The sequence below is a fragment of the Athene cunicularia genome (assembly GCF_003259725.1).
Source record: "Athene cunicularia isolate RWA chromosome 5 unlocalized genomic scaffold, athCun1 chr5_part1, whole genome shotgun sequence".
In the NCBI taxonomy this organism is placed as follows: Eukaryota; Metazoa; Chordata; class Aves; order Strigiformes; family Strigidae; genus Athene; species Athene cunicularia.
Window position 1 is genome coordinate 9,155,940 of NW_020799101.1, and position 72,089 is coordinate 9,228,028.

Consider the following 72,089-nt stretch of genomic DNA (forward strand, 5'->3'; position numbering starts at 1 on the left):
TTGTCAGATGAGGTATGAAGCTACTGCTGTACTTCTGCTATGACAGGTGCCATTAATGTTAGCGTTATGTGGTTTCTGAACTCAATGCAATCTTGTAATACATGAATCTTTATTGCCGCAATTGAATTCCATATAATTACGTTAATGCGGTACAAAAATGCAAGATGCATAATAAGATTTTGCTTCTGTCAGTGTTCTGAATAGCACCATTAGAAATAATATATGAAGTTTTAAGTTGTTGTACCTGTTGCTGTGTATCACGTATTTCTCTTTTAACAAAAATAACAGTCCCATATGAGAACATCCTCTGAATTTGTTTTCCAAAATTGGCTAATGGTTCGATGCTACTTTTCTCCAGTAGGACCAAGAATCAGTCTTTACGACAGTCATATCCTGGAAGACATCAATTGTCCAACATTTAGATGTCTTTTGTTTCAGGCTGGTGTTAACTACTGTCTTTAAAATCTGTTACAAACATCCTATAGATTACCAGTTCAATTGACTCTCTCAGCTCTTTCTACTAGTGAGAGATATATCCTCGTAATTTGCATCACAGAATAGTGTTTGTTATTTGCAGCTATGTTACTTCATTTTAACACTATCTAGAATAGGAGGTATTTCACAGATGCAATCTTTCAGAAGTACCGCCATTTTCTGAAATTTTACCCTTTTCATAAATTGTACTGTAAAATTACAGAAAAAAAAAACCCACCCACATTCACTTTAGTTCTGTTTCTCTCTCCTACAAAAGCATTCAGAACCTAAAATTAATTGTAACTGTCTTAGTGACTAGATGATAAAAGAGCATGTATCTTAATAATGCACAGTTGTACAGTCTGCTCTATTGGGGATAGAAATTCTTCTCTATTTAATGTTTGTGCTTTTTATTTTGCATTCATCTATGTACCTTCTGTGTACACCTCAATGTTGTGCAGCTTTTTTGGGAACTGTCAGGGAAACAACTAACAAACATTCTTAAACTGTTTCTAGAGAATAAGTTTTTAATATATGATCCAAACTATTTTTTGCATCCAAAGGAATTACTTAGTATTTTGTTTTCACATCGTGTAAAAGCAAAAATATTCTGCATGGTCCCGTGTCTTGAGGTAGTATTTCTTAGTATCTTCAGAAAGTGTTTTGTTTGTTATATTAACTGTTTCCAGGCACCAGGAACCAGGGTTCCGAGCTTTTAAATACATTTAGTAAAACTATTATCTCTTTCTCAGAGTTTTCATCACAGCCTGTACTAATCCAGTCACTTGGATTAGGTGTTCTGATCCTCACTTAACGGTTAGACAAATTCATTTCTGTCAAACATCCAGCATTTTAAATGCTCCCCCCACCCCCTCCCGTTTCCACAGCCTCAGTGCTACAGTACATAGCCTTAATGCCACTTTAGTTCAATTCTGCAGTTGTTTTCTATTCCATTTTATCCCGGATTAGGATCTCATCCTCATCTCCAATTTGTTGTGGCTTTACTTCTTACACGGTACTAAGAGTACGGGGAAGCCATTGTGGGACATTTAAGCACCGGATAACTTTGCTTAATGTTAAGCATATCTGAGCTAACTAGCTGTATTCAGTACGTTCTGATAAAATAGTGATAGCATCCTTTTTAGAAGACTGCATAACTCTGAAACTGTTTAAAAACCTGTAACTGAATTCTGCATGTAGCAGCACTATACAAACAGAATAATGAATTTGTAATAATCTGTTTTCCATTGTATAAGAGTTCTGTCTTTAATCACACTTACGCATATATCTTCTGATCTAAATGTAATTTGCAATTACTATGTGAGGAGTGTACAGAATGGATAAGTAGCTTTTCCATTACCAGCATTGCAGCCGATAGGCTTAGTAAACCAGCTGGAGTAGAGGCTACACATTTTGTACACGAGCATCTTTCCTTGCATTCTTCATACCGTCTAAGAACAATAAGCCTCTCAAAGACAGAACTGCACCAGGGACAAAGCTTTACCTAAATGATATACCTCCTTTTTCCTAACTGTGGTTTAGAGTTTTCAGTGAGTCCATTACTGCTATCGGTTCCACTAAAGTGGTTTAGATACTAAATCAAATGCAGTGAAAACTTTTTATTTTCTCCCTTTTATTTTAACATGTATGGTATTGTCTTGCTATTTTGACTTGTATATTGCATCAGTAAAGCTTTTGACTGTGTAAATCATTGAATTGCATTTTTCTTTTGTAGCTTACACAATGAGTGACAGGCTTTTGAGTACCCTAGATGAACTTCTGCTCAAGTTTGGTAGGTCATTATATAATATTTTTAAACAATTGCTAATGCAGTACATATAGCGATGTTTTCTGCTTTAAACAGTTACGCTAACTTCAAATAAATTTATAATATTAAGGTTTTGATGTTTGCATACATAATGTTTTGTTAGCTGTGAGGTTAAGGAGAGGGGTGCTAACAGCTATATAATTAGTAAAACTGCTGTTTAGATATTTTGTTAAAATCTTTGTTAATTAGTGTGCAATTAATGCTGCACAACACACATTTGTTTCACAGCTCAACTCATATATATTTGTATATATATATATGAAAAAGTGTTAACCTTCTTCTTAGTTTTCCAGCTAGAACAAACTTCTTATGCTAAGGAACATGTGAAACAACAGATAAATCGTGAGTAGTGATAAATTATCAGTTTATTAGACATTGAACACACTGCTTTTGTTTCATTACTTCTGGTACATGTTCTGTGTTTCAGGGGCGGAAGCAAGCCTTATAATGCAAGCTGTCCCGTGTCCTACTCTCACCCTGCCTCCTCTTTTGCCATCAATACTTGTTCATTCTCCTTAGCAGACTTTGCTTTTCCTTGCGACTTTTAGATAACGCTGTTCAGCTGTCTCATGGACAGCCAGTTTCATGCCGCGCCATTTCCTGCTCTTACTCTGTAGCTCCTCACAGTCACTGGCAGTTCTTTGGTTCAGCTGTGCTTGCTCAATACATCTGCCACTTGCCTCCCTTTCTTCATGTTTTTTGTTCTTTCCAGATTTGGACCTCTGCCTCACTGCTTCTTCTCTCTTTCTGTTTTCTTAAAATAATGAAAGTTCTCTCAGTTGCTACTACCTACTCAAGTCTATTTTTTTTTTTTTTTTTCCCAAACAGCTGGTAATTTTATTTGAAGTACAAAACAGTAAAGCCAATGAGAAAGTCTTATTCCACATCAAATTCTTTCCCCCCAGGACTTACAGACCCAGAATAATATTATGGACTTAGGTCTGGACTATTTTTTTTTTTTTTTTTTACCATGCTACTGTGTGGAATCACTCACTCACGAGAACAGTCATGGTAGAGAAACTAGTCTAGGAGAAATAAAGAGAGAATTCTGGTCTAATTGGTGTTCCTCTTAATGGCAACATTTCTGATAATCTTGATTGATATGTCCAAACAAGTGCTTACTCATTAAGTTTATTTACATTAAATTGAAGCATCCTAGCATTAAAACATCTGTAACACTAAATCTGGTACACTAGAATTTATACTTTAACTCTTCAGTCACATAACTGAATCTTAGAGTTGAGGTTTATCTTAACATTTATGCAAGCTTATGGTAGATGAGCATGCCTTCAGGGAAAATCCAGAGGCTGTGTATTAACATGGCATAGCTCTTGTGTGTTCACTTCACAGATATCTAAATATGTGTGAACTCACAACCAGCACTCAGACTTTTAAAAGTTTGGGTTAAATCCTTCAAAAACTTACCCAGAAATAGTTCCACTGAATTAATTTAATCTGTTACTTGGCAGAGGAAGAGTTGTAGCACTCAACCTTGGACTTTTAGTGTGAGATTCATCAGTCTTTTTGGCTACAGTCCCTTTATAACCAGTGGAGGGAAATAGGCACTTTTAGGGTGTGATTTGTCTTATCCTGAAGAAAGAGTTTAAAGTAGGTTAGAAAAGATAAGCTTTAAAAATGTCTCCTTGTCTCCACTGAGGGTAGCTGTCGCCATGGGTGTCCAGTTCTGAAGTAGGTGCCTGCATTGTAAAGTTGGGTGAGATGATTCTCATTCACAAGGTCCTTGTGAAAGCAAAGGGTGAGTAGAACAACTCACACTTGTCACAGAAGTACTGATCTATAGAAAATACGAAATGAAATGTCAAATTTATAGCTTTGCTTATGTAATACATATTTTGTTTAACTAGTTACATTATATCTTGGTAAATCTCAAGATGTCATCTGTAGGATACTTCCAAATACACCTGTTCTTTTTACAGAAATGAAGCATATGTCAGTTGTCCAATAGTTATGCTTCATGATAAGTAAAGGCAAGTTACTGACTTAAGATATTGAAAATATTAAGCTATTGAAGATATTCAGGATAACTCAAGATATTAAAATACATTGAGTATCTTTTCCTTTTCACTGACTGATGTTTCTCTCTGAGAAGTGTTTTTTTTTCTGGTATAAATGCAGTTGGCCTTGAAAGTGAATATAGAGCAAGTACTGCAAAGCCAGACCCAAACTTCAGGACGACCTGAAGTTCTAGAGCAGTAATTCAAACAACTCAAGACACATCTCACATAACTAAGATGCCTTTCCCGGATAAGTATATGAGAAGGGCAGGATGTCTGTGACTGACTTCTGTATAGGGCCACCAACCTTGGCATATATCACATCAGAAATGTAGAGATGGCAAGGCATAATTTGGCACTAATAAGTCTGAAACCTTGTATGAAAAAAATAAGAAGAGCACAGTGGAAAAAATGTGCACCTAGTTGTGCTCATTGTATTGCAACTTGAGCATGCACGAAAGCTCTCTCAGCTTTTACTTGTGAAAGAGAACACTGATCATGTTCAACAATATGGATTTTCTACTAACCACTTATTCAGAAAATGTATCAGCTGTCTGCTGTTAGAAAAGGCAGAATTAAGAATCTGCCTTAAGAATCTATGCAAATACCATCCTACTTGAGAATTTGTTGTTACGGTGTGCTTCAATTAACCTGTCTCCTGTATTAATTTATCATACATTACACATTCCCATTTTGAGTAAATTCTCTTTTTATTATAGTTTGTTTGTTTCTGTTTGTAGTAATAATTTGCTTATATACCTTTAGTGATGTTTTTATTTTTCTCTTCTTGTAGTCAGCTTTCCCATTAAAAAAAAAAAAAAAAAGTGTTTCTGGACTTTTCTAAAAGAAAACAAATGCTTAAAAGAGACCTTTATCTCAAGCAACTTTTGTACTTCAATCAGTCTCCCCTGTTGCAAGCATTACCAAGGACAAAGTGGCTTACACTCCAGTTTCCCTGTATCTGCGTATTTCTAGTATCTGCAGACACTGTGGACTGCAAAAAAAAAGAAGTCAGCTCTAACTTTTAAGAGTGCTTTTCTTTCTACCACTAAGTTGCTTCAGTTTTATATAGACTGGAATGCAGAAACAGTACAAAGAATTTTTTTATTCTGAAGTTAATCTCACAATATTAGATGATAATTAAAGTACACACAGTTGAAAATCCCTAAATTTTTGACTCACTTTGTGGTTGCTTTGCTTAATTGCAGGCTGTCTGGCACTATCGAGATTAAGTATTTTGGAAGAAATGTTTAATCATTCTGAAAGTAGACCTTTTATTTCCTGGATATGTTGAAAATACATGTGCTGCCTTTTAAATTTATTTTTTATTTCAGTGTATACTGTAAAAATCACAGAAAAAAAGAATGAAATCGCCAGGTTGCAGGAAAATATAAATAACAGCAGTGATGCAATTGCTGATTTGCACAAGCAAAATCAGAGTAGTAAGGAGAGCTCTAATGTGTAAGTATAATATAGCCTGAACTTATGGTGGCATTAAGAAAGTCAGCGAGGAAGTAGTGTAAAAGTGTTTGTGTATGCGTTCTGAAAGGAGTGATGTTAAAGAAAACTTTAGTATTCTTCTATTTTTTTCAATCTGCAAATCACCAGGTACAAAAATTGCGGTATTACCCATCCCCTCAAAAGGTAAATTATAGAAAAACAGACTACACTTAAGTTCGGTTTAGTTTTCTATTAGAATCAACAGTTTTCAGAGATCACGGATACTGTCTTTGCTGCATGCTAAAGTATTCAAGTAGTAAGGTAACAGAAACATTTTTTTTCTATATTTGGATACACCTGAGTTCTGTCAAATTTGAACATTATTAAGAATACTGCTTTAAAAAATGTGGGGTTTTTTAAACTAAAAAATTAATAACTATCAGTGACAATAAGGCTTCATTATGTTCTTTGCTTAATTCTGAATCTGGCTTCCTGAAATTGAAGCATCTTTCTGTTCTTTGTTCACAACATTTTCAACGTTAGTTTTTGTTTTATGCATGTTCTCTCCTAAGATGTCATATCTGTCTCTACATACAGATACAGATACTTCTACTATCAGATTTTGGTATAATTTTTACTGCAGAGTACAAAATTGTTCTTCTAGGCACACTGTTCTGATGAATGCAGTGGGCTGCAGTTCACAGTTTTCTTCACAGAATTTTTAAAAATCAGATTATTAGTGGAAGTTTTAAATGCAGATCACTTTTGGATCTTAGTAATTGAAAGTTGCTCAAGCAGGAATTTGGCTACAAGGAGCTTTTCGTTGATGACATGGAATATCTAATTTTAAAAATGAAAATTTCAGGTGTTTGCACGGGTAGCTAAAAGGCAAATCCATATTGGCAATACAGAGAGTTTGGCCCAGATAATATAATCCTGTCTTTTCTGTGCAGTGTTCATCTCTCCACAATCTGTCTAGTTCCTTGGCAGTTGAAGTGATGATTTGCTAGCAAATTCTATCCATTTTGTTTTCTTGCAATTCTATACCTAAGTACTGGACTAAAAATGTCTATAACATGTATTTGAAATTATTTTTTTAGGGTGCGAATGGAGAATGTGGGTATTTCTAAGAATAGAGTAAGAAGTAAAGATAGCATCAAGGTCACTTCTAGGTTGATTCTGAACTTTCTGAAAACAAAAGAATGCAATCATTAGTGAATGAAGTGGGTGTAGTGGTTAGCTGTTTGAATCAATTGCCATACCATGCTGATTTGTAGCTTTATCATAAAAAAGAGTTAGGAAAAGATTTGACATTGACAAGAAAAGTCTGATTTTCCTTTACCTTAAATTCTTGTCTCTAATGCACCATAAAATGAACACTTTTCTAAATTTCTGAAGCCACTCACATGACTTTCTTAGATATCTTTTGAAATTGCACATCTGTTTACAAGTCACAAAATGTTAAATGATGCAAATAAATAAATAAAAAATTAAAGGTAGAACTCAGGATCTGATCTAAGTTTTAATCATTGAATTCAATGAGTTTTGGCTCAGGTCCTACAAAGAATAATTAATGGCATTAGTGTAAAGAGACTGAAAATGAGAAGTGACTCATTAATGAATACATGTATTCACAGAAGGACAATGCTTGCAGAAGAGTAGAGACTGTGTCTTAAATTATTGAAAATGTCATTTAACGACATACTGAAAACTACAAGACACAAGCCCTAGCTATAAGATCAGACAATTAGAGCACTTACATAGTAGAATCATCTTAAACTTCTAAAATTTATTCTAGTTGATTCTCCATATATACAGGACATGATTCTAATGTTGGTTTTGTATATTCAAATATTGCTTTGGAGTCACAATCCCCCTCATAGTTGATTAATTGCCAGTAATGCTCAATAGAGCTCTCAAAGAAACAACTTTTTGTCTGGATTACTAGGCATCGTAAGTATATTGAAGCATGTTTGAAGACCTGGAACAAAATACGGGATTGTTATATTCAACAAGTCTACAGAAAATATGATATATGAGACAAGTGTGTTAGGATACTACTGTGTTTTCTAAATAAATCCATACTGATCTATGTAACAAAGAACTGAAGGTACAAAATGAAATATATCTTTTTAGACAAGTGATGACATTTTTCTAATACTTAGTTACTTGAATGATTCACACTAGGAATGTTGATCTCAGAACAGTAAGAAGTGGTGAAATACTGCTATTCCAATATTATTGTTTCTCTTCTATTTTTTAAATTTGGGTTTAAGGATGGTGAGATTTTATGGAAATAAAAAAAAAAAAACCAAAACAACAAACCAGATGAACTCAGAATGTTGCCAATTTGGAAAAGAAGTTGTTGTCTTGTCCTACTAATTAAACTACAGGGTATTTTTATTGCTTTCAGATTAGCGTGGATAAAGACTTTTTATACCCTAGCTGACGAAAGGAAGTACAAATAAATGTGATAGCTACCAAGAACTTCTGTGAAGCAGTGATGCCTTTAGCAAACTAGTAGAGGAGCTATTTGAATCTTGTATACCTTGTTGTGTTTTCAAAACAGTATTCTTGTACTACGCATTTTTTGCATGCCCACAGAATAGATGCGAACACAAAATGTAACGCACAACATGGTTTGTACATTGATTATTAAAAGCTCTATGACTTTTTCATTGCTTGTTTTTCTTCCTCCAAAGAAAGGCATAGAGTTTTGTGTGTAGAAGATCACAGTGTTTGTGTGCCAGTACATTTTTATATGAATATATATGTATGTTGGTTTCTACTTTTTAAAAAATATGACCCTTTAAAATTCAGCTTTCTTTTGAATTTGAAATAGATATGGTGAAGTACCATTTTGTAATTACAGTTTTAATCATCAGTGGTGTCAAAGAATTTGTGCCAATAGTGCTAAATATCCTGAATGGATGCTGCAGTTTCTCATTCAGCTTTTTTGTTGACAAACTTTACTGCTGTTATAAATGTTGATTATATGTTGTGTTGTTTCACCGCCTGGAGCACATTATTTTTTGTTCAAGGTTATTGGACTTCAGTTCAGAAAATTAATTGTCAGGTCTTTGTTCTTTATTTATTTCCTTGATGGAAATTGCATTAAGTTAGCTGTTACTAAAGCCTCTATTTTATTCCACCTTTGGAGTGATTGTCCAAATGCACATTCATACTTCATGAGACTGCATGCTACAAACTCTCCAGTTTTGAACCACGAGGCATACTCACATCCAGAAATGCCCTCTGCTTACCCTACTCATGAATACATAGTGCAAAGAGAACCATACATCCTCAGTTGCTCTCACCTGTCCAGTAATGAATTACTTGCCTTGTTCAATTGAAGCCTTGTTCTGTATTGTCATTTCTCCCCTCCTCCTCGGTGAGGTAATTATTTAAATGTAACTGTATCTCTGCTGTTCCAGATTCACTTAGTCTCTTCAGTCCTTATGGACTTTTCATTCTATTTCTTCAGTGTTTGATAATATCTGTGTATGTGTTCCTAAAATTGGGGTTTGTGTGTACATCTCCTAGGACAGATAGTTCTACTCAAACTTCATTGTAGATGTCTGTGTTGCCTTAGGGTAGCTTGCATTCTGGACGAATGCCCAATTTATTGATCACTTTAAGCCTTGACTAGAAAGAGGGTGTGCTAATTTTTTCCATAGAAGGTTTCCTTGGAGGGAGTATGTGATGTTTTAAATTGGAAATAGGATCTCTGTCCTACTCTAGCCCAGTCTGTTCAGATGGTTTGGTCATCATTTGAACCTCAGCTCCCAGCATCTCAGAAGTTGCCTGCTGACAACCTGTCATTACAGAGGTTATTCTCTCTGAATGAGCAGTGTTTGTCAGTAGCACATCAACTATTTAGCTCAGCAGACTTCAGTAATTTTTTTGTTCTTTCCCTCACCTCACAACACTGGTGTCTGTTAAGCTTTATTAAGGTATTACTCACTGTTCGGAGGCTCCATGCACTGGAAGTTTCTGAATTTGTTTCTTACCATCTTTAACTGAGCAACATCCTGGCCATCTGTTCAGTTACTAGTTTCTGTGAAAATGTCTTTTCTGATAGCTGTTACCTCAGAAGGGTGGGCGGGAGACCTCCAGGCCTGGATGGCTTATGCTCCTTACACCATCATTTTTCAGACAGGATGCTTTCTTCTTAAAGGTCACGTCTGAATTTCACTTGAACCAGAAAATTTTTCTGCCTGTTTTTATAGAGTTCCCATCCAAGGAAGAGGCATCTCAAATACCTGGATGTTGAGAAAGTACTATTAGTTTATTAGTTGTAAATCCTTCATGTATTTCCTGAAGTAGCTGTGCCTTCAGTTCAATCTACAGCATCCTGCTGCAAGAAAATCACTTTGGTGGGCTGCATCATAGCTCTTAAATTATAGGAAGCTTCTGAAATGTAAACAACAAATAATGGATTAATTGTATTTCAGAGCTGTAGGGGAGCCACATGAGAGGAGATCCAGGCTAAGTATCACAGAATGTGGACCCATCAGTTTGCTCTAGAGGAATCCAGTTATGAGCTGGGTACCAGCTGCTCAGCACCTTTTGTGTGAGAGACAGGTTTCTGGAATGGGTGCATTTAACAGTGTGGACATTGGGCATACTATATAGCCAGATATACCAACTGCATGTAATATGGAAATATGTGTGGATGATGACTTAGAGGTGGAAAAGAATGTTACTTGACAGCAACTGAAGTTCAGTTCTCATCTGCTGTTAATTATTATTAACTATTAGCTGGTGTGTTCCTGTAGGGGCAGAATGTGAGGTCAGATGTAGTCAGTGAGAGGTGGTATGTAGACCTGTGACTTCAGACTGCCAGGCCAGTGCTCCCAGTGTCTGGGCTATTGTACTGAAAGATAGCAATCTCTTTCTGTCTGTTTTCTGAGCAGGAGTTGCTCGTCAAATGGAGGAAATTCTGAGTTTGTCACTGCTGCGTGCATTTAGGTATGAGACAGGTGCTGGTGGCACTGATGAGACTGAAACTGGATGCACCTTCAAGAAAATCATACATATCTAAAGGATTTACTGATGATGCTGTTCTGAGTGCCTAATATGTGAATTTAGATGCCTATTTGCTTAGCCTTAGGCTTCAAAAATTTGTGAAGCTCACTCTATTTCTTAAAAAGTTCTTTATAATCTTTGTTAATAATCCTATATATGTATATTCTTGAATTTGCAGCTTTAAAATCTTAAGAAAATAAATGTATGCGTGTAAAAGCTTTTTATACTAAACCTGTTTATGTTTTGACTTTCAAAACATCAAGTAAATTATTTGTTGTTTTAAGCTAGCTAAAGTAACTTGATATCTTCATTTCTGAATGCCTTTTTATTAGGAAAGACCACTTCCATGACCTTTTTTTTTTTTTTTGTTACTTTCTCCACAGATGGAAGCCCACCTATGTAATTCTTAATAAGCATGAAGAATATTTGAAAAATGAAGTTGAAGCTTTACAAGAAGCTGTAGAAAATGAGAGGTATCTATCATCATGTGAGATGAGGTTTCTGGCAGTAGTACCTATTAACCTGTCTTAGCAAAGGTAGTGCAGTCTGCATCAAAAAGTTGCTGTAAACTTTTCAGGATAATATAAGTGAATAATTAAAAGCATTTTTGTTTTACATTATTATGAGGTCATATGTTATTTTGTAGTTACTAATGGAATAGGATAAAATATGGCTTCTTCAAATACAATTGCTTCCTAAATGCCTATTATAATTTTTCAGAATATTGTTCAGTTGCCTACAATTTCAAGAAAAGCTCAAGAAATAAAAGCAATGGATGTTTCAGCTTTGGCAGAAATATGAAATATCAGAGCATATTTATGAAAGCATACACAAGTTTTAGTTATGAATGATTTTTTTACCATTATTATGACACATTTTCAAGTATACTGTGATTTCAGTGGTTTCAGATATTCAGGTTTGGGGAGACTCTTTTGAAAATATACAGGTTTTATGTTTTTTTCAGAAGCATCATTTAATTGAACCTAAGCCTTTAAATTCGTATATGGACTAAGTAAGATAATAATTAGAAACATTCACATAATTTTATTATTTTATTTATTTATGAATATGAATTGCATATGATTATCAGAATACACAAATCAAGTTTTTGTATACTGCTGTGTGTTCTTCAAAGTAACCACAAAGCATGCAAATTCAGTATTAGATCCTGAAAAAGAGTGTGAGTGAATCAGGAAAGCCTCGTCTAAAACCATTTTAAGACCGGTTGCAGGTAAGATTCTAGTGAGTATTAATTGCAAATTCAATTCTGTTCCGTAAGTGTCATTTCAGTTGTTTCATTTTCATTAGTTAGATTCTTCATTTTAAAGAAATGAGTGTTTGTGCAATGTAGCTGCCTACATGGAATAAAAAACAGTCCATGAAGATTTTCACTGAAATCTTCAAAATGCAGTGTGCCAAGTTAATCCTCTGAAGTTTTATTTAACACTCAGGTAGAACTGATCTTCATTTTAGAGAGGCTGCTCACCTTTACTGATCCGCTTATGAAGGGGAAGAAGTTGGTTAGCCCTGTGGTGAAAAAATCATGGCAGACCTATCTAGATATCTAAATACCAATTTAGAGTGTAACTTTAGGTAATTTAAAATGTGGACTTTGATTGTTTTGAAAGTGTTTTTTTTTGTCAGTTGTCCAAGACAGCACAAATAGCGTGCCTGATAGCCTTTAATTAACTCAGTTAGTAGCTTATCTGTCTTCTTCCTGTTCAGAGCTCTATATTTGGTGAAAAATAAGGCTAAATTGGCTTTCTATGACCATATGATTAAGCCATTTTGGCTTTCACTAATTTGAGCTGACAAACCAAAGAAGCATTACTTTTAAATTGCTTCTTTAGATAACTTGTTTCAATTCCAACATGAAAGTGTTTGATCTGTTTTCCTGAGCTTAATTATGAAACATCATGACTATAAATCATAAAATAAATTTAATTTGTCTGTCTCTCAAATATAGTCCTGTACTGAAGCATTTGATGATATATTCAAAACAGTAAGATGTGCATTCAGCAAATTCTGAATATTTCAATTAGAAAGAAAAACAAGTACATTTGGAACTTTATGAGCTGAATGTGCTTTTTAGCCTGGCATCTGGAGGCACTGAGGACATATACTTTAGATGGGAAGATGTTTTAAAAAGATGGGCAGATCACTTTGCATTTAATTAGGCACTTATTGTGGAAGTTTTAAGAGTGTTCCACATTTTTTCATTATTATTGGTTTCAAGAACATATAAAAACGCTTCTGTGAACTGGAAGTTCATCCTGAAAATAAGTGATATGAAGAAAGAAAGAGGAATAAATAGCTATCCACATGATGTTCAGGGGTTTTGTGGGTGTTGTGCTTTTCCCATTGTCATTAGATTAAAACTTTTTCTAATGACTTTAATGTGAACAGTGCTGAACTCTAAATAGCCTATGTTTAACTGTGTGAACTGGGGGATGTGAATTTCTTCAGAAAAAATATTTAAAATAATGACAATTTCTCAGGACTACTCTACTCTACTCTACTCTACTCTACTCTACTCTACTCTACTCTACTCTACTCTACATGTCCATAAATATTAATCTGTGGAAAATAAATTTTGGGAAAGGAGTGTAAAGTTTGAAGATGACTTTCAGAAGCTTGAAACATATCTGCTACAATAAATTATTTATATTTAAAAATTTTATTTGCAATTGTATATCAGCAGATTTCTTTGTTGTTCAGTTATTGTTTGTAGCATATATTAAATTAAATAGAACCCAATATTTCCATCTTTCATACCTGGGAAATTTTGTACAGTGTACACAGATATTCAGCAAATCAAGAAACTTATATTTCCCTGACCACCCATGCAGAAAAATAAATAGATTAATGTAATTTTATACAAGAAGTTTGGGAAGGGTCAATTCCTTGGTTTCACAGTATTGATCTAAACTTCTTTCCCCTAAACAGGTTTATTGAACTTCAGTCAATTTAACAGGAACTAGTACCTGGAGTGTAGTTTTATCTGAAAATTAAGATTTTACTTTTTTGTTCCTGTAACTTTTGTTTTCCTTTTGTAAGAGCAGAAGCTTCTACTATCGAATTTGGACACACATTTTTCTCTCTTTCATTGCCTGGGCTAGCCAGTGAGCAGACAGCAGTGTCTGCCTTTCAGTCATGCTGCATCTAAATGATTAATAGCAGTTTGAGATAAAACTTATTCTTTAAAGGGAAATACTACCTTTGTAAGCTGTGAGAGCTGTTCCTCAAGGTAGGCTTTATTCATGGTGCAGGTAAACATGTGGGTTTCTGGCATTAGTTGCTATTATGCATCATAATTTGTTTCATAAAACAATTTCTGACTTATCTACAAGTGTACTAATAAATTAATATTTTAAAGTTTTCTGTCTGTACTGCTCACATAACCTTTTCCTAGAGGGTGACATTTCCTTCACCTTATATTGGCATATTCTAATATCAGGCAACTTCATGTTGTATTTATTTCTCAGTTAAATGACTACTCTGTGTTAATGATATATGATGGGTGTCTGTAGCTGTGATATCTCTTTATAAACATGTACCGTCTGCATAAACGCTCACCATCAAACTCTTATTAAGTAGCTTGCATATGCCTAAATTTTTCTTTTTTTTCAGGAATAAGGGGCATAGAATGTCAACATTTGAAAAAATGACATTTGAATTTATTTTTGAGCAGTTATTAAGCTTTTGCTTTCAAATGAAGAGAGAAATATAGTTACTGGGCACTGGTTGTTATTATTCATAATTAAAAAACCTATTAATAGTTAACTCTTTTTTATGTGGGAAATACAGACTTCCTGCAGATCTATATTTAGATTATCTGTGTGTGACATTAAGAACTGGAACCAGTTCCTTGTTTGCATTTTTAATTATTCAGCTTTCCCAAAAGACACTACTTTTTGTACTGGAAATTACCTGTAATAAAAGTTATGCCTAGCAGCATTATTGGTGTAATAAAAGACTCATCCCAATGAGATAGTTGCATATTTGATCTGTCATTAACAATCTATAGTGTAAATTCCTTGCCTGAATGAGAAAACCTGAAAAAAAAAAGTCTTTTCCAGTGTAGTCACTGCAATTGATTTAACACAAGAGGATGGCTGTTCTGTGCAACAGCATTTTTCTTTCTTTTCTTTCCAAACATAATAGTGATCAATTTTCAGCTTTACATGATGAGTTACTTTATATTACTTGTTACAGTAGTTGTTTATTTATATAGTGCAATTTTTTCAAAAGCCGATTTAAAGTTTTAAAAATATCTTGAACATTAATTGATGTTACCTACTTTAATAATTTGTAGCTATGTACTCACATGATGTCAGTGAAATTATAGTCATGTAACATTAATTTAGAGGGCAGGCCTACAAGAAGCTGAGCATTCTGGCTCTTTGCCAGTTAAACATTTAAGTATTTCTTAATCTTAACCATGAATAGTTCTATCGTTTTAGCGTAACTAATGTGTGTATTTGTCTTCCCTGAGTCAGAGACATTATCCAGCATCCCCTTGGAGCCAGCTCTTAGTCCAGTGATGCATCAGGCTGCTCTAGATACGGGATGCTAGGCCAAATTTTCTTTTACTGTAAGTTTGATACAGCTCTGCTGAAACTGGTGGAGTTGTGCCAATATACACAAACAGCGAATTTGTCTTGCAGTGAATTTCATGATAATTACACAGGGAAAAAATATTTGTCATCTGCCAGGCTGCCTTTGAATATGGAATGGTCTACATTCCTTTCTGAACAGTGAGGTTTGAGTGGTTTTTACATCATATGTGTATTCTTTGTTACATACAGCATAGTATTCCTTGAAAATAGATGGAAGATAAAAAAATATAACCAAATAGTTGTATGTTAAATGTAATCTGACTTTTTTTCAGGAAAGCAGCAAGTCTAATTGAGCTGATGCCATAAATTAATAGTTTTTTTCCTTATAAACAATGGCTTAATGAGAAAATAATTATATGACATGTATTTTTATAGGAAAATGTATCAGGATTACATAACCCAGTATAAAGAGGTTTTGAAGCAACACCGTGAAAAATATGCAGAAACTGCTCTTGCACAGGAGTATTACAAAAAGAAGAAAGAGCTTGAAGAAATCCAAAACAGAGTTTTGAAACAGTTTGAAAAATATAAATTGAAAGAAGATGGTTGCTTGGATGTTCTGGGTACTACTATTATCAATGCTTTTACAGTAAACCCTATTGGTAATGCACTGCACATTAAAGTGCTGCTCAGAAACCTCTAATTAATTTTCCACAGTTTCTCTTAAACTAATAAAAATGTCTTCTTTTTGTTACACCATTTTTAGGAAAAAATTCTGTAGCAAACTGAGACTTGAACAGGAATTTAGATATACATACTAATATTCATTCCTCCAACACATGAATGAAATGGGGAGAGGTTTGCTATTGGGCTTCTTGGGCTAAAAAAGTCCTAAAATTACTTCAGAACAAGCCTCTCAATATTTTACATTTATTTTTTTATATCTTTTTGGTGTTGTTTTTAATGGCATTACTGTCTGTTACACTGCTATTTCTGTTGTGTATACTAAGTAAGGAGAATTGCTTCTGATCTATTAGTTCATCTCATATTTGGAACAAAAATTGGATTTGTGAATTAATCATCTGAAATGAAATTTTATTTCTGCAGAGCCTGTTCCTTTTAAATCCCTAAATGACTGGGCTTTAAGGATGTATCCTTGATTTGTAGTGTTTATGAAATTTACAGGCAAGAAAGTTTATATTAACCTTTTGCAACTTTCTGTTAAAAAATATAGTAATTATTTATATATTTATGTTTAGAGGGGCAGCATTGACATTTATCTGTGAGAAAATGGAAGGTCAAACAATACTCTTCAGTTTCTGGGAGCATTTTGAGGAAAGAAAATAAAATTTCACTTGATATATCCATCAGAATGCTTCACTAAGGAGGAGAAGCCTAACTGAATTTAGATTTGAAGATTTGCCTGGGAAATGTAGATTTGACAGAGCTTTCTGCATCTCTAGCATTTGCGCTTATGGCATAGAGGTGTCAGGGATCTGATAGTTCCCTTACTTGAAATAATAATGTTGCAGTCTATGTTCCATAACATGAAAGTGCTTTTTCAAGGCAAAAAACACAGGAAATGTTAAAGCTTGCTGAAGTTGCCGCACAAGAATCCATTGAACTACAAAAAGAATCAGAGGAATTAGAAATTAAAATTAATTCTTTTAAAAAGGTAACTATTTTAATTTCATTCTATATAAATACATTTTATATATGTAGTTATATATACCACCATTATATTTTCTAAAACATAAGAAAATAGTGTATTTTCAAGCATACAGACCAACAGGATGATTCCAGTATTAGTAATTATGTTTCTATAGCATCACATATGTTTTCTTAGAGAAGAGGGGTCCATGAATGGAATGTAAAGACTCTTAAAGCTTGCTTTCTGTTGACCTCAGTTTACACCATCATTTCCGTCAAGGCACTGTGTCACGGTGACTTTTGTGCTAGCTCAAGAGGGCCAGAGAATACACTTCAAAATCTAGCAAGGCTGTTCCTTAGTGAGCCCCAGGGCTTGAGTATACAGATTTCACAAGTTCTAGTGTTTTTTTAGGTTTTGTTAGTATAAATGTGTTTAACTAAACATGATTTACAATAAGAATCATGTAAATTATTTTTTATTTTTCCCTCAAACAAATACGGGTAAATAATACTTAGAGATAAAACTGGTTGATTTTAGACAGGAGTTCAGTTCCACTGACTAGAAGAAGCACTGATTCCAAAGGGATGGTCTTCCAATAAAAAAAAAAAAAAGAAAGAGGACTTTGTCCAGACAGCATTTTGACCCACTCCTCTGCTAGGAGGCAAAAGGTCTCTTCTAAGAGTGAGTAGCCCAGTAGGTGAATATTGTAACAAATTTGGTGAGTTTTATAGTATTACATCTGGAGACTTTTACCTCTCTGGACCAGATGATAAAGGATGCCATTTCCTGCTGTGTCAGCCATGTCCACTTCAGCCAGCCTTATGCTGATAGAAAAGTATTGTGCACAGATGGTGTTTTCTATTTATGTTTTGTGACATTCTTTGACACTCATAGACAAAAGTTCCTGATGTGGTATGTGCTGTATAAACATAGAGTAAGAAGAGCAGTGGTAAATTTATTTATAACTGTGAAGGAGACCACATACGGAGATCCTTGTTCTGAATAGATAGGTAGAGTCTGTGTTCAAAAACTTCTGTGTTTATTCCAGTTGTTACAGTTGGCCCAACAAAAAATATTCTCTCTGTTTAACCTTGTTCTGCTTATTTCTTCAGACCATCTTGGCTACAAAAACTCTACTACGGTGTACTGGTTTATCAGGTTTACAAAACATTTGCAGCACGTAGCTATAATTTTTCAAGATTTTTTTATTTTTATTTGTTCTTTATCTTTTAAGACATTTGAAGAGACTACAGAAGATCAAAATAATTCTGAAATGATTGACAGAAAAAATCAGAAAAGTCTAGAGAAGCCAAACGAGTTTAAAGAAAGGTACGCTTAAAAATGATTTCTTTCCCTTGCTTTCATGCAGCGTACTATCTCAGCATTTACACAAAGACTGCCACGAAACACAAATTGTTGCTAAATAATAACTGGGAAGCTTTTCTAACCCTGGTCATGTGATTTAATAATGTAATTTTAAAAGTTTTTCTTGGGGTTAAGATGGTATCAAATTTTGATTCTTGGAAGCTAAATGTATCTGGAAACATACTGTTCACAAGTGTTTTGTAGAAACCTTTGCTCTTCACAGCTATTGCCGATAGATCTGTGTGAATAGTTTTACGAGTTTTGAATACAACTACAGTTACTGTACAGTCAGAGATAAAATACATTAACTCTACTAAATGCATATTTGGGAAAAAAGAGTCAGGGTTCCACATGTCTTTTGTCTTCAGCTCTGAACTACTTTAGAAATGTAACTTTTAATTTAGTTCTTAAAAACAAGCATGAATGAAAGTTTCATAGGATTACTGGCTTAGTAAATTAGTCAGTGGTCATTTACAATTGGGACTCACTTTAATTGGAGCTCAATTACAGTGACTGAAAATCACCATCAGGACTATCTTGTACTTATCTGGAGTCCTTGTGAACATTGAAACATTACCCTTAGAGCTGATGCTTTTAGTCCAAAATCCATTTTAAACTGAAAATATGTCCAAAAGACTTTGTCCAAGTGATTTTACTTTATGGTGTGCTTGAAAAAGAAGCTTTTTAGGGCTTTAAATAGGGATTCAGTGGACTATATCTATAGAAATGTGTCATTTTAATCATTCCTAAGATCCTTTCCATGGGGGCTTTTTAGGTTTTTAATACCTTCTTACAGGCCTATGAATTATTCAGATGACTTTTTTTTTGGTGGTTTAAGCCTTTACACCCATTCTACCTTTTTATGTAAGCTTTTTGTGATTGATAAGACCTCATAAATATAGGGAAGCAAGAAATCCACGTAATTTTAAGACTAGGTTAAAAAAAAAACAAGATGGGAAGCACTCCCTTTGAATTATCGGTGAAACTCATGTAGGTTCAGTCTGCAGAAAGAAAAATGCCAATTAAAGACCTCTTGTAAAAGGCAGAGATCTATGCTCTGCACATGGAGGAGTAAGGAGCACTCCATCAGGCTCTTTGTGGAAAGGAATCTATAGGGTACATTGATAGACCTGCCATTTGTATGTAAACTTCAGTGTCATGGAGTCTTCAGGTGCTTGTACCTCCACTTGATGCTGTGTCTTGATTGCACACAAGTAGATCTTTTTGGTGCTCTTACTGAAGCAATAATTGTATGGCTTGCATTATGGTTACAAGATGTTGTAAACATTTTACACTATCCTAACTCACATTGCCTTTTAACCTCCATGTGTGCATTGATGTGATATATGGTATCAGACCATAACCTGATTATTAATTGATACATTTTTCCTAGAGTAAATTTAAAACTTATTTATGTTAAAGATATCCTTGATATAAAGGCTAGTAGAAAATGGCATAAAAATTGTTTTTAAAAATCCCTATTTGGCATTAATGTATTAAGGAAAGTCTTCACTAGAAAGCATAGAAGTGTTTGATTAAGTAACTACTGATGTTAAAATTAGGTGTATTATTAATCTGTGATAATAAATACTGTGAAAAAAACACAGAAAATGTGCTAAGATAATAACTCATAGGGATTAAAACCTTTTCAGACTCAAGGCAATGTACAAAAATATAAGAGCAGTTTGGGTACCAAAGGCAGTAGTCTGTGAGCTGTTCTGCAGTCACTACAAGGTTACTACCAAGCAGAGAGCTTTGTGAGGAAAAAGGAGATATCTTCATCTTCTGCCACAAAAAAAAGAACAAGAAGAAGAACAAGATCAAGATCAAGAAGAAAGAGTTGTACTGTGAATCTCCATGACCTGATGCACACCAGGGTGAAGAGAAGACAGCAGCATCAAGGAAAAGAGCTAAACAAAGCAATGAAAGCACTGAGCAGAAAAATATACAAATTACTTCCCATGAAATGCTTTAGAGGTCTACAAGACAAGAAACCAACTTGCAAGTTAATGAATAGGAGCTGGTATACATGTTCTTGTTTGGTCACGAGGATGGCAATGGTAACCATTCTTTTAAAAGGCTTGGAACGTTTTAGTTCGAAACACTGCTGGCTAGCTAGTCATTGATTGGACTGACTGCAAAACACAGATTCCTCTTCTCAGACCAGCTGTTTTCTCTGATTAGTGAGCTTTTATAGTTCACCAGTTACACTGACAAGTGTCATAGTTAAAATTTCCAAATCAAGAATTGTCATCAGTCACCAAATAGCACTCAGGTCTTTTGAAGGCCTGGTCTTGATTTCTCAATTAGAAATTATATTTATTACATAGAAAGGCTGACATCTTGAACTGTGCTTTGGCATATATCATGTTCATTCTCTCTACATTTGTAAAATGTTTGAGTACACCTTAATGCCATTATTCTGTAATTCTGGTTTGTTGTTGTAACATAATTATTGGAAAAATACTTACAAAGCTGTTTCTGGCCTTCTAGATGTTAATGTATATGAAAAGTCAACCCTGTGCTGACCAGAACCTCATAGGCAGTTTTTAGTTACTAGTTATTATGGCAGCTAGTTATTAGAAGTTCTTCCAAAAGGCCTTGCTGGCATGTGCCTGATTAGGATACTGAGTGTGGCTTCAGTAGAGACTCCTGGTAGATACCACAGTGGCAAGTGTCATTCTTCATATGTACATTAAAGACACTTGATTGCTATAGTGAAGACAAAGTCATTAATATTTGGGCTCATTGTGCTACAAAGAAGAAACTACTGCTAAGGAAGTGGGATTTGATTTTGATTTAAGGATATCTATTCTGTTCTTTGCACTTTAGTAAAAAAAATTATCAATTTCTAAGTATGGATCAAGATAAAGATTTTTTTATCCACTCAGATGTCTACTAACAATGAAGTAGAGAAAGAAGACATGATCTGACTTGGTACTGCAATTTGGACTATTTTGAGCTTCAGTATGCAGTTTGATTTTTCTTTCAGTGGTTATTAATTATGTCAGAGAAGATGCACATGGGGTTTTTTCAATAGTGTTTTTGGGGTGGGAAGGGAGAAGGTATATTGCATAGGTATAAAGTTTAACTGCAGGATCTTTTGGAAGGTTTTGTTAAAAAATACCTGTCTTAAGGGCTTCTGAGTCCTGCTTGTATCTCTGCCATCAATACATTCTTCTGAATAGATATGCATTGTAAATGAATGCTTTATTTTGTGGGAAGTGAGTTTTTAGAATTGTAGAGTTGTCTGCTAGGCTCTACAGAAGCACGTGGAAACTGACTCTAGGAACTTTAAAAGCACTATTTGGCACCCTAAGTTCTGTAAAAAAGTGGCTTCTGACAATCTAACTCATGATAAAAAGCAGACTTGTTCAATTTTTGAATGGTTGTGGTAAAGTGGTCAAATAAGCCATTTTGAACAAAGTGAAGCAGTTTTAACCAGGGTTCTGTGCTTAGCTGTTTTTATTGCTCTTTGTTTTTGCACTCTCTGCATCTGAATTTAAAGATACACCAGCTATATGCACATCTTGTTTCCTGTAGTACACACATTCTTGACACAGGTAATATAATTACTGTAACTGAAAGAATTACAGATTTTTTTTGTTAGTCTTTTATTATTCCTGGTTTTTTTCGATTGATGTATTAGGTACCATATGGTTTATATAGTTTGTTAGGTCTTAGTCCAGCAAAGCACTAGATGTATATGTAACTTTACAGGTGAAGATAGTCCTTTTAATCAGAGTTATTGACTGCGGTGCATTCATGGTTTTGTGTGATCATAGCTGTGCATGTAATATATTAGTTTAATGTGTTGTTAGGTCCCTATATCTTAACCAGAGCTTCCAGTTTGGTATTTTTTCTGTACTGTTGCTAATTTTACTCCACACTACCTTATGAACTGCATCCTACATTTTATCTTATTTTTATTTAAGGTAAATTTCAAGAAGAAAAAAAGACTGACTCAATTCTTCATTTGTTCTGTATAGTATTGTTTAGTCAGCTATAAGCCAGATGTTGCAGCTAGAACCACAGAGGCCTAAGCAGGAATGACAGAGAGAAAGTAAAATAGAACTCATTATTTTAGAAAATGGTAAATGTTCCTGTGCCAAATAGCCACTTTACCCTTCATTGTCTGCTAACCTTTGTCTTTCTACACTGTAAAAGGCTATTTACCCTACACAGATAATTACTCCACAAGTGAAAACACTTGAAGTTTCTCTTTTGTGTATGAATAGTGTGAGTATTCCAGACAATCTTAGAGAAAGAAAAAGTGGTTTTAAATGTGAAAATGTGATTTCAGAACTACAGTAATGAACTACTTAATTAAAGTGTAAAACCCCAAACTACTAATACTTTTCTTTGATACTGACAAATATAAGTCAGCAGTATTCTTATGGTTGGCTTATTACTACTTTATGTCTTCTTCTTTCAGTCATATTCTCTCTGATATTATTTAAAGAAAACTTCAATTTTTATCAACTGCTGGAGCTGAAAGAAGTAGAACCTCTCTGGCAGCATGCATCTCCCTTGAAAACTCCACTTACTTGAAGCAGTTATATTTTGTGGTTTCCTTTCTTTTGCAACTGTTAATTAAATATTCAACTATTTTTTAGGGTATTTGAAGAGAGTGAACATCCATCTTTGCTAAATGAGAAACATCAACAGTATAAACCATTACGTATCCCATGTATTCCTCAGAAATTAGTCCAGTCTGTACAGAGTATTAGATTCTCAGTGCAACAAAAGGAAACAGGTGCAGTGCATTTAATGATCTTTCTATGAGGATCTTGGATTGTTTTTGTGTAAATTAATGGAAACCATGATAACAAATCCAGTGAACTGATCCTACTGTGATAGCTGAAGCTAGGCTTTCAATGAAGTAGGGTACTTACCTGTCTTTATGTTCTGAAAATCTTCTGTATCTGATTCCTCTCTTATCTGTGCAACAAGTAAAGTAACATAACAGTTATACCTGATGCATAGTGTCAGAAAAATATGAAACATACCTTTAGTACTGTTTACATAAATACAGTAAATATTAATCAACTATTTGCAGTAAATTGATACTTTCATATTTTGTAATAATTTTCATTAGCTTTCTATTAACAGGAAAATTTATAAACTTTGTTCCCAAGTTCAGTTTAACAGTACCATGCTTTGGATACTTAATCTTATTAACAATATTAAGTAATATTTGTTAATTTAGGGAGAGAAGAAAAAGAAAAAACTGTGGAACTTTCAGTGGCCACTAGCAGTTCCTCCAGCCTTGCAGAAAATTCACAGTTATGCAGCTCTCCCACTGATAAAAATGTGAGATGAGTATATAATCTGTTTTATGTAGTTGTTTAAATTTAAAACACTTCAAATATACCTAGTACTACTATATTTTACATAAAACTTGTTAACACTGTAACCAGGATGCTAATCTGCTCTTACCTGGTAATCAGAATCTTTCTTTGGTGCCATTTCTAATTCAACTGAAAATATGTATGTTCTTACAAAATGCAACTGGTAGTCATAGTAAGCATTTTAATGCCAAGCTTGAGGTGGACCATCGATTTAATTAATTAAATTAATTTAATCTTGTATAATAGTTTTAAAAATTTAGAATAACCTTTGTATAGCAAATTTTTGGAATTCCAGAGGAGGAACATGATCTTCTATTACTGATTAATCTTCAGCCATCTACTCCATAATTAAAGATTTCATAAAAGACTACATGTGCAGGACGCTATACAAGACTGCCTGATGTTAACAACTCAGTTCTGAGGTTTAACCGGAAACAAAAATCTGGGCTGAGAGGAATTGCTTTGTACACTTGAGGAGTCCACAGCTACATTTTCCATCTCTCACCCATAAATGAGTTTATATGGCACTTTTTTGAAAAGGTGAAGGGTATTGCAGCTTAATATCTTAAATATATATACACAATAAACCAATCCAGAAATAAGTTGGAGGAACAACTTGCACAGTTACTACAACCACTAATAAAATTTCATGAAGTGCAAGAGCATTCATAGGACCAGTAGATTTTTAAAGTATAAAAGGAGTACTCAGATAAGGCCATGGCAGATGAAATAAAATAGTTTGTAACTGTTTGCTGTGCGGAAGTTTCTATAGCAAACCCTTTTTTTATAAGGGACACCTCACTGGATCTATTTAAAACCAAATTTTAATGAACAACCAAAACTGTCAAGTAAAAAATTAACAGACCCCGTTGTAATTTTAAGAATTTAGAAGGAACTGAAGGATGAAGTGAGTGAATCACTAAATGGTTTGGAGTGGAGCCTGTGGTAGAAGAAGCCTTGATAAGACAACATGAAGGGCGATAGGTAGACCAAGTGGAACAAGACCAGAAGAAACATCAAGCAATTCTGATTTGTGACTGGCTGAGGGAGTTGGACATGATGAGGATGATGGAAGGGCTGTTGCCAGGGTAATCCAGAGATGAGGGTGGGAATCTGGACCTAGAATTGCATTTAGAGAATAGTGGGAAGCAGTAAGTCAAGGTTAAGGGAACTTTAAGAAAGGGTGATGACAGCAAGGGAAAGAAGATAGTCTGAGGAAAAATAGATTGGAAGAAAGAAGGTTGCTATGCTTCAGAAAAGGCTTGATGTAAACTACAGGAACTGAATGGCAGACAGATTCTGCATAACCAACCCTTTTACCCCCATCCCGAGCTGAATTCAATTTGATACATTTTGCAAATTGAAAACAAAACAGAACTAGAAACTGAACTGTGAAATGTGTAATCTGATGCTGAGGCATAGATTCCTAGTGCCACTCTGCCCTTAAGACACAAATACATGCTACATGAAAGAGTTAGGGCTTCTGATCTGATGAAAATCTGTGAGTGGGAGTATATGCATGTTTTCTGCAGTTTTTCAATCCCCACAGGAGACATACTGATGTATATACTCACTTTGGCCTTTGGAGGTGCAGACAGGCCTGGCTCCAGCCCCTTCTGTGTTCTCAAGCAACCTGGATGCAGTAGTAGAAAACCTGGATGAAGTTTGTAAATTATGTAATGTTGTTTGTGCAACAGAAAAGTTAATTATTCACATATAGTTATCAGTGCTGTGAAGGAGACCATAAAAAATTGTAGAAGTGGTTTTGGGTATTATGCTGTTAAAATGTAGGTAAAGAAAAACAAAAAAGTTTTTATGTTGCCTTACCCCTAAAGAGTGGTTAAAAGAAGGGATTTCCACAGTCAGTGATCTTGTTGAAGTGACAATTTCATATGCTGTCTCATTTGAATTTTTTGCTATGTTGTAGATGCTTATTGACACTGCAGGGACTAATAACTCACAAATTGCCCAAGTTCCATCAATAAAACGCTTACAAAACCAAATGCAATTCAGGTAACTTTTCTTAAATATAGGATTTTAAATTCTTGTGATTAAGGTTTATGTAAATAATCCATATTTAGAGAAACAGTGATTTTTGTCTTTTAGACTGGCAATTCCTCCAAAGCAGACAACTTCCAATCAACAGTTTGAGAGTGAAAATGCAGTAATAGGTAAAGTACCGCTATAATTTTTTTGATAGAGTGTGCTGTTACTGTATGCTGGATCACATAATTACAAAAGAGAAAATTCTAGGGGCCAAATTTTCATTCTGGTACTAAGTGGGCCACCATTTGTATTCCTTTTCCAGTGTAGCAGACAGGCAGTGTCCTAATTTAATTGACTGAACTGCTCAGTAATGTGGGATTCTTTCTGTGCTGACCATTGCTAATGAAAGGAACCTTCCAGCATCTCTTGTAAATCCATGCTCTAGTCTCAAATTACTTGGGTAAAATGAAATCCAGTCTGGAAATTTGCCCAGAAGGCATGAGGAAATGTACAGAAAAAGGAGATAATAAACTCAGTAATTTAGGAATCTTGAAGCATCAGATTATTAAAGATGAAAATTAATTTGAGGAATACATACAGAACGCTTACAGAAACAAAACAGGGTAGTTACAAATACACCTATAGTTTTTGAAATCACAAGGCACTGAACTTTAGTTTAGAAACATTTTTTTCTAATTATACTGCCAATTTAGATGCATGTCAAAAATGATAGTGGTTTTTGTTTTTGTTTTTTTTTATACATGAGATCCTAAGTATGTGTCCTGAAACACAGGCTCTTAACAAACCCACAGTGCCTGAAATGTTGCACAGTCTGAAGCTCAGAGCAGAAAGTCTGATAACATTCTTCTCATTTCTCATCCCGGCTTTTGCTCAGGTCCTTAAGATACACTTCATCAGTGTCATATGGATGTGCTTTTTATATTGTTTCCACATGGTTTCTATTGACTAGTATTAGCACTCTGAGGGCAATAGCTGGATTAGATAAACATAGCACTCTCAGGGAACAATAGCTAGGTTTGAAGAACATACCAAACCACATGACTCAGCCTAAGCACTGCTTTAACGATAGCGAGTAAGTGGCAGAAAGAGAGGACATAGCATAGCAGGTTATTATGAAAACTACAGTCAGAATGCTTGCTTACCAATAGCAATGACAAGTTAGTAAACCTTTCTCAAGGATTCTTTCCCACAATGTAATTTTTATTTATCCGCTTAAAATGCTGTTATAATACAAGCAGTGCTGTCTTTTTTGTACAGCAAACCGGGAGGCCAAATGTGGAGATAAAGAAGCAGAAGATGAGCCAAAGGATTCTTCATATATACCTCAAGTAAGAAAAATATTTCTTATGTCATAAGTAAATATTTAATTAGAATAGTCAAAATATCTTGACATATTTGAGTCTATTGGCAAGAGGTAAGTGTCAGAAATTGACAGGTGACTTATAGGGCACCCAACATGTGAGATGCCCATCAGTGCTTTCTGATTACTAATATAGTGATATATTATATATACATCTATACTAATAAACATATATACTAATGTAGCCATAGTAATACTGGTCTTGATCATGTCAGTGTTCTGTGGGGTTTTATGCTAACAATAAGCTATTTAGGATGGACTATTCTATGCACATTGTAGTTTTTGTATAAATTAGTGCATATAAATTTCATCAATGCGAGCTGATGAAACATTTTTAAAAAATGTTTGCATTTGAAACTCATTTGTCCCACAAAACTATAGTAAATAGGCTCTGTGCTGGCTACAGAGTGTGTATGGCTCCACTGGCACTGCTTTTACTAGCTGTGCCTGAATGTGAGATCAAGCTCACTGTGCCATCATATTCAAGCCAGTTGTGTGTACAGCTTGCGTGTAGAGGTGATACCAAGACGTGGTTTGACACTGGCCAGCAGCTAGCACCACATAGTCACTTGCTCACTCTCCCCACAGTGGGATGGGGAAGAGAATCAGAAGGGTAAAAATGCCAAAACTTGTGAGTTGAGATTAAGGCAGTTTAACTGGTATAGCAAAAGCCATGCATGCTACCAAAACAACATCCCCTCTACAGGCAGTTTAGGCATTTCCAGGAACATAGGGCTTTATCACACATAATGGTTACTTGGGAAGACAGATGCTGTAACTCCAATCATTCCCTCTTCCTCTTTCTTGCCCTCCACTTCTGTTCCTGAGCAAGATGTCATATGATGTGGAATACCCCTCTGGTCAGTCGGGGTCAGCTGTCTCAGCTGTGTCCCCTTCCAACTTTTTGTGCACCCCCAACCTACTCACTGGCAGGGCAGCCAGTACACAGGATCAAGTTTGAGATACTCCTTATCTTCTGGTTGGCTCACTACAGGCTGATGCCTGCAGGCAGCTGGTGGAGAAGAATGTCTTTAAAACAATATTGAGTCTGCTGGAAATTGCTCCACAGAATCCAAATGTGCATTCTCATTTACCATTTTCTGAGGAAGAGGAAATAGTCAACTGAAATATGGTGACGTTCCTATATTTCACTAGGGCATATCAAGAGGGCTCCAGTGTGACTTTAAGCATTATGCTAAGACATACTTTAGAGTGAAAGTGTTCTTTTATTAAAAATGTGTTTTCAGTCACTTAAAGAGTTTCTTTATTTTTGGGGGTGAAAATTTGCATATATAGTTTCATTCACAATAAGTCAATTTTAAACTAGATAAATGAAGGTTACAGTTTTAAGTATGGTGAATATGTCACTGTAAGAATTTTGTTAAAATCCTTTTACCTTCATGAGAATAAAAATAATTATCTAACCCTAAAACATGTAATGAATATAGGTAAATGGACTAATGATATTTTTGGAAATTCTATATGCCATAAACATTATTGTATATTTCTTTTTAATAGGACATAGACACATGTTTTCAGTCAAATGAAGATAATCCTGACACAGCAGAAGAAAGTGCAGGACATTTTTTAAGAGCACCTGAAACACCTAAATTTGTAGGAACACCTGACTCAAAGGGGAAGAAAACCCAGTTCTCTAAAACGCCTCCATTTGATTTGTATGATTTCATCTTTTATTTCGATTTTGAGCAAAGTTGTATTGATGTTTATTGTATAAGCGTTTCTGGTGTTTCTGAAAGATACTATATTCAAATTTTCTTTTGAGTTATGCTAGGTAATTTATTAGATTTTCTTTTTACAGTATCATTTCCACTTGAAGTTGTTTTGAAAGAGGGAGACTCTGCTTAGAAATATGAGACACGGGTTCTTTGTAGCTCCTTTGCTAAAATTGTCTTTTCTGCAGTTGTATTTGTTACACTAATTTCTATCTTTAAACAGTTTTTTTGGTAAAAGGGAAGGGAATTGCGAAGAATACCACCTCCCTTTGCTTTAAGGAGTCGTGTTACGCATTCTGTGTAAGAAGAAACATTTATTGATGGAAGCTATGGGAATCTAAAAAAGTCACAAAACGGGGGGGAAGCCATCTAGGCTAATTTTAAAAACTATTAACGTAGTTTCTTCCTCTCTGTCTCAACAGCATTCACAATTTAGGTTGTGAAGAAGGAACATCAAAATCTCCTGCTTTCTTTTCTCTCATGAACTTACCCCAGAAGTCACCTGGCTTTAATTTGTTTGATTCATCTGTGTTTGGGGCAGAAAATTCATCTGATGAGGTAAAAATAACTACTTGAGAATATTAAATTTCCACAAAACAAAATATTCTAAGAAAACAGCATGTATAGTGAATGAGGTTTTTCAGACTGGTTATCTTTGCAGCAAATAATTTTTTTACTAGCTTGCTTAATTTTACACTTGATATCCTTTGAAAATGCTTATCTCCTTTCCTGGCAATTCCCCCTATGATGGCATCTGATCAAGTATGAATCTTTCCCATATGGGCAAGATTGGATCTCATGTAATTCACCTAGTCATCTTTTGTGACTAGATTCACAAAAGGGCTTCTGGTTCAGCACTGCAATGCAAAACTTTAGGTACTTACACTGAGAACAGGAAGAAAACTATCTATTAGGGATACTGAAGAGCAGATATGGATAAACTATACTTTAATGGAGGAGATAGGCAACTAATTGGAACAGAGAGTGGAATCCGGGTCTTCCTTCTCCTTTGCAGGTTCCCTAACTACAGCGCTCTAGAGTAATTTTCACTCTCCTGGGCTAATAGGTAGATAATTGGATATTCAGGATAGACGTGTCAGTGCATAGTGTAGTGGTTAGGTATCTCTGCTGGCAATGCAGATTAAAACCTCGTTATGCAAATAGGGGTTTTGAACCCATCTCCAATTTCAGTGTATGTGCTCAGTCTTGAGATTATTGGATAAAAATTGAAGGAAGGAAGAGGAAAAACACGGGATTATTTTGTGTTTGGCAAGATATATGTTGTTGATATCTCCTAGCATCACCTGTGTATAGGAGAGAAGACACTGGTGAGTAGTTTGTGAATTGTTTAGGAATGAGGTAGGTATCAAATCACCTAGTGCTGTCAGAACCCATGTTACTTTGTGCCTGTTCAGCGGCAGAAACAAAGAATTTACAGCCTGTAGCAGTCATTGGGATGCTCTGAAGTTAGATGGGAGTTTTGAAGGACTTAAGTATCATAAATCTAGCCTAGGAATTCTTTTCAAGAATGATGAGTGGTTATTCTGCTATTCTTTCTGGCAATATCAGGTCCTACTCAGTAGGCAGTAATTATGTTGCTTGGACGTTTTCTAAATTGTCAGAGAATGAAATAATTTTGAATCTTTTCAGTTTAGAAAACAGCAGTAAGCCACATTAGATTTTGGTCTGTTCTCAATCTGTTTTTTTTTTTTCCCCGGAAGAATGGAAAGAGTGTGTTTGCAGATGTAAGCAAATATCATGAAACCTATCTCATCAAAGAGTTTACCTTGCAGCTTTGAGGTCTGGTATATACATTTAAAGGCAGATTTTGTGAAGGCTGCTAACATTTACTGGGACTTAATATGTATCAGCATTAAAGCTTATTTTTTATCTTTTGAATTGGTTAAATAAAATGGCTGTTTACATTTCAGACAGAAGAAAGTTATTCTGTGGCAAACTTGAACCCTCTGTCCCCACACAAGGATATTGGTAAGTCAGAAGCTCAGGTGTACTTGTTTATACCAACTGTCCTCTCCTTGTGCTTATGTGACTGACAAGCTCATGATCCTGCTTAACAGGACAACCTTTGGTTGTCTAAAAGATATTCAGTTGTGACACTGTAGTACAGAGGTTTATTGTGTTTATTTGTGTTTTGTCTAGTTTAAGTCTTTCCCTGCATGTTTGGCATCAAATGCATAAGATGTCATGAAAAAAAAAAAAGAAAAAGAAAGAAGAAGGGATAGTGTTAGGTGGGTTTGAAGCAAACTGAGAAGAGATGCAAGGAAGAAGCTTTTTCACTAATAAGAACAGTTGTTTTAATGTAAAAAGCTATAGTACTTGGTAAACATTACTTTTTAACTTAAGGCTACCAGTTTAGTATTAGAAAGAGTACACCCGTTGGGTTTTTTTCCTCCCTCAACTAAAATGAAAATAAGTTTTCATTTGATTAAAAAAATGTCAGTAGTAAACTGACTTCCATCAGATTAAACTATTGGAGGTACACAATGTAAAAACAGCACAGATGAGAGAGGAGAGAATCAGACTTAAATAGTATCTTCCAGTCATACTAAGCAAGCCATGCACACTTACACCCTCTGTGTGAAATCCTGGCTTTACTGAAATGAAGGGCCAATTTTTCATGATATCAGTATGATCAAAACTTGCTCTTGATCAAAACCTTTCATAAGGGAACTATAATCACCACTTTTTTGAGGTGCTGCAAGTGCAAAGTTACTTTTTTTGAAGTGGATATGAGGTTGTATGCATATATAACTCTTGTAGAGAAAAGTGTGTGAATTTTGTGGCACTAAATATAAAACTCAAGTGTTTTTTGTCTGTAGCTTTGTTTCTCCAAGTATTTCAGTGGTTGATTGCATTGCTCTCTGGAGAGGAAAGAATCTGCAAAAATCTATCAGTTTACAAAGACCTCTGTTGCTTAGTATTTAAAATATTTCACCTGGTATATCCTGCAGAAGTGTTTTGTTGTTCTAAATCATTCAAGTACTTCATACTTCATTCTACGTAGATTCCCTCCTGGAAGTACCATTTCTATCTAGTGCAGAAATAAACACAACAGGAAGGCTGACATTCAGTGGGATGTTGAGAGTACAATGTTATTAAAAAAGCATATTATGCTGAATGAAGTATTCTTTCGATAAGGCTTGATCTAATAATTAATATAATATGTATTCCTTATAGGAAGCTTGTTTGGGAAATCAGAAAGTGAGGAAGCATTTGCCTTTCCCTTCCCCCCAGAATCGACTTCTCATGCATTTGGAGATGACTTTAGTTTTCCATTTGCATTTGGACAGGATCAGAGATCATCACAGTCTCCTTCTGTGAAAGGTTTTCATTCTTCCTTACAAAATACAAAGCCATTTACATTCTTTTGAATACCTTTGACTTCCTTTTAAATTATTTTCCTACTTAGCCTTGACAAATGTACTTTCTTAAGTTAAAGTACAAAGCATTTCATCTTCTTTCATTTCATGTAAGAATACATTATTGCAATTGCTGCAATAGCATGTGTATGTTCATCAGGCACATATGCTTTGAGATGCAGCTTTTATTTTTCTTATTTGTGTTCTAAATATGTTGTTTTCAGAAAATGTTATGATATGCTCTTGCTAAATTGGCACTTGCATCAGAAATATCATTTTACAGCAGTGTGAGAATTAATTCAATATCTATGAGAGTATATATACGTCTAGATGAGTACTTTCAACCTCTGATATAAACTAATCTTGTGTTACTAAGTAGCTGTTTATTGTAGTAGTAAAAGCTGTTGAAGATGTTCTTGAATTAGCTGTTATACACAATGTTTATACAATTTTTGAAATAAACATTTTATGTTAATTTCATGTAAAGTTTTGCAGGTATTTGATATCTGAAGTGAAATAATGTTGCAATTATAATACTCAACACTTCAGCTTCTGTCTTTCAAACCTGAAATACTGAAAGCAAGCTCCTTCCTCTTTATCTAGTGTCTTTCAAAAAAAAGGTGCAAAAGCAGACAGTTCCCAGAGTCTAACTGTAGTCAGTCCAAGTATATCCACTAGTTCTCCACAGATGGCTTTCCTTATGGAATGGCTGACTGTGAAGAATATAGCAGGGTTACTCAGCAAGGAATGCTGGCTGTCCTGAGCCACCACAGCACTGTGCCCCCTGAATCCCTTGGAACTATCTTCTCTGGAACCAGCAGTTTCATATTTATGGCCTTCGAAGGAAATACCTGATCACTTCCAAGTTATTTTTTCCAGTTACATGTGAAACACAGGTTCCTAATTTTTTAAACTCCTCATGAATTTCTAAGGGAAATTAGGTTTCTCAGTCACTCACTATGAAGTAGACAACCTGCCTGACAGCAGGCTAGCAAAATGCTGAAATGGAAACAAAGTAAATAAAGGGGAGACTGCATCATTCAGCAAACTTCACAGGAGACATTGCAAATGCACAAACGAGTCAGGTGGACACATGGACTGAGTGGAACAAGTTGACAAAAGGCATCCTACCAGTATAGTCTGCACAGTCTGCCAATAAAATGTCAACAGAGTACACAGGGAAGTAGAGTCCCTTTTCCTCTGCTGACCTGCAAAGCCCTAAATGACCAAAAGCTTGGTTAGCTATCCTACTTCTTTTCTGTCAAATTCCTACATGCTTTAGGACTATTTTTGTGTAGCCCAGCTTTTCCTTAAGTACTTGTGCCTAGAGATTGGTGCCAGTTGGTTATTTTTGTCCTGGAAAGGAATTCAGGAAATTTTAGTGAATTGCTACTGAGATCCAGCTAATTAGAAGTGAGACATATGGATTTGGTGGGCTTTATGCTCTCCAAATGGGTGTTTCCATGTTACTTTATTTTAAGCAAATTTTCTAATTTACTGCATACCTTGCAATCTGAAAAACATAAGCTAGAGGCAAGTTTGAGACCCTCTCTATGTTATTTGTGTTTTAGAGTATGCTACTGGAAGATATTCTGAGATAATTTACAGAGCACAATTTTATTTGCTCAGTTATTCCATAACTGAAGCTTGCTCTCTTGACTTCTGGTGAATTCAGTCATCTGTGTCTCAGACATTAGTCTGGTAGTCAAGGCAGCTGGCTGAAGTGGGAGAAACCATAGTCCTAGGTCTTGCTGGATGTTTACTTACACAGATTGAATAGGCTCATTAATAACATAAGAGAGAAAGCTCCTTCAGAAAAGGCAACTACTCACCATTTGAGATACTTTTCTGAGATCTAAGAGGATAAACTGCTTATAAACTTGCACTGAGGTATTTCATTAGTATCTGTCAAATTCTGTCTAACAATAATCTGTTGTTATTATGCCTATAAAATCAACAGCAGTCATATTGCTGGGTTGCTGAGACTAGTATGCTTTTCACTGACCAATGTAATTTCATTTTTTCCTTTACATACACACCTGGCTATATCCACCTCTGGTTTGAAAGTGTAGGCAGAGATACTCTTGTCAATGTAGTGCGGGCTGCTTGAGACCAAAGTGCTGTTTGTTCATTACCACTTGTTATTTGCATTTTATTGCCCCAGTGGTGCAGATGCAGTAAATGCAGTGTGCATTTGTTCCTCATTCCTCAGTGTGAAGTCAGTAAGTTTAATTTATATTGCTGTTGAAAGTGTGGAAAGCTAACTTTGCTGACTACTTCAGTAGATAAGGAAGAGGTATTACACTCATGACTACCACTTCTAGAGACCAGTAACCTCCAGTAGCAGGATAGCAATGGCAGCTGGGAGCTGTAATCTCTTAAAAGCACTGAAGCTGTCTGCAAAGTGGTAATATGGTTATACTATGTACTGCTCTGAATCCTTGGAGGTTGGGGTTGCCCTTTTGTGCTGTCCTTGTATTGCACCTAGTAAAATAGAGTTCAGGTTCACAACCAAGCCCAAAGGTAATAACAATAAAAAACCCCTCTTTTAAATAAGCAGAGCAGGGATTTAACTTTGAATGTTATATGAATATCCTAACCAGAAGGCAGATGTTTATTTAGGACCCGATTATCTTTACTATTCCATTTAAGTTTTTAATGACATTTCTGACAGAAAACTATTTAGCTTGAAAATTCCTTGTACTTTGTATGCCAGTGTAACACCCAGCATTAGGTCAGTGCTGGTTAAATACTTTAGGTCACCAGAACGGTAGGAAATATCGTGGTATTTGACTGAATCAATTTTTGAATTTGTTGAGTAAAATTTTTGAAGAGTGGAGAATGAAATTTACATTCTCATCTGTTGCTGCTAGAAGGAAGACACTGATGCCTCAGGTTTCTTTCTCCTACAGAAAAAATACCTGTATGGAGATGTCATTTTTCTGATCAGAAATAACAGGAGGAGCATTTATCCACATTCACTGTGTTGTGAAAAGTGGACTTCTAGTAAAAAGATTTTGTTATAATTTGTAAGGTGATATAACAATTTAACTGAAGCCCCATCTACTATTTTACTGTTAATTTTACTGATGCATAAATGTTAAGCATGCTTATAAACAGTCTGGGATATCTGGCTAACAAATGAGCAACAGCTGGACAGGTTTGATGCTAAAAAGTTAATTTAAAAACTAAGAGGTAAAGGCTAATGGAATGACTTCCAGAAGTTGTGGGATATAGCATTTGTTTTTAATGTAATGCTGTTCTATGTCTTCACACACCACCTTTGATAGAAAATTAGTCACCAAACTGTTCCCACTCAAAAATCAGGTTTCCAGTTGAGTGACTTATTAATTTTCTGTAACTTCAGTCTAAGTCTATCAATATAAAGCAAGTATACACAGCATAAGATACTTTAATTGTGCTGTTATATGTAATGCTTAAGGTGATAAAAACGCAAGAGTTCCTTAATTTTATATCAAAAAAACTGTTCAGTGTCCAAGCATGACTACAGCATGTAATATTGTTAAAACTGGTTCTTTACAATATTAAATTTTCAATGATAACATTGTGTGAATACATTGAGAGAAAAAAAAAATGTATATACCATCACACAGTAGACTGACCTCATATAATTGGTTATTCATTTTATGTGTAATATAGCAAGAGCAACCAAAATTCTGGATTGGAAAAATTGCAGTGATACAAGTGGCACAAAACTGAATTATAACCCACAGTGTTGATTAGGAACACTAAGTGTAAGTAGTGGATCTATTTCTAGCTACCTGTTAAGATTAATAGTAGGGTGCAATAGATATCACCTGGATCCTTAAACATCAAATAATTATTTAAAACCCTGGTTTGAGTTGCAATAGTTTAGAGTCTGGGTTGCAGTCTTTCCCCACAATTCAAGAAAACTGCTGCACTGAATCTCATTGAAATTCTGTACATGGTTGCGTGCCCAGTTCGGGTCTTATACAAAGAAAAAAAATTCTGTTTCATTTTTCACTTCAAGACTATGAACATAATTGAAACTTAATGTTGGAAGTAAAGGGGCATCACTGCATATATGTGAGTAAATGCAAACTTTGGGGGCAGGGGTAGAAGAATCATTGCACCGTAAGAAAACAATCTTACACTACAGCATTAATACGCTTAAGCATTTCAAGGAAATAAGCTTTAAGTGCTACTTATTGTAACAGATTGGAATGTGTAGACTTACAGTATTAGATGGTAGTAATCTCCCCAGTGCAAGGCTGATTGCACGGGTAGCAAGAGTTGGCTAATCCTTTTCGGCCAATGGCATAAAACAAGGATTAGTTTTTCATTTACTGCAACTGTGTGGGTCATTAGGAGCCAAAGACACTAATGAGCCTGAACAGGCAATTGGATTCTGGTTTCAAAGTTACGGGCTAGTTTAAAAGGAGATGATTGTGTCTTTTAATGATTTAAAACGTGATGTTTGAGTGACTTTCTTCCTGAAACGAATGAAAGATACAACGGTGGAACAGAAACGTGGAATGTTGACTTTTTCCCTTGGAACTTGAGTTGTTGCCAGATTCATTGCCTTAGAGGTTGAATGGGTCATTTAGAAATATCTCTGTTGCCTTGCTTTTATGTTCTACTCTTGATGTCTCCAGAGTTGACACAAGTCACATGCAATCAAGTCTATGTTCCTGGTGGACAGGCACTGTCCTAATATTCTCTGACTCACACTCAGGTTGTTTGCAGCTCAGCTGCTCTGCTTCCAGACACATCACTTTGTGTTCTGATGCTAACGTCTTGCTGAGAAATTGCCTCTTGGCACGTTGTTTCTTGAATCCCGTACCTTGCTTGATTTGATGTGAAGATGATGCTCTTTTTAGCACTTGCAACACGTTACCTTTGGAAAGGTAAATTTTTCCCCTCACCTTGCTACATCCCAGTTTTACTTCTTTTCAGTAATCACTTAAATTCAGCAATAAAATGTAGCTTGTATTCGATTTCAGTCAAATCAAAAGTTGTTGACAAAAGGGTGTAAAACAAAATATCAGAAGATGGACTTTTCCATGTTAATAGAATGTTTAAACATATACAAAAGGCAAATACTTTGACTGTTACGATTCCCCAGGAGAAATAATATCAAATGTTTTAATAACATGAGCTTAATTTTCTGTATTGTACCACAATCCACAAAGCAACCACAAAATTATTTCACACAGCACAGGACTTACTCCATAATCATTTGAGACTTGGGTTGGGGAAAATCAGGGAAAGAAGTACAGGGCTAAGTAAAAAAAGGTCTTGCTACTGGGGAACCAGCTGTTATGACTGGTGGGAAGCTTGGTCACTGACAGTCCATACTGAAACTCAGTTTGGAGCTTGCGCTTCTTATCTGCTTCCTTTGGCTGGAGCAGGACTGCCTTGAGCTAAGTGTGGTCACTTGCTGCTTTTTTCTTTTTCTTGAGGCGCGTGTTTGGCTAGTTGTACTATTTCCACAAAATGTATACTGCTGTGACCAGTGATGTTGCTCACTGCCACAGCTGCAAAGGGCTCATGTCCAGAAGCTACGGGTATCAGAAGTGGTTAAAATTTGTTTCTTTACAATTATCCACCAAACCCTTTGTAAGCAATGTTTCCATTACATTTCAGGGAGGTGTCAAGCCATTGAAGCCCTCTAGCTGTTACCCAAGCAGGACTGGTGTGCACCACAATTTAAAATCATGCCACGTGGGCTGACAAATGTCACCGGATACAATACATACTTTAAGGTGATTTTTTGCCTTGGGAACCTTGCCCCAAACACTTGACCAGTCATGTTTCTCACTGCTACATATATTGAAGGATAATATGCAGCTGCCTATTTCTTTTTCTCCCTCGCAGCTGGAAGAGGCTCTCAGAAATATGCCAGTTATTGCCAACGTGATCTTAAAGGTGAGATGTTAAACTAAGGCCATGACTACTTGTGCTCATTGCAGACCCATTGCTTGCCACTGCTGTTGTTTTGTTGTAAGTGATGCAGAACATGGCTCTTTAGATTTTTTTATTTTTTCCCATATTGAACTAATACTTGTGACTCATCATCAGAGGCCAAAAAGTAGTAGAGTCCTGATAAAAAAGATGTAAATCACAGATTATGTGGAAAGCAACACTGAACTTCAGAGGTGCTTTTAAACTCACGTTGACCATCCATACAGAGCACTTAAAAGAAGCTGGTTCTTTGAAGCAGGTCATGAAGTCATGTAAACTTCCACTTTACCTTGGATTGTGCTCTTACCAGGTTTCAAAGAAACAGACAGGTTTTTTATTAGTGCAGGAGAAGCATTCTGATTGCAAAATCAGTGCTGTAAGTATTGGATAGATTTTTCTGCTTTAGGCTAACTTCATAGACCTGAGAGTTATGAAAGTGGCTCTACACTGTGGGGTTTGGGGGTGGTGGTGACGGTGTTGCTGCATAAGCTTGTAATTCTTATTTGCTAATTACAAATTAATATAGTATAGTAGTGACTAAAAATTATAATCTGTTGAATGCATGGTGCCACATATGGTAAGACTGTAGTGTTATTATCCCTTGTAGACAGAGTTGTATCAAAATTACAAATTGTAGTGACAATTTTTAAAAAAATTGTTAAAAAACCCAATAGTTTGATGGATGGGAGAGATTAATTGTCCAGATTGCTCTTAAATAGTTCTGAGATATTTTTGGTGCTTGTCAATAAGATACTTGGATTACTTGTCTTGTGTTGCACTGAAACTGTAGATCTGCCTGAGGTGATTATATTGCCGCATTATTACCGTCATTGAGCATCTCACAGTCCCCAGAAACATAATGAGGAACTGAGTTTGGGGTCAGATTGTTGAGGGACACTGGATTGTTGTAGACTTCCCACAGGTCTACAAGCAGACTCACAAGTGAGAATATTAGCGCAGATCTTCTAAAACTGTTGCTACTGCCTGAACCACTGGACAATCTATGGGTATGTAAAGGACATTTATGTCCATGGTTGTCAATAGTAGGATTTCCAACAGCTACACACTCACAGAAACTAATTTAAAATGTTAATGGTAGGCAAGAGATTTTTGTGCTAGCATCAAGAGACCATAAGAGATTATTTTATGAAGAAGCAGCAATATTGCATCAGAATGATGAGATACAGATCAAGTCCCTTTGTGTGTAAAGCATCTGTAGGTTTGGCCTAAAGTCTATGCACTACCTGTGTCACTGGGATAACCAGGGTTTGCTGGGGTACGGAAGATCCACACATACCATCTGCTCATGTCCCTGAGCTGATTTTGGAGAAGGAGGAAGGCACAGAAAATCTGAAACAGAAGGTTTTCTGTGTTGCCAAAATTGCTTTAGTGTTACCTTGGGCATCTCTGTGATACACACAGCAAAAGCAAAGTGCTGAGGCATGTCTTTTTCAGTATGTAAATGACATGTTCACAGCAGCGTAAGGCTGGCAGCAGCATACGCCGCTCACATATTGCAGTGTCAATATTGTAACACAGAACATTTTATATCACAAAAAGAAAAAAAAAAAAAGAACGATGCTTCTGTGGATACTGTATGTATTTCAGTTCCCTTTGTTGAGTTTTATCTGAGCTGACACTACTGGAATAAAGTAGATTGTCAAAGGCTGGGCAGAGTGCTTTTATCATTTGCAAGTATTGGCATAAAGTAAAATAATGATTCGAATTTCTGTTTTCTGTCTTTCGTGGCTTACGTTGGCAGTTATGGTGATGTTTTTGACAAGGGAGTGCTGCTGGGTTAGTGATTTCTTCCAGAGCTTCAGAAATAGTTAAGTTATCTGTTATTATCATCATATCCAGACTGACAGTTGATGGTCAGGGTTTATATATTGTCTTTGTAAATTGCAAAGTGAAGTTAGGAGCAGCAAATGCATCTCTGCTTTTATAAGATTAATCCCATTAATCTCATTATAATATTTCCATTATTTAAAAATAATTTTTAGACTTGGTAAAATTCTTGGTACTTGTTAAGTTGTGCAGAACAACTTCAGCGAATAGAGGTTTTTTTCTGTAATAAAGCAGGGAAGATAAAAGAACTATGCTGAGCATGTCCCTTCCAAGCTTGTAGTGTTTTGGAAATATTTACATCTCTGCAGGTTCCCGAGTGGAAGTTCTTATTAGACCAAATGTGTTCTTCTATTAGCTGTTTTTGTCACGTATTACAGTACTGTGACTCCAATGCTATTGTAGTTTTATAACCTAATCATCTACACAGGTAACATTTAACTATACATTAAATTTCCCTAGGTGAAGCACCAGTCCTTATAATTAGAAAGTTCTGTCACTGAGGGTTGTAATAGGAATACAGTTTAATTAATGTACTAGGATATAAAAAAAAAAAAAGATAACAGCAAAGTTTAAAATATTGAAGTCATAGAATCATAGAATTTTTTAAGTTGGAAAAGACCTTTAATATCAAGTCCAACCATTCACCTAGCCCAAGCCCTCCACTAAACCATGTCCCTGAACACCACATCTACATGTCTTTTAAATACCGCCAGGGATGGTGACTCAATCCCTTCCCTGAGCAGCCTGTTCCAATCCTTGATAACCCTTTTAGTGAAGAAATTTTTCCTGATATCCAATCCAAACCTCCCCTGCTTCAACTTGAGCCTATTTCCTCTCGTCCTATCACTTTTTACTGGGGATCAGAGAGACCAACACCCACCTCGCTACAACCTCCTTTCCAGTAGTTGTAGAGAGCACTAAGGTCTCCCCTCAGCCTCCTTGTCTTGAGACTAAACACCCCCAGTTCCCTCAGCTGCTTCTCACAGGACTTGTGCTCCAGACCCTTCATCACCTTTGCTGCCCTTCTTTGGACACACTCCAGCACCTCAGTGTCATTCTTGTAGTGAGGGGCCCAAAACTGAACACAGTATTTGAGGTGTGGCCTCACCAGTGCCGAGTACAGTGGGACAGTCACTTCCCTAGTCCTGCTGGCCATGCTATTCCTGACACAAGCCAGGATGCCTTTGGCCTTCTTGGCCACCTGGGCACACTGCTGGCTCCTATTCAGCTGGCTGTTGACCAACACCCCCAGGTCCTTTTCCGCCAGGCAGCTTTCCAGCCACTCTGCCCCAAGCCTGCAGCATTGCAGCGGGCTGTTGTGACACAAGGGCAGGACCTGGCACTGAGCCTTGTTGAACCTCATACAACTGGCCTCGGTGCATCACTCCAGTCTATCCAGACCCCTCTGTAGAGCCTGCCTACCCTCAAGCAGATCAACACTCTTGTCCAACTTGGTGTTGTCTGCAAACTTACTGAGGGTGCACTCAATTCCCTTGTCCAGATTATTGATAACGATATGAAACAGAACTGGCCCCAGGACTGAGACCTGGGGAAACACCACTTGTGACCAGCCACCAACCGGATTTAACTCCATTCACCACCACCCTTTTGGGCTTTGCCATCCAGCCAGTTTTTTACCCAGACATGAGCAGCCAGTTTCTCCAGAGCAATGCTGTGGGAAATGGTGTCAGATGCTTCACAAAAGTCTAGGTAGACAACATCCACAGTCCTTTCATCCCCTAAGCAGGTCACTTTGCCATGGAAGAAGATCAGGTTAGTGAAGTAGGACTTCCTTTCATAAACACACACTGACAGGTCCTGATCACCTGGTTGTCCTGTAGGTGCCATGTGATGGCACTCAGGATGATCTCCTCCATAACCTTCCCCAGCACTGAGGTCAGACTGACAGGCCTGGAGTTCCCCAGATTCTCCTTTCAGCCCTTCTTGTAGATGGGCATCACATTTGCCAACCTCCAGTCAACTGGGACCTCCCCAGTTAACCAGGACTGCTGGTGAATGATGGAAAGTGGCTTGGTGAGCACTTCTGCCAGCTCCCTCAGCACCCTTGGGTGGACCCCAAGTCATAATTAACTCTTCACTCATATGACTAAATGATAATTAAGTATCAAGATATATAGCTGCATTATGCTGTAATTTCAGTGTAGCTATGTGGCATTATAAAGTATAACCAGTGTGACTGTGGTATTGGCAAAGGATAACAATAATTATTGCTAAGTCATTTTGATGAATATGGCTGAGATTTCAGGAACTGAGTAATAATAAACTAATAAAACTGAGTTTTATGCCATCAGCTACTTCTAAATAAATAATAGGTTGGTTTTCTTATTCACTTTATGTGAGAACTAGATAAACTCTGTGTAAATATTCCCTGTAGGGAAAACATTGTTGCTGTTACAACTCAAAAGATTGATTTGGGAGCAATCCTTCCTATTTTCTCTTCATGAGTGAGAGCAAGCATGTCAGAATTCCATTTTAGTTCTAGCTGGGATACCTATGTAGCAATGATCACTTATATTACAGGAGTACCCACAGGGTACATCTTCATTTAGGGCTGCATTGTGTTATGTGGAATGAGAGAGTCCAAGCCTTAAATGTTTTACAATTTAAAAGACTGGGCAGACAATAATGGGCTGGATTATAAAACGCTGAGTGCTTCTCACAAGTGCTGAGCACATCTGGTTTCCAGTGAAGCCAATGGGACTTAAGGTTGCTCAGGACCTCAGTACCAGTCAGTCTACTCCATCAAGCCTGTAGGACTCCTTAAAAAGAAATTCTCAACTAAAATAATAAAGGAGAAATAATTCCCACTAGTTCCATAGCATTTGCAGAGGGAAAAATAGCGCCTTAAAATAAACATTGGGCATTTGATAGTTGGATACAAAATATAAAATGTGACAGTTGGAAATAAAAAAGAATTTCTCTCATTGGCCAGGTTTTGTTAGGCTGTCTCAGGACGGCATTGTTCACCAAACTCAAACTGGGTCATTTCCACTAGGTCAAAGTTACCGACAAACTGTGCTCTGAGCAGAGTTGTCATCAAGAACTTAAGCTGGGAGAAATTTATAAAACCTGAAAAACAGCAGCTTTCAAAATGTTAAATGTCCATTCAAGTGCACATCAGTCTAGAAAGATGATGAAAGAGCAAACCTAATGAGGGGAAGAGAGGCAAACAGCAAGAAGGAAAATGTAATGGAAAAAAGGCAACATTTTATTCCTCCTTACCCCCAGATTTTAGTGAGATTATAGGTAAGATTAATCAATGTCTGCATAGTCCAGTGCTTTCAGAGCTGGTTTCAAGCAGAATAAGGTAGACCTGTAGCATGGGTGCATGTAGCCCAGCATTTAGCATGTTTCATTATGTGACAGTGGTGCAGCTGCAGTGCACATGCAGGCCTGAGCCAGTCAGCATAAAGATGCTGCGGTCAGCTGTGATATGCCAGAGAAGCAGCCTGGGAAGCTGGCCTTATTTTTCCTATAATAAATACCATCTCTGTTGGGGTTATTTTTATTGTCATTACTACAGTCGGCATTACAGCTACTGGCAGCTGTTGTGGGAGGCGAAAAGAAGACCAACCATATGGTGCTGCATGTCATATCAAAGGTGTCTTCGTTTGGGATGATTAATACAAATGTCAATAGTGGGTCATTTAAGGCCTGGTTTTATTTCAACAAAGCCAATGGGGATTTTGGCATTTATTAGTAGGAGCAGAAACAAAACATTAATCCCTGGCAATTCTGTTTGTATTACGTTATATACAGAGTGTCACAGATGTGCACAGTATACTGTGAAAAACATGGGGTCATATGCTGCTGTCACCTGCTCTTCTGAAACTGTGGGACTGAAGCCAGAGTGGACCTGCAGACAGACAGTCTTGGGTCACTGTTTCAGGCCACCGATTTCATTTTTTTTCTTTGCCTGTGAGAGAAAACATATTTTGGAGAAGTAGATGTGATTCACTAAACTTACTTATGCCACTTCCATTCTCACTGCTGGTGAGTATCACTTGGCCAGGTGCAATGTGAGTTACTGCATGTGTCATAAGATCTGGAGCAGAATGACAGACACAAAGTGAAAGAGAGGGCATTTAAACTGAGGTTGAAGCAGGGGGGGATAAGTGGGAAAACAGAAAATAAGAAGCAGGATATTGGAAAAAGAACAGGATCACAAAGCGTGAAGAAGGAACACAGTGTGGGAAAACAGATCCCAAAATGGGTCCTGTTAATTCCAGCTGAGTCACTTTTCTTTGACTCAAATGCTTTATCTCTTCAGTGTCTCCTCCCTGCTGTGTGTTGGCTCCAGCAAGCGCTGGGCACTGCTCTGAGAATGGGTCAACTAATGCTAGGCAGGGACCTCTGCTTGCTTACCACTTTTGTAGCTTATTGTTAGGACCTCAATGGCTGATTACTTAAATGGGCAGTGATCTGAGGATGCGCTGAAGTAGACATGTAGCTGGTAAAACCATTGCTGAGATGGACACTAGCAAAAAATTTGGAAATCCTGGTGCAGAAATGCTGAGTCTCTGTGCTTCCACTTACGTAACTCCCCTGTTGTACAAAGTGCCAGCTCTGGCACTCGATGCTGCCACACCAGCCTGGTTTGACCATGGCATAAAGTATCTTTTCATTTGGTATTTGCTTACAGTGTGCCTCATTGTTCTGTAGTGTTGACCGGAACATATCAAAGCAGTTGCTCTTTGTTTTGTGAAGTGGGCTGCACTTAATATAGGCACTGCTCTGCTAAAATTGATTTCTGCATCCGAGCTGTTTGCTTGCTGCTAGAACAGGACTCATGTCTGGCCAGCTTCTTGGATGTACTGTCAGGAATGCAGGGACGCATAGAGCATCATGGGTGGAGAATGCCTGTATCACTGGGGTGGGATTTTTGTGATGGATGGAGCCAGTCTCCTGAACTCAGAGCTCACTTCTCCATCTCCTTGTGTCAGCTAGAGGTACCAGCTGATTTCAACAAATGAGTTTGTTGACAGAGTTATCCAAAAGTGCCAATATTTCTCACATGATAAATTTTTTTCATATGCTGAGTTTGTTTAATAAGAAGCCACGTGTTAACTGAATCTGGTTACACTCCTGATAGTATCAGAGCCTTGGAAAGTAGAGCAAGGACAAAACACATGTTGCTTTTCAGCTTTGTTGCTCTTGCCAGTCCTTATAGCATGGTATAAGTACTACTCACACACTCCAACAACAAGCAGATCTGGCTGTTACATGTTCATGATCAGCAATAACCTTATCCCCATAAACGGAGCACATGCAAGCAGAGGCACACGCACACCAAGACAGCAGCACCGTCCCTGTTCCGCACACACTTCAGCTGTCAGCCTCCTACTGCCCAAAGCACGTGTGGACAGAGGAAGGTGTAGTACCAGTGCAGAGGCTAAATAAACTGCTGAACGAATGCAAAGCCACTAACATCCTTGTGTATTAGTGCCATTAAATACATTTCTAGTTAGAACAAGTATAAATGCCTCGTTATCATTTCTGGAGCCAGTCTTATTTTATTAAGGTCAATGGTCAAGTTCCAAATTTATTTGTTTCCCTTAGCCTCTGGAGAGCTGGATCTGTCACTGGGCCAGTCACTAGTCTTCCTGTATCGCTGTTCTCAATGGGTAAAAATGAACATATTAATAATGGCCTTGTCATCATCATTGTTATTTTTATGTGCTCAAGTTCTGTAAGAAGAGATAATGTCTTTTATTAAACTGAAAAAGTGGGGGAAAAGCTAACTTAATTTGACTTAGCTTCGGCTGTGATGGTGCATCTTCTGGTTGTTCAGACTGCAAATTGAACAGGCCATGATTAATCTCTTCCTGTGAGTGAGCTGAGTGCCTCTTACACAAAGGTTTTAATCTCTGAACATGCAGTCATGATTCCAATAAAGCTGAATTATGATTTTAGTAATACATAAGCATGACTCATCCCAGGGTTCCTAGTGAAAATACACTTGTACACCACCACCTCGCTTCTCCACTGATGCATCCAAACTGTCTCATTGACTTTTATCTCTTTCTGTTCCCTCTTTTCATATATTGGCACTTCTCCCACTCCTTCATAAAGGCTGAACTTGTAATTTCCAAAATTGATTCCTGTGTCTAGAATCAGGGAGGGATTTTGTAAATGCCTCTGCCTATTTCTTTTCAAGATCTAATCTGAATACATAATCTCTACCTGTGATTAGTATCTGCTGTGCTGCAATGCTGTCTACAAGGATTGTTCAAACTGACTCTAAGGTGAAAGCATCCAGAGTTGTAGTGCTGGAGGGGAGCACCCAGGGCAATGACTCTACTGCTGCCACCTAAGCCTGTGATTAAGGCTGTGCAGGAGATGGAAGGTTTTATGACAGGTTCTGACATTGTGAAATATTACCTTTATTCTGTGTTGCAGGAGAGGAGTAGTTTTCCACAAGGAAAATGGTTTCTGGATGTCTGGGGTCAGCTGTAACGTTTTTATTTTAAGTCCTTAAAAACTAGATTTCTTTACAGTATACAAAATATGAAAGCGGAAATGATAGTCTGCAAACTAAGTTCTGTGACTGGCTAGATCTGGTAAACCTTTCAGTGTTAATGGAAAACAAAATACTCCAGCTGATGTTGCCTCCATTCATATCTTGCGGATCAGCTCTTCTTACAAAGCATTGTGAGAAATATTTAGATTTCTTACAGAATTGAGATTTGTAGGACGTATATGTACCGTTAGGCCAGCCTGAAGCTTGCTCTGAGGTGTCTGCTCTGGGTGCTGCTCCCATTTGCTCCCCAGGAGAGGAACAGTGTCCTCTGACCATGGCTTAGTATCTGCTGCAGAGGTAGCAGAACAGCTATTCTTGACTGGGAAAATGTGGATCCCTCTCAGTGTAGAACATTTTAAACTTATTCATGACAACAAATGCTTCTTGGTGCCAGTATTGAATTGCTATGCCCATGACATGTCTTGTTACAGTACTGAAAAGATACATTTTTCTATACCTGAAACATCATGAACATTCATAGGGCATTTATTGGGAATAAATACAGCAAAGCTGTGTGAAGTTTTTAGCTCCAAGAATTTCAGGTGGAAACCTGCTGAAAGTGCTACTAAGCTTTGGTTGAGAAATTTTTTTTTTTTATTATTCACCAGGGACATAGTCTTTCTTTCCCAGGACAAGACACGATCTTTCTAAAGCTATTGGCAGGAAAAACCAACACTGTTCAGTTGGATGGTAGGCCGAATGTGTATATTTGTGCTGGAGCCCCAACCTTCCTGAGCACAACTGTTACCTCTCCAGTGCATTTGGAACTGCAGTGTGTACTGCGGGCATGATCCTGCTCACATCAGCCTTTTTTTCTAATACCAGACTGACAGAAAGGGCACACGGTCTTCCTACAAATTTTTAAAAGTCTTTTGTATAGAATACATTAAAACAATAATGTGCAGTTAGATCATACCTCTGTGTCTTTACCTCTTTGTTTGACCAGAGAAGGTATTCCACTAACTGACTCACCTTTCTATACTGCAGTGGAAGGGCTGATCACCCAGCATTCAAACCTCAACTGGGGGAGGCAGAAAAACCCCAGCTGCCAGCACTTCCACCAGTTAGAATACAAGATTTGTTAACTATTTCATCCTATATTACAACAATCTTCCCTTCTGCCAGAACATCTCTGAGACTGATCTTTTCGTAAACTGCATACATCAACCCACTGACATTGTTTCCAAGATCAGCTCACTTCCTGCATGTGCAAAACAAACCAGATTTTGATCTACTTTCATCATGTTTTGTGAATGTGCATATAACATAATTTAAATAAGCTTATCTTACTCAGAAAGAAAAAAAACACCCATTCCTACCACAGTTTAGGTAAACCAAGCAATTATTCTGTTACTAAGTGTAATTAATGCCTAATGATTTGCTTTGATTAATAGGACAATATGCATCTGCTCCTAGAAATAGGGATTAGTAACCCAAGCCCTCTCTAGCACTAGAAGGTAGGGGGTCCTTTTGTACTAAAATCTATTTTTCCACATTCATCTCAAAGCAGAAAAGCCCTGTGCTGTATTATAAAAGCAGAATAAAGGGAAGGTAGCACATTTGTGAGAGAATATAGAGAAAACTTTATGATGTCTTCATGAGGGTGTGGTTTTGAATGAAATTCATGCATTTCCATCTTTTAAGAAAGAAATTACTTTGATCTAATTCTCTGACAGTCTTTACAGGCAAAGTTACAGCCAGAGCATTTAAGATTTTGCATCTTCTAGGCAGTAGATGCATCTCCTGGAACAGCAAGTTGAACTAAAAAAGAATCTATATTTGGTATCTCTGTGTTGCTGATTACTGCTAAATATTCCCTCAGTTTAGGAAACAATTGAATGGCATTTTTTAGAGATAATAGTAATTTTTCTAAATCTCCTGATTAGTTTCTCCATTTTTTTGCTGTACAGCTGAAGAATTACAACATACAACGAAGCTGCAAGACTAATCATTCTTTATCATCTTCTATCGATTCCAAAGATAGAGATGGAGTGCAGTTAGATGCAAACACTAATCCAATCGTATAACAGACATCCCCATATGGTTGGTCACTGGCTTTGCCTTAAGCCCATCAATAATCACTTTGACGAAGGAAAATAAATTTGGATTTTTTTTGTGGAAAGGTTGGTTGTCAATCATTTGGGCTCTGAATGCTGCATCTACCAAGTGATACCCAGGTGTTATGGACTTCTCATTCACTTCAGCATCCACTCAGAAATAACGCTTGCAATGGCTGGTAGATAGCCAAGGAAATGATTCTCATTACTGGGATTACTACAAAGCCAAGGACAGAATTAACTTGAGCCACACATCTTGCTTCTAAAAGCCTTTAAAAGAGACTAAACACCTCACAAATGAGTTGGGCTTTCATTGTAATTTAAACAAAAAACGTCCCTGAAGAAACGATGTCAGTACGAGCCATTGAACACAGGAGGTGTGTGATGCGGGCTCACCTGGAGGCTTTTATTCTACAATCTGTGGTTGAACATTACTAGAATGGAGAGTGAGTGCCCAGTAGGCACCTGGTAAGCACTTGGTTTATTCTGTTCACGGATTCTTTCACAGAAATGTTCGTCTGCTGTGGTATGTGTAGTGCTGAATGCAGTGAAGAGACACCATAAATGCCAACATTTCATGTGGCTCTACTTCAGCCCCTCTCTGAGCTTGTTTGGCTGAGGGCTGACTCCTGTGTTTGGTCTGAGACCTTGCATATGTCCTCTGTGCCAGTTCCTCTGTGTCCAGAAACTATTTCAAATTCTCTTGCATAGGAATTCATGCTGCAATTGCAGAGGGACTCCGGCAGGTCAGGATGGATGGTGAAGGATGTTGGCTGATGGCTAAACATTTACTGTACATTCAGTTTAATTTAGTGAATAATTCTCTTATACCAAATACTCAATATTGACCATTAACTGTTTTTGACCAGATGGGAGCTGGAACAAAACACATTGTAATAAACTTAAAAAGCAACATCAAATACCTGAACACAGAAAGGAAGTAAGACATGCTTACATGAGATGCTTACATGAGATGCCACACTTACCATGTATTAATGAAACACATTGTATACTGAAAATTATCTTTTCCCTTGGCTTTATTTCCTCTAGGCTTCTATCTTTACTCAGATGGACTATGCTAGTTCATAAACCTGCATCAGTTACAAGCTTAAGATTTTCAATTACCTTCATACCCTTTTCTTTTTTCCTCCTATCTAACATGGTTTTACCATGCCTTTCAGATGTGCATTTCCTCCTGTTGCTTATCATGATGCTGAAATTCAGGGTTTTATTTAACCTTCTGGAATCAAAGCTCCTCTATTGTCTTCTTTTGCCCTTATGAAGTCCCAGGGACACGATGACTGAAGTGGGACATTTATTCTCATATCCCCCATTAGAACCAATTTCTCTCTTCATGATCTGGCTGTAATATTCTAAAGCTGCCAGATGAGTAACCAGATCCTCTTTGTTGCTGTGTAAATCCCAATTTGAATCATTCCTCATTACAGTGTGGACATATCTAGGAACCTCCAGCAGGATGAAGCAGGAGCTGTGCAAGCACAGTCCCTGGACCAAGGAGCGTGGCCAGGTCTGCTCTCTATTAGCTCACTTCACATGAGTTGCAGTACAGTATACAGTCAGCTCTGAACTGGGTGGTGTGAAGATACTCGAGCAGACTCAGAAAGACTAGAGTGGCATTTTAGTGACTCTGTGCTAGACCCTCTCCATCTAGATATATTGCTTGCACAATGCCCATATGCAGAAGTGATTTACCTGCAGACTGGATAATCTGCCCAGGGATAATGCCAAGGAAACAAAGAATGCTCAGAGTGTGTAGTGACATGTCAACACTTATAGGTACTTTCCCTCAGCACGTCTTTAAAATAGAGAATCTGAACTAGCAGGTACCAAGCACTCAAGATCCCAGAATTTACTGGGGAAAGTGACTTGTAAGCCAATATATGTACCACACACCAAGTAGGAATCCAGAAAAAAAAAACCAACCTGCCTAAAAGATGCTCAAAATTCAGCTTCTGGGTCTTTGCCAATATGCATTGTCTAGCTGGAGGATGAGGACCAGTTTGGTATATGTTCACTGACAGGCCCTTGTGCTCCTCATTGCACTGTGGTGCATCTTTTTACCTTTGCTTGTAATTAAAGCTGCTTTTTGATTGGTCTTGACAGCAGTTTGAAGAGGGTATTTTTGTTCAGAAATGTCACCAGGAAGTATATTAATGGAGAGATGCCAAAGGTATTAAAAGCTACCGAGTTCCACACTACAGTGAAAATATATTCTTGTTTATATTCCACTGCAACTTTGCAATATAAAAGCAGAAACAAAACATCTGTGTCTTTCCTCCCTTGAATTCCATCTTTTACCACTCTATTCCCTTTGCAGATTGGTGAGCGGCAGTTGCTAAATATATGCATAATAGTGAAAACCACTACATAATACACTGCATTGAAAAAGAGTCCTGCCAGGCTTCTAGGTCAAGGGAAGAAATATCTCTTTCTTTCCTAGTTAGCTTATCTTCCCATTTTCTCCTTTCTCTTTATGAAAGAGCTGATGGGGAAGGTCTCCAGTTGAAGAAGCTATTCAGAAAAAGACCTGACATTTTGAACCAAAATTCAGGCTGCCTCCAAACGTCGTGTCCCCAGTGCTATTAAACAATAATCAAAGTTAATTAAATTAATATTTATTCTCAAAACAAAATGCATAAAGGTATTTGAATCAGGAAAACCCAGATAACTGCCTTAGAAAAGAAATTAATGACAAACAGGTGCAAAATGGATAATTTAGGTAGAGTGTGAAAAAAAAATGTTTGAATCTATGGGAAGAAGAGACAAGAGCCAACAGTAGGCAGAAGCACAGATGTTTGCATTCTTATGCCACAGAGGAATTGCATAGATACATGGGGACAAAGGCTTGGAAAGGGCCTCCCATTTCACCAAAGTCCACCCCTGGCATCAGCAGCAGTTTTGTGGTGGATATCTCAGAGACGCTCACAGCACAGCACATGCGCCAGTCCCCATGTGCCATCATTTCTGACCTCCATGTCACACAGCACTCTGACATCAGTAGCAAATTTAACACCTCCAGTGTGTTAAATTAACACCTTCAGTGTGTTTAGCACCTTTGTAGTGTGTCAGTGAGAACTTAGGTGACATTAGATGACATTAGGTGACATCTGGGTAGAAGATTTTACCCCGCACATAGGAAAAAGCAAAAAATTGTAGCCCTAAATCAATGACACGTGTCTGTCTGATCTATGGCACAAATTCCTTCTTGACCTCAAGCCTGTCATCAATTTCACCCAGACTTTGTAATAAATCACCCCCTACTTGAGAGGTTTCTTGGAATCAGCAAAATCACCGACTTAACTCACATGAAAATCCACCCACATGTGGCTGTTTCAGAAGAGGCTGGAGAAAAGCAACTCAAATGTGGCTTTAAGGGTGAAAAAAAAAATCCTTTCAGTCTCTTGAAAATGTTCAGAATTAGTAGGAAAGAGTTAACAGAGAAGCGCTTTGGTATTTGGTTGAGGGCACTAAAACTAAAATGTTGAAGACTGTACATGAGAAGTGTGCCCCTGCCCGTCGCAGGCTAACCCTCGCCTACCTGAAGCTTGAGGGAGGAGTATGAGGCAAACCAAGAAGAGTGAGGACTTGGGTGCTCAGGTTAAAATTCTTTGTGGGTTTTGCACCCATAGATGAGGTGTTTTTTTCTGGCTCGCTGATTCCATCGCCTCCTTCAGATGCCCCATAGTCCTGATGTGGACTGTGCTGCCATGGAACTTGTCACTGACCAAGCTCTGTCCCAGTCCCCCGCCACTGTGGGTAGAGCATCTGAGTAACGTCTCTTTCTGGGTGACTACTCTGTCACTGTTTCTTGAAGATGCTCTTTGTGAGATGACTCCTGAGCTGTAAACTGATCCTGCTGCAGTGGCCAGGTGGAAATTGCTGGCTTGTGCTCAGGATTCCCGGGCAACTGTGTCAAGACGTGGCGTTGCTTATCCTGTCAGTCACGGGTATGTAACCACAGAGCATAATGAAAGGGCATAAAACCAAGCAGGTGAAAAATGTCTTTGTATGTGTTCTTTGTTGTCCTTTAATCTGTCAGTAAAGAGGCAGCCATGCTGCAGTTAGTAGGAGCTCTAATGCAACGAGCTGGAACACCAGCGAGGACTGGGAGAGAAGCATTTAGGTGTTTGCTAATCTCACTGATGATCCACAGTTTGCAAAGGCCTGTACATATCCCACAGAAGTTCGCACGGTTTGCCACAACCAGTGGCCTCATGTCTTACCAGTATAACACATCTCCAAGCTAAGTAATTCAGCAAGGGCAGCAGCAATTCAGGATAGTGCAGCTCTGAGCTGCTTCTGGCCCGCCACCTAACAGTGCCCGTAAGAGTTTTGAGCGCTGCAGCAGGGTGAGCAGTGTTACTCCAGAGGGAATTATTGCCAGGTATATGAGATGTCCAGACTGTTACTGGGACAGGTGAGTCCCAGATCAGTGACAGCTTGTGTGTGACCAGAGTGGATTCTGCGGACTGCTGCTCAAAAATGATGATCTACCTGATCAAATCGAAGATATAACTGTTAAAATCCTCATGTAAGAGTTTTGCTAAGCAGCCCAATCCAAAGGCTGTATTCTGCTCCTAGGGATATGTCTGCACCCATCAGTACCCACTCATGCTGAGCACATCTGCCCGTTACCTGACACCAGGACATCCCAAGGTGGTAGAGCACTGCAGGAAGGGTCACGTTCTTCAGAGGCTGGTTAGAAATGTTAAGAAATGAAAAGAAAACATCAGCATCATTAGAACTACCTACTGTGCTTCACGACAGAGCTAACTCCATCAGTTCTTGCCCTTGCCCTGCCTTCCCTGCCTCCCAGCTACAGATTTAAAAAACCCCAGGGATACATGGATCTTCAAAGCTTCCAGGGGCAAAACTTTCCTCTGCAGCCTTCACTGCATCTCTCACTCTCATATTCACAAGCATGGAATTCATTGTATAGTCCACACCCACTCAGCACAAAGATCATTCTTGACACCAGAAGAAAAGTTAATGTATGAAGAAATAAAAGAATATGTAATTGAGATTTCCCCAGAGCAGAAAGGAGTGGAGAAATCTGCCACTGCATATCATACATCTCACTAACAGATACATATTCATTTTGCTTAAATGTATTCTGTAGTTCTTATGTATTCCTTGTAGTTCTTAACAATTATATCTGATCTCTTTGTTAGGGACAGAAAATGTAGGCTTAATAAGATGTCAACAGACAAGGAGTATAAAGTAATTGCCCATTACGCTATAAATGTGTTATAATCATTTGCCAGAGGGAAAAAAAGTCTAATTGAATGAAAACTCTTGATGGTTTCATTATGTTTCTATTAAGAGTCAGTCAGCCCTCCTGATCCAAATACAAGGCTTGATGCTTCTTGTGTTTACATCTGTAGAAAATTTGAGGCAATTGCAATGCTACTGATGGATTTGCAATGACGCAGACTTGGAGTAAGAGAGATCAGAGTGGGTCCTGAGCATTTCTGAGCCAGGATGAAATGAAAACATTTACCATGTGTGTGGCTGAGGAAGAAAAAGTCAATGCAAATGAAATCAAAGCTGAATAAAATGCCAGGGCTCTTTCCAGCAATGGCAGGAATCAAAGTCTGTGTGTGAGGAGGAAGCAAAGTAAAGGGCTAAATTCTGCTTTTCAAATTGCATGGCTAAAAATCCATGCTAATTATTTGCTTATTAGTTATTAAATAAAACTTCCTTTTCTCTGTCCTCCCTGACACCCAGGCAGAACACAGCTTTTGAAATCCCTTTCTGCCTTTGCCAAGATCAGCCCAGCCTTTTTCAATCACTCACTGACTCCCCCTTTCTCTACTACATTTTGTTCAAGCTCCTTGTCCTTGCCTTTGTGCCCTGCATAATTCCAGCTCTTCCCCACTTCGCCTGCAACCCCTCCCACATCCTCCATGCCCTACGTAACAACTTCAGCATCCTGTGCACCTGCTTCTCTGAAAATCTCTTGGCATTTTCCCCTCCTGCCACTAATCACAGCCTTCCTGAGGTGCTTCACAAAGTCATCCCCCTCACCTACTTTCAATACTTTTTGAAGAACATTTTCTTCCATGACCTTAAATAAACACAACTCCTGGTGGCTTCATCCACTTATCACATGACAACAAGAGTTGTCACTCCTCCTCTGCATTAGCCTCATTGAATATGTGGCTTCGTCACTGGTGTGTTAGCCCATGGCTCCCCAGCCCGCCCATCTTGGTGGCTGCTGAGAAGTGGCTTGTGAGCTCTGTGGGACAGGAGGTGTAAGTTGCTGTGAGGAATGGCACGTGGATATGGGTGCCTTCAAAGTAGCAGCAGGAGGGTGCCTCTGACTCTTGCTGTGGCTCCTGGTGTGTGAGAGGTGGTGGGGCTGGGAAAGGGTGGGAGGTAACTGGGGTCTCGGGTCAGCCTGGGACAGTTGCTGGTCCCCTGCCCGCAGCAGGAAGCCCTCGATGTCTCATCAGCTCCACCTGCCCTCCATGGAATAGGGTTCGTGCTTGGTGAGTCCTGCCCACAAGAGGATTTTGGATTTTGGTCATACAGAAAGGACACTCCTAAGCTATGCTGTCACAGCAAAAAAAGATTTTTGTCTTGTTTTGACTGATAAATGTCTTTTTCCAGTGGGAGTAGTACCAGTATATCATGCCTTTTAAAGGCTGACTTTTCTTAATTGCCCTCCATGGGTCTCTGAAGCAGCACACACAACTCGCCGAGGATCTGCAGACCACCGATGGGAAAGTGTTTACTGCTCGCTAACTTCCTCTGTTCAGGCAATGTGCTAAAGCTGCCTGAGCAGAAGTAGTTGTGCTACCTGAGGGTGTCTCTCAGCAGCGAGGATGTGCTCGGGAGGAAGCAAAGAGCGGCAATCTCTTCTGCACGAGGATTTTAAAGTGGTTATAAAGCCAGACAGCTGCTTCTTATGCTCACTTGCGTGTATGCAAGATGCTGTTTAAGTTATAAGACAATGAAAAATCACACTGGGCATGATTTATGTTGTGTAGATGATGCTCTAACTAGGATAATCATCCAAAATAGAGGGAAACTAAATGACTGTCTGCTTAGCAGCACATCCTTCAGTCTCTAAGCCCTTACGCTTCCCTGTCTTTCTATCTGTGTACCTACCAACTCAGGCAGTCTGTTGCATACTGAGTCTTTTGCAGACTGGGAAAGTAGTAAAGTCTGCTTTCACTCCTTCTCTCTATCATTCTGTTTTCTTTTTAGCAGATTTGCATGTTATTGGTGTGAATTTGTACCATTATCAGCAACCTTTTCAAATCTCATGTTTGAGACTCAGCACAATAAAACCCTGAGTTGTTTATTTAAAAAAAATCCGGGGTAGATAGGCTCAGCAGTGAAGCTGGTGTTTTGGCATGTCAGATCCCTCACTACCATTTTGTTAAGGAAAATATCTCACCTTTTCATTGGATTTGTTTTTGAGGGAATCACACTGTGTTTCTACCAATCCATGTACTTTCTGGCAGTTTGCAATCACGTCTGACAGTCACTTTCCTTACAGTTTTGCCAAGAAGGAACAGAAGAGAGAGGCAGGTTAGCCCTTTGCTGATGGAAGGACAGGCAGAATTCAGCTGTTACCCAGTGTCTGGGCATGAACGTTTGGCCAGGCAGCATCACGTCCAAGCCAAGGCGATGCTGTCCTGCTGGAGAGGGGGAGGCAGCTGAGGGCACTGCAGTGGGGAGAGATGTGGGGGACAAAGAGCACATATCCACTGCAACTGAGGCATCACTACTTCATGTTGCAGTATTCCGTCATTACTCTGCATTACATTTTTATCTTCATTTAATTCACTTGTGCCTTCACATGAACAAGCCATTGCATAACTCTCGAATTGTGAATATTTAAATTATTTTTCTTTTCTTTTTGGCTGGTACAAAGATGCCTATTTGTCCTGCCTCCTTGGAGAGGATTATTGCTGTATCTTGTCAGACAGGCTCAATGACTCCTCTCTGTTTGGAATCATAGAATCATAGAATGCCAGGTTGGAATGGACCTCAGGGATCATCTGGTCCAACCTTTTGTGGCAAAAGCATGGTCTAGACAAGATGGCCCAGCACCCTGTTCAGCTGAAACTTAAAAGTGTCCAGTGTTGGGGAATCCATCACTTCCATGGGAAGATTATTCCAGTGACTGATTGTTCTCATTGTGAAAAATTTTCCTCCTGTGTCCAATTGGAGTCTCCCCAGGAGTAACTTCTACCCATTACCCCTTGTCTTTTCCATGTGACTCTTTGTAAAAAGGAGTCTCCATCTTCTTTGTAGCCACCCTTTAAATACTGAAACATGGCGATAAGGTCTCCCCTAAGCCTTCTCTTCTCAAGGCTGAACAAACCCAGCTCTCTCAGCCTTTCCTCACATGGCAGACTTCCCAGTCCTTTGTTCATCTTTGTGGCCCTCCTCTGAACCCTCTCCAGCCTGTTCACATCTTTTTTGTATAGCAGGGACCACAGCTGAACACAATACTCCAGGTGTGGCCTGACAAGCGCTGAGAAGAGTGGGATAATGACTTCTTTGCCTCTGCTGGTGATGTCCTTGTTGATGCAACCTGGCATCCTGTTGGCTTTCTTTACCTCTGCAGCACACTCATATCTTCACTCATATTGAGCACCAGGACCCCCAGGCCCTTTTCCACAGAGCTGCTTTTCAACCAGGTAGATCCTGGTCTGTGCTGCACTCCTGGATTCTGTTTTCCCAGGTGCGAGACTTTTTACTTGTCCTTGTTGAACTTCATAAGGTTCTTGTCAGCCCACTCTTCCAGCCTATCCAGGTTGAAAGCCTGTGCTTGCTGGTACAAAGATGTCTCGTACCCGTTGTTGAGATTTACTTATCTTGACACCAACCTCCTGAGCTTATAATAAGATGGTATTTTGAAATATTTGCTTTCAGAATGTTTACTGAAGAAACAACCCTCTCATCTCAGATCATTGTTGAGAGTCGTACTTCTGTGTGTGCTCCTCGACTTCAGCAGTAAATGGTTTTGTCATGCAGCAGATTCAGATTCCAAAAGGAAAATTGCTGGTGGAGCTGTATCTTCAAGTGGAAATATTTCCCTTTGGATGGATTCTGGTCCAAAGCTACCTGGAATTAATGTCATTTTTTCCCCTCAGCTTTCTGAACACTGTGGATCTAACTGTGATGAGCTAGTTTATAAATAGAGGAATCTTCTCTATTTTTAGACTGCTTTTCCCTGAGCAGATGAGTAGTATTGGTAATAAATGTAGTTTCTTGTACATAGCAGTGAGATTATTCATATCTCTGTTGCTTTATATAAATACTCTCTGTTCAGAAAAACCCAATGGAAGAAATGTAGCTAAAATGCTGAACTGAATGCAGGCCAGTGTGCTAACAGACACTGAGCTGCTTTGTTTTACACTATTTGGGGTAAAAATCAAATAGAATGAGATACACAAAACGTGGTGTAAAAGATAAACAAGGACCACTAAACCCATGTTGTTTAAAGATTAAATATCTCTGTTGTTTTTAACATTACAAAACCAAGTCCATTCCAAAATGCCAGAGATATTTTATCACTTTTGGCCTGTATCTAAAACTCAGTAGTTTTAACATTTTCTTTTGGTGTAATACAGATAAGGCAAAGGATACAAAGATGTTAGTATAAATTAGGAGTAATTCTGTTGAAATCTTCAGACAAAATTTTCAGCTTGGGTATGGAAAAATAGGATTTATTTTTTTTTTTTTTAGAATATCTGACTTTTAGGGAGAACTGAACAATTATCTTTCCTGCTTTTGCAAATCTCCTTCAAATGCAGTTACACTCTGACTTTAAAAGCATCCTGTATTTTAAATATGTTTCCCCTGCTGCCTTGGAATTGTAGCTGTTCCGAGAGAAGAAAATCCATCTATGTTTTAGAGATATCAAAGTATAGGTTTAGAAGACTAATTTTAGGCACCCAGGGTTGAAGTTTTGACCCATGGGATTACAACAGTATAAACAACAGCAAAGCCCCAAGTCTGGGAAAAATAACAAAGCAGAAAGATCTTCTCAAAGAAAGACAATCCATCCCTTGCAAAAGCTGCTAAGGATTACTGTAAGGCAATAATTAATGACCATCACTGCTGGGTCTCTAACTGATGCAGGGGGAATATTGATATAATCCTATTAGCGTGTTGCTCTCATTAATGTACTTATGTCAATTAGCTGAGCATTTTAGCAGAAAGGTGATTTTATTAATAATTTTTTTTTCCATCCAACATAGATTTCCAGTGCAAAAATCAATTTTGAACAACCACCAAAGATCAAGGTCCATTAATGAATCTTATCTGACACTAATGTTGTCTAATTACATTAAAATGTCACAACTAATTTAATGGCATCAGAGCTCCCTGCTCTATAAACAAACACTAGTTTTGTTACATTACTAAGGAATTTAATTTCTGAACAGGAAAAAGATGAATGGAAATTTTAGTTTTGATAATTTTCTACATTTCTGTCATTCTTAAGTGTTTTGAAATAAAGAGTAGGAAAAACCTGGGCTCAACAGAACATTTACCAACCTCTCACCAGCCAAAACAACAGAGCTATGGGGACCATTTAGAAGAATTTAATTATCTCTGCCCTTTTCCTTCATTAAATACTAAGAGAGCCCTAGAAAATTGGTCAAAGCAGCCTGAGCTGCTCTTTGTGAACCAATTTCTGTGCGTGCTTGTGTCTTGGGGCAGTCGTTTGGGTGCAAAGTTGAAGTCAGATGATGCCGTCCTGACTTAAGCACGGGAGATCCTTGTCTGTGTGGGTGTGAGAGTGCTCTGCCCTCACACCCACCTTCCACAGTCAGGGCAATGCTGGGAGAAGGGGTGAGGGAGTGGGTAAAACTGGGTGCTGCCCAGTCCCCAGCTTGTGAGTCTGGTCGTAAGTGGGTGGAAAAGAAGAGGGACCAGAGACTGCAGTGGAGACACAGCAAGGGTTTTCATCACTGCAACACACTCGAGCCTTGAAAATGGGTTAAAGTAAGACACTGAACCAACAACTCTTCAAATGACTGATTACAGGGGCAACGAGAGGAGATCTTAACCTAATTCCCATCAGGTTTTTTTCTTCAACAAAATAAAACAGCAGACTCTTTCACAGTTGCCAGAGCTGGAGCCTCAGTAAGAGATTATGAGAGATGCAGCCAGGGACTAAGTTTGGATAGAAAAAACATTTCTGATTGGTTTCCCGCAAGACGAAATTCTGTTATAAAACCCGCTACTCATTTTCCATTGAAAGAGTAATTTGGGAAACTGTCTCTCTTTGTGCTCTAACTAGGCAGAAGATGGCTCCAGATAAATTTTACTTGGTCCTATTGATTTCACTGCAGGGATTTAATTTTATTTCCCAGCAGAATGAATTAAAATATGGGAGATGCTTTACAGGCTTCTGAAATGGCATAAACCTGCCCCAAAGAAGCTACAGCATCAGCCTATCACCAAGAGCACCTCTTTCCTTTGTGTCAGCTCAGAGACATCTGCTTCCTCACCATGGTCTCCTGTAGCAGCATCTGGGTCCAGGGAATTGTGTTGGCAGACCCAATGCAAAGCACAGACAACAAGCAGACAAAGGAGAAACAAGTGACTCTGAGGAAAAAACGTGTGATGTGATTTTTTTTTTTTTTAAACCCTCTGCAATGTGTGCTTAATAAATAATTAATTGCTGTTATTTCCAAGCTCAGATCCATTTTCACACAAATGCACTTTTAACTCTAGTGATAAAAAAAAAAAAAAGGATGCTTTTTGCTTTTTTGTTGGTTCTTCTTCAGTGCAGCCCTGAAGCAAGAAACCAAATTGACTGCTAAATTTAGACAAGAATACAGTCTGGCCGAGTCATCTCCGAGTCTATAAATTTATTAATAAGGGAGATCAAGACAAGTCAGGAAAGAATCCCTGAGACGCAGAACTGCTTCTCCTTTCAGTGGGTCAAGGATAGTTTGGGATATGAAACACATACTGTGTTCTCCAATTTACGTCTCTAAGTCTAGATTTATTCTCTTAACTGTTAAAAAGTCTTGCACTGAGGAAGAGCAACTGGCTGGACAGCCCTGAGCTGCACTCCCTCATGCTGAGGGGTTGCTTGTTCCACCGCTATGACTCCACACTTCTTCCTCTACCCTTAGGATTCCTGGCTTTTTCAGCAATGGGTGTGCAACATGCTCTTTTTAAAGTGGTATTTCCTATGTGTTACCTAGCAAAGGAGTGTCTGGGAGTCTATCTGAAGCCTTAGTTGATGCCTGCATAGTTTTGCAACACAGGTGTGATGACTGATATTCAGTCGTATTCCTCATTCAGTACCTAACCTTCTATCTCAGAGTTTGTATGGAGGTGTCTGGGTATTTCACAAATTTTTCCAGGTAAGAAAACAAATCCATAGCATGAAAAAGTCATTTGTCTCCAGTGCTGCACAAATGAAGATGCAGACAAGTAGAAGACACATTGCATGGTGAGGTAGGAAAAAGAAAGATGTGGGACATGAATCAGGAATTGATTCCCTTCACTGGAGGAAGGGACTGAATCTCATCTTTTCCTGGGAAGAAAACAGGCAAGCAGGTGGCACCTCAGAGTGGTTAATGGCATAGTCTGTCTCACCGCCCTTCTTTGTGTCCTTGTACTTCACAGGCATGGCATGGCATGGGAAGAACTTCTCTCCTGAAGACACCTGGAAGCTTCTCCAACACTAAGTCTGGCCTTGAGAGCTTTATCTCCCATTTGTCTCACGATCCTCCTGTCCCATACAATGCATTTGTCCTGCCAGGACAGCACAGGTACGGTCAGTAGAGTCACAGAGTTTATCACAGTTTTATGTGTAACACTTGGGAAAACAGCCCCATATGGGGTAGACCTTGTGTCCAGAAACTAGTCAGTGTTGAATGAGGGACCAAGGCATTTACTTAGAGCTACCTCTGCCTGTCATCTTCTCCTCCTGTCCATGCTGTGTCCTCTCCAACCATCTGATTTAGTCTTTTCTTCTCCTCTCCTCCCATTCATGTCTGGGGGTCAGTGTCTGCAAAGGGCTCATTCAACTTTGCAGTGGTCGATTCTGGCAACAGCTGCATCTGCAACAAGGAGTATGTTAAAAAGTGAAAAAGCTAAAAGGGAGCTTAAAAGCCAAGGATGTGGAGGAGGAAAGGTGTCAGATGAGAATGGAGGTGCTCTGTACTACCTTTTCTTGCTGGAGAGCCTGTTTTCCTGCAGTAATGCACTTCTGCAGGAGTTGGTGAAGGCAAACATGAATGGGTTTTGTGATGCTGCAGTTGCTTTTTTCTGGAGTTAGAGCTTGCACTCAAGAAAATTACACTCTTTTAGTTACTTAGCAGGAAGAGCTCACTTTCATCTACTTTGCCATAACACTTGTGTGTTCATTACCCTTGTGAATCATGGAGAGAAAGACAAGAACTTGCTTCTGTGCTTAGAGCATGAGCCCGGAGGCTGGGGGACTGCCATGAACTTGATCCTGTCATTCATAGCATATAATTTAATCATCAAGTTTTCAATATCAATCAATGATTGTGAAGATTACAACTCAGACTAACTAATGCAACTGCTTGAATTCACATCCAGACCCTCAGGTAGTAGCATGGATCCAAGTCACTTTCCCCAGGCGGCTTCAGAGAGACTATTTACGTGAGTGAAGGGAGCAGAACTTGATCCACAACATCACACAAAAGGATCAGTGTTTGCTCTACTTGGCCAAAACTCACTGCAAAATGTGTCAGCACAAATGTGGGTGACATACGACTGTGAAGAAATTAGGACACACTGAACACCACTATAACAAAACCATGTTACCAGAGCGCAGTGTACATGAGAGCCTCCCCTTTAGACCGCACATGCCACCCCAGCCTGCCCCAGATTTGGACGCTTGTCCCAGCACACTTGAACCTTGTACAAAGGCTGAAGAGCAAACTCCAGTCTCAGAGCAGTCAGAAGACCATAAGGCAAAACTGCTCTTTATTCAACACTGGTGCTGGCTTTCTTGTGCACAAAAAAGGATGAAATTGCTGCAGTTCACCTTACGTGTTAAGGTCTTCATCTCCTTTTTCTGGCTCCCAGGAAGCTAATAAGAGTGCAATTAGATTTGTACTTTGGGTTGGAAAACCTCATCTGAACAAGTTGATCACTTGGTGCTTGATCAGCCCCTGCGGGTTTTCTCATACCCCAGATTTCAAGGCTTGGATGCCAACACAACCCCATGCTGGTGTCTTCTTACAGCTTGCCCTCTCCTGTGTGTGCTGCTTCTCCAAACTCTAATTTTCCCTCACCCAGTGTGAAACTGGGTTTCTCCAGCCAGGATTTTGCCCTTGGCTAAAGGGAAGGAGAAACACCACTAGTGTTACAGGTGAAAGAGCCTCAACTCAATTCCCGGGCTACAAACTGAAGTCGGAGACCATGGCCATTAACAAGGTAGTGCTCCTTATGCCACCTGCTCCCGGTGACCCAGTCTGCCCTCAGTGGGCCTGTTTCACAGAAGCTGGTAGAGAGTGATATAATTTCCAGCTTCTGGTGTCAGTAAAGCCTTTTTGCACTGGTGAGGAAAGAGTTACTACTTAGAAACAGCTACTTAACACTCTTTGGGATTTTTTTTCCTTCAAATTACTCAAGTTCAGCTCTCTACTGAGCAAACAGTGGACAGTCCCCTAGAAGTAATGACTGCCACCTATTTTCACCAGCAGCACTTCTCACATCTACTTGGCTATTCTTCTTAAATTGCCGTCTAATTTGCAGTACAAAGAGTCTGTAAGGTACATGCTTTCCGTGACTGCAGCTTTATTACAAACCCGTAGAAAAAAAAATAAAAAAATAAAAAAAAGAATACCAAACCACGCTTTCATTGTTGTTTTAATTCCTTTGAAGTTCTGAATTCACCTTTCCCAAAACACTTGCACCTATAATGCAGAAAAAAAGTGCTATTTTAACGAGACCCCAGAATAAAATATGACTTTTTTTTTTTTTCTTTTTCCATTTTCTAATTAAAAAACGAGCAAATAATCACATTCCTGCAGTTAGGTCATTCGGTAAATACCATGTATTTTGGATCAGCTGTTGGAATAAAAACTAAAATTAAATATATTTCCAGAGCGACTGATGGGTGTAAACTAGGCGTGTAATTCTCGAATGCAGATCCATCCTCGGAACGACACAGAACTTCACAAATGTGGTTAACGGTTGATCTGTGCAGGAAAAAGGAGAGTAAAAATAAGCAGGGTAAACACCGGTTTTTAATTGACTTCTGCCACTACAAATCTAGGCCAGATGCAGCCCTGGATTTCCAGTTATTGAAGAAAGAGCCTCATACAAAGAAAATCTATTTTGCAAAATACACAAGTGAAAGAGCTTGGAAGGTCACCAAACCTAAACAGTTAAAAGCAATCGCGTTTCAATTAAGTTGAACTGAAACAAACAGGCTTTAGAAAGAACGGTAAACACAGAAATGTTTCACTGAGCATTAAGATGAACAAAGAGCATATATCTTCTGAAATGCCTTTTAAGGGCCATCTCATCCCAGCACAGACATGAGACGCTGCACTGCGTACAACTCCCAACTTCTCTCCGCCAAGCGAAGCACAAAAATTAAATAGTTTTTTCCTCTCCGTTCGAGATTAAATAATGGCAAGACAGCCATCTGAAGCAAAAGGGGAAGAAATGGCTGCATGGTATTAAGAGAGTTAATTATAGATGCAGATTAAAAGGCAAGACTGAGTGGTGGAAGAAAAGGGAAGAGTAACCTCCGGCGCAGAGATACTGACATGCAGCAGTTGTCAGTCACCTAGCAACAAGTTTCCTATCCCTGCTGTGCTCTTTAATTCAGCAAATCTGCTCAGGATGTTGGGCTGTTCTCCTGACAAAACGCATTATGTAGTAGACTAAAGGATACAGAAATCCACTGTACACAACACTCTGCTCCCTATTGACCACTGATCCTTTCTCTCAACCCACAAAAGAGGCTTGCATAATGCTCTGAAAAGAGAAAAGTCTCAACAGAGAAAACATTTGCTTGTAATTGAGATTGACTACATAATGAAAATGATGTTCTTTTTTAAATTCAGCTTGTTGAGGCCATGCTTTTTGTCTCCTGGCTCTCAAAACCCATCCCTGCTGGGAAAAGGGGCAAACATTGTACAAACTCAAACCTGTGGGTTTTTTCCCTTCTTTTCACTGGAAGCACACACACACACACACACGCATGCACGCACATGCATTTTGTGGCTAAATGGGCAAGACTGGCTCCTAAAGACTTAAACAAGTTTGAAAAAAGAGAAGACAAATAAGAAAATCGTGGTGTGTTTGTGTTGGAGGGAAGCTGCCTTCCTTCTGACGGGAAGCCGGGGTGCAGAGGGCAGAATATATTTTCCAATGGTTTTGGCTAAGAAGTACCACTGTCTGAGAAGAAGAGTAATTTTATTACTGAATCCACGCAATAAGTTATAAGCAAACCCACGGGTGACCTGTGCACCCACAGACACACACATCTCTACCTCTGCACTGGAGTCAGGACTGTGCCTTAAGATAATGATTGTCTAAACATGAGGAATAAACGGGGGTGTGTGTTTAAAAGACCTAAGTCTTGACACAGTGAACTGTACTGTGGTCCACGGCAGAAGTCTAGATGAGTGCTCCTCACAGAGCAGTGTCACTGCTGCCACCACCAGGATAGCTGAGGGTGCCGGACCAAGAGTGCTGGGTGTCTTCCTAAGACTTATTGGTGGGTCTCGTCTTGAGGCCAGAAGGTAGTAGAAGGATAGAAGACAGTAATGAGAGAGAAACTACAGCCCCATCCAGCTCACATGGGTGCCCACAGCAAACTCAACAGAAGAAAACAAGCCCTCTGAAAAGGGGATTGAGCCCAGTCGGCACACTCAGCTCTTTGGATTGGAAGCGGTTTGTTTGTCCTGTTTGTAGAGCACCTATTGCCGTAGAGGATCAGCAGCATCCTGGGAGCTCCACAAGGGAGATAATGGCAGCAAACATGACAAGCTTTTCCATTGCCATCAACCAGTTGACTCTGCAGCTGTGCAACTCCAGATAAACCAGTGGCAACACACAATATTATCTGGAGTTCCTTGTGGAATAAGACTAATCTGGCACATCAGAGTGGAGCACATTGTCACATCCAAAACTGAGACTCCAGAGGAGAGGGGACTGATCCCAGTGAGTGCAGCACAGGTGGGGAACATCATGAAAACCCAGCTTCCTTGGATAACAAAACAGGCTCCCAGCCTCACTGGCAGAAGACCCATCACTTCACTGTCTAAAGCACTGGTGGTGCAGGTAGAACAGCACTTTCCTCCCTCGATGTCAGAACTGACTTCTCTTCATGCTCCATAATATTAAAACAAACAAACAAACAAAAAAGTAAAAAAAAAAGTCATATTCTTGTGTCAAAGGAAAAGCAGCAATGAGATTTCTTCCCCAAAAAACTCCACAGAAGACAAAAAAATACCATGCCCCAGCCTCAGCTAAGATAATATGGGAAAGGTAACAGTATAATTTATAGTCTGATGCTCATAGGATGGCATCACTTGGAGGCTGTAACAGGCCAGGATAAGGCTGATGGGTACAGTACTTCATCCCATCAAACAGACCCACTTGGATTTTGCTCAAGCTCAGCTGTTTCCACCCTCTGCTCTTCTAGAGAGGGAAAGGATGAAAGGCAAGGGCCATCGTTCACCCAGTGGGTATTTCCAAAGGTGATAAAACACACTTGTACCTATAAGCCTGAGATGCCCATTCCTGCCCAGATATTCCCTTCCCTTGTGGGGCTGAGCACCACCAGGCGCTTGCTGGGTGTGTTGCCACCACTTGCTGGTGAAAGGGAAGAGGTTTGGCTACGGCTCACCTTGTCCTCATCTTTGCTCTGCCCAACTAACCATCCATTCCCCTGCTGACTTCATCCATAGAGCCCAGCTTGTCTTACAGGGCTGCTCTGAGCTGTAGTAAGTTAGGGAGAAAAATTGCCAATGGACGTATCTCAATCGATAACTTACACCCAGTTCTTGGGTGTTTTTGTGCTCAGCATGGCAGAGCCAGTGGCATTTGGTGTGGACTTTTCTTTGGGATCATCTCACACAACAATTATAATAGTGGAATGATGTTTCTCTAATAAGAGATGGGTAATGATGAGTTTATTCTCTGGCTTATTGAAACATGTTTAACAATTTCTCTTCCATATCAATGGTTTTGCCAGTCTTTTGCATTGTTTATTGTACCAAATAACAAGTTGGGTTCTTTGTTTCCTTTATTTCAATAGCCATGGCTCTGAAGATAAGGACAGTTAAGGTAAGCAGTATTTACTCCAATGTGAATATAACACAGCCTGTTAAAAACCAAAGGATTGGGAAGGGCTGCCATGAATGTGTTGTGCACCCACAACCAAGAAACAGGAGACTTTTAAAGGTTTCTCTCTTAAACAGTATTGTTCTTTTTAAAGAAATAAATTGATTTCTAAAATTTTTCTTTCAATTTTTAAACAAAACCAAAAATTATTTTCAATCAGAACATAAAAATTGTACAAAATTTGTGAAGAACATTTCAACCAATAAATATGAACTTAAGGGAGAGCTTCACAAAGCTGGGAATGATTGGAGGGTAATATGTGCAACAGTAGAAAAGTGGGTTATGTGAACCCTCCAAAGAGATAATAAAAATCTGAAATAGTAGACAGTTTAGTGGAATGCAATGAAAAAAACAAATCAAGCCAAACCAAAACAAACAGAAGACGTCAATAATTGTGGTGCTGGTGAAATACATCTTGTTATCTCCAGAAACAGTACAGTGTTTACTATAGAATTTAAGACCTTCTCTCACTCAGAGAGTGCCAACGGATTTCATAGGAGTTGCAAAGAAAATTCCTTGTGAAGGAGCTGGATCGATCACAGAATATGCAAGAGTCCAAATTGCTGAAAAAAAAAGAAAAAAGAAAAAAAGCCAAAAGTAACTCCTAGTACTGTAGAATGAAAAAACCCACATAAAAGTATTTACACCCATTTCTGGAGCTTTTTAAATACATTCAACAGGGATATTTGTTTAAATCTACCTACAGTAGCAACCTGTGTAAATCCTACCCTTGCTTAACTCTGTGTGGCTCCTCCCCTGCTGAGCCTGTGCACACCGCCTGTGGAAAGGACCTTGTCTTCTAAAAGCAGAATTTCTGCTAAGCAGAATATTAATTTTCCCGTATAGTTTTTAGAAAAGTTTTATCTCAGAAAAGATAAAATTGAAGTGGACACTGGGGTCAACATGGAATAGTTGGATCACGTCCCACCAAAAATAGGAATCGCGAGGGATTCTCCTGTTGATATTTTAGACTTTTGTTCATGCAAGTTTTAATCAATTAAAATGCATTATCTACCCTCTTAACTTTCTCAGAGAGGATTATCTGACATTTACTATTCACCAGTTTTGCTGAAAAGGTTAATAGTTCACAGGCTGAAGTTAGAAGTAAACAGAATTGATCATTCCTAATGCTTTGGCTGAAATGGAGGGGCTTTGTGTTGACAGGCTAGGAGATGTAATGAGCCTCTAGTACATTCTTAAGGCTTGTTTCATTTGCTCTGTGAATGGGGAAAGTAAAATTATAGTCTATAGGTGTTTTCCATGGTTCTTTCATAAGCAGGCCTCCTGACACCAATTAAAGAGATTATGTCATCAACTGAAAAGAAAGCTATAACCTTGTATGTTAATGCCATGATTACTTAAGACAGGGTCACTGGACCCAATAGAACAGTGAATGACCTTGGTGAAATTAACTTCGGAGCTCAATTCCTAATTAACTGTTTTCAATGAAAGAATGTGTGATTTCAGGCTATTGGTCAAAATATTCACTTTTTTCTGTACAAGGACTTTGCCACCAGAAGTTAGTCTCCAGCAGCATAAAAAACCAGGAATAAGATTAGGAAATAGCAAACAGCATGTCCAGAGCTTTATGAAAGCAGATATTGTGCCCTGGATATTTTGCCTGAAAAACCTTTTCTTTTGAGACTTCTTTGCCCGCAATGTAAAAATTGCAGTCCTCAGGAGGAAATGACACATTTGAACACACAGCCAGGACAGATGAAATTGAAAAACATTTTGCCAAAACACTAAAAAGTAACTAAGTATAAAATAGAGCATATATTTATGAATATTATAAATTTACCATATTTTTAATGGAATTGCAGCATATAGAAATATTTGGTCAGGGAAGCTGCATTTTGTAACGTTGGAGAAATGTGACATGAAGACAGGGAAGCATTTTCCAGCAGCTCTCTCCATTCTCTCTCAGGTAAGGGAAGTGAAGCTCCAAAAGGAGAGTAGATTGCCAGAATACCCCTTGACTTTGCCATGTGTCACGGGCTGATCGCTACCAGAGATGTGCACTCCGAGATGCACACACTCCCTCCTAGTGCTGTAATACTGGTAGGGCTGTGTAGTCCCCTTGAAGCTGTTGCTTGGCACTGAACGTATCTTGGATCTCTGATCAGCTATGCTAAAGTCGCAGTTGTACCTGCCTTACTTTACCAGGAAGAATTACACATCTAAAAACAATTTCAACACTAATAACCATGTGATCTGGCTGTAAAAGAAGTCAGTTTAACCTGTCAGTCTCTTTCTATTTTCTTAAATAGCTTTTTAGGTGTGGTCCAAGTCATACTCAAACTGGGACTGCAAGTCCCGAGGATGTTGCTAATCCAATACTCCAGCAAATAGCAAATTCTCCTTCAAAATTTTCATGAAGATAATGGCAACTTGCTTCATGTGTAGGAAGACTTCAGACCTCAGCTGCCTGTATGAACACATTCTACTTCCATGGGGCTGAGTTTACAGGGTCAAAGGTTACACCTGTGGCAGCTCTGAGGGAGGCTCTGAGAAAGGCAGGCATGGTGGCTGTGCAGGGTGTTACAAGCTCTGGGTCTGCTTCTGCTCCTCAATTGTGAGATGGAGCCGATTCCTCTCTGTGGCTGCTGTGGTGGGATGAACATTGAAGTAGGTCAAGAAGGGGAAGCAGGAACCTCTCCCATCTGCCCACATCTAATTCTACAAGAAGAAGTGATTAGTCAAAATGTCCCAGAGAAAGCCCAGAGTACCTGGTGCTCAGAGACAACGGAGGTATCTATGTGCCATGGGCAAAACCCCAAAGGGAGCCTGTAGCAAAGCCAAGGAGTGAGCCAGCTTCCTGAAACTCCATCTCTGTTTGTAAACCACATCTGTGCCAACCATACAGCACTGATGGTTGACCACCAGGCCAGCTGCTCCTCTCCTCACGTAGAACGAAAATCTGCCTGGGCTTGGACACAGACATTCACTGTTCATGGGAACACGCTGAAATATCAGAGTGCAAAGAAGTCTTTTCCCACGGTCACCAGGTTGTAAAGCAATATGCCTAAATGGGGATCCAACTCTAGAGGACAGCTAAAGAGACTGAAAGGGATGCACTGGAAATTAAAATGGTGTGATTTGGATAACATTGCTGATACCTGCCCAGAGGCATGGCATGTGAATGAGAAGGCACTGATTAAACATAAAGATCTGTGAAACCTGTGACCATGCAATACAGCCAACACAAAACGTGCAATTCACTTCAAATTCAACCAAATGTAGGCAGCTGCTTTCTCTAAGAACCAAGAAAATTAAACCTTATACAGCTTTTTCATTTTATTTTTTATTGCAGGTCAAAAACATACCTCTTAGGGTGGGCATGAATGTAACCAAACAAGCCCCAGGGTTGGTATCACCAACCTCACAGCGAGTTCAGCCTCCCAGAGCACTCTTCAGATAACCACCTTTCACACTCCAGCCCCTGGCTAATAAATGGCAAAGGAGCAGTTAGTAAATTCACTGAAAGGTGCAATTAAATGCGATAGCGACATTCTGCCCGCTGAAAGCAATGTATTCTTTACTGCTTGTTTGTGGAGGAAAGAGGAGAGAAGAAAAGGAAAGGAAAAGATTTTCCCCTTCCCGGTGGACCACCCATGAAACTTTTTGTCTCCTAATTCTGACACCAGAAAGAAAAGAGATACTTGTTGATTACAATGATGCCTCGAGCTCTCATGTGCATTTCTCCCCATACAGTATGGCTTTGGGAAGCTAATTGCATTAATGTGTTGTCCGAGTAAAAACAGGTGTTGCAACACCTGCATTTTCTAAAGCCGAATTTCATTAAGATTCTGCATTTTTGGAGGGTCGGAGCATGTGGTTTATACAGAGGTGATATTTAAGGGATAGGGCTGCACAGAACGACTAAATTGGAAAGGCTAATAACTTGTGCCATGAAACCCTGCAAAGTATTGACTACCAGAGCTAAAGCTTGGACAGTGCTGAGTTCTCTGCAGGGATTTGACATGGGGGTGATTTCAGAGAGTGGCAGTGGAGTCAGTTTGTGTGATTAACCTTTTGGCCCACGCTTTAGCCTTTGCCTGGACCCAATGACAGTGCTCGGAGCTTTATAGGATGCAGGTCTTTTGATAAGGCCTCTGAGCCTGCAGAACCAAAGCCAGCAGGCTCTTTGCCACCATCGTCATTCAGAAGCCAGGTCAGAGTGAATGCAGTAGCTTTTAGTGAATAAATATTATGATTGCAAAGAACATGACAGCAACAACACTAAGGCTGGAAAGCCTCCTGGCACTGAGGATTTTCTAGGAACAGGGAGCAGTTTACAGGCTACATGGGCAGAAGTGGAAGATTTACTTACTCAGATGAGTAAGGGTTACTAGCAGTAGGAAGGATTGCAAGATTAAGCTCTTAAGGAATGTAGTGCTAACAGGTCTGACGGTGAAGTGGCTCTGCAGTTGCTTACACAGTTGAGGATATGGCCTGTGACATAACACACTCATCCATGCGAGCTTCATGTGCACGCATCCATGTCATAATACCAGCCACTTCCTAAATGCACATAATCCCTCCCATCAAGACACAAGAGTTACTTCCTTGTAAAAAGCATGTTAAAGTCCTGAGAATATATGCTGCCTTGTGCCACACTCATTTGTACATTGAATCATATGAGGGGGGGATACATCTTGGGCGAGATACCCTTACTTCAGCAAGAGCCTTTTCCACCACTTGTCCGTGTTTGCGAGCAGGTGGGAGAAGTTTGAAAAGCTCTACTAAATGCAGATGATGCCTGCAGTGGAGACAGTAGAAGGTGGCAGAGCATCCATCTTCCAGGGACGAGTTCTGGTGCTGAAGATGTGCAGAACAGACCTTAATGAGGCAAACTGAACAAAGACGGGTGATAACTAAGATGACTCAGAGAGTTCATTCACATGCAAGTGGAAGTGGGGCTTTCCTCCTCACGCTACCAGTCCAGGGTTGAGAACATTCAGAAAGTATTTAAAATCAGTGTTGCTGTGAAGCACTATGAGCTTTGGTGAGGTCCACCTGTGAGTCATTTTGAGTACTGTGGATGTATTTCATGCAGTGCTTCAAATTCAGAATTAATAGTGAATTTTATTAGGTCTTATTAGTCTCATTATTATTACTAGCCTCATTACTCACATCCAGCCTGATCACACTCTCA

At 38.5% G+C, this 72,089-nt stretch overlaps 1 protein-coding gene across 1 annotated transcript; it reads left to right on the forward strand.

The window, feature by feature from the left end:
- The first annotated feature begins 2,214 nt into the window (after positions 1-2,214).
- On the forward strand, positions 2,215-32,203 carry C5H14orf39 (chromosome 5 C14orf39 homolog). The gene is made up of 17 exons (XM_026849223.1): positions 2,215-2,266; positions 2,588-2,644; positions 5,652-5,778; positions 11,169-11,258; positions 15,780-15,967; positions 16,452-16,494; positions 16,899-17,019; positions 18,230-18,324; positions 22,977-23,116; positions 23,570-23,673; positions 25,639-25,724; positions 25,818-25,882; positions 26,976-27,046; positions 28,597-28,754; positions 29,234-29,369; positions 30,743-30,800; positions 32,010-32,203. The coding sequence occupies exons 1-17, from the start codon at positions 2,218-2,220 to the stop codon at positions 32,201-32,203; spliced, it is 1,782 nt and encodes a 593-aa protein (XP_026705024.1). The 5' UTR covers positions 2,215-2,217.
- Positions 32,204-72,089: the final 39,886 nt, after the last annotated feature.

What these genes read in the sequence shown, in the direction of transcription:
- C5H14orf39 (XM_026849223.1), top strand. Translation starts at nt 2,218, where the DNA reads ATGAGTGACAGGCTTTTGAGTACCCTAGATGAACTTCTGCTCAAGTTT. An exon ending in TGTGAAACAACAGATAAATC is followed by an intron (nt 2,645 to 5,651) that starts GTGAGTAGTGAT and finishes TTTTTATTTCAG; the next exon opens with TGTATACTGTAAAAATCACA. An exon ending in CAGAAAATTCATCTGATGAG is followed by an intron (nt 29,370 to 30,742) that starts GTAAAAATAACT and finishes TTTACATTTCAG; the next exon opens with ACAGAAGAAAGTTATTCTGT.